The sequence below is a fragment of the Taudactylus pleione genome, unplaced genomic scaffold (genome assembly GCF_031769625.1).
Source record: "Taudactylus pleione unplaced genomic scaffold, aTauple2 ptg000314l, whole genome shotgun sequence".
NCBI lineage: Eukaryota > Metazoa > Chordata > Amphibia > Anura > Myobatrachidae > Taudactylus > Taudactylus pleione.
In genome coordinates, this window is record NW_028284715.1 from 8,463,524 (window position 1) to 8,535,612 (window position 72,089).

At 46.9% G+C, this 72,089-nt stretch overlaps 1 protein-coding gene and 1 pseudogene across 2 annotated transcripts; both read left to right on the top strand.

The window, feature by feature from the left end:
- Positions 1–2,359: 2,359 nt before the first annotated feature.
- Positions 2,360–2,454, top strand: LOC148510633 (U6 spliceosomal RNA; annotated as a pseudogene).
- A 5,520-nt stretch (positions 2,455–7,974) lies between these two features.
- On the top strand, positions 7,975–46,070 carry RRM2B (ribonucleotide reductase regulatory TP53 inducible subunit M2B). 2 transcript variants are annotated; one of them, XM_088442600.1, is made up of 9 exons: positions 7,975–8,039; positions 10,240–10,398; positions 14,100–14,216; positions 14,902–15,035; positions 16,146–16,240; positions 26,617–26,750; positions 28,761–28,865; positions 36,026–36,139; positions 43,178–46,070. In XM_088442600.1, exons 1-9 carry the CDS (start codon positions 7,986–7,988, stop codon positions 43,328–43,330), a joined length of 1,065 nt encoding a protein of 354 aa, XP_088298726.1. In that variant the 5' UTR covers positions 7,975–7,985; the 3' UTR covers positions 43,331–46,070. The 2 variants fall into 2 exon arrangements, with proteins under 2 accessions (XP_088298726.1, XP_088298727.1); XM_088442601.1 differs by lacking the exon at positions 28,761–28,865.
- The last annotated feature ends 26,019 nt before the right edge of the window (positions 46,071–72,089 follow it).

Genomic DNA, 72,089 nt, shown 5'->3' on the forward strand with positions numbered 1-72,089 from the left:
GCAGTCTTCCTGCTTACTGAGTTACGCAGCGGCAAGGTCCATATAGAACTTGAATGGTGGTCAGATTCCAAAATGAATTGTTAGAAGAGAGAGCACTGCAAAACAGTCGGCCCCATAACTATCCTGATTCCTAACTGCTGCCCTACGTCATTGTCATGTTACTGTGTAGAGGATAGTTATAACCATTTTACGATTGTCTATCTCAAAATGGCTGCAGGAGTCTGTTTGATTAAGTTTTACTCAGTACTCATATTAAAGAGCAGCACCTCTACATATCATGGGTCCCGCCGCCACTATTATAGAGTGAGTGTCCAGGTACCCTGACACTAGCTCAGGGAGGAACATGCCGCAGCCTTGTACATAGGCTGTGTCCATGTCACTTACCCTCCGCATGATCTGCCGATTGATCTATATCTGTGTCAAATAGACCTGTATACATCAGTATACTGCACTGAGGTCGTCACTTTGATTCCCACTTTGAAAAAGTGGGTTCAACTGGAGCTCAAATGGCTCACCCGATAAGGCGAGTACACCAGTGACAGAAGGGTCCCAGGATCGAAACCAGTCTGGGACATCACGCTGTTAAAATATCCTGCCCCCCTAAGCCGTAGCAGAATGACGGCCACACGCGGCACATGAGCAGTCTCCCTGCATGGAGGTAAGCCACATGTATGTATATATTTGTATTTTATACATAAGCCCTACTTTAGAACATATACATATGTCTGGAGTGAACTTTGTCCTGGGCTCAACCAAGGTCTTGGCTCAGTTCATTCCATGGCTCTACCTGTTGCTCATGTTAAATATTATTGTCACCTATTGATCTTGATGTAGGTACGCGTATAGTATCGCTTTTTATCCTTACCGTAAAGGCAGAGGAGGATCTGTTAGCAGTTTTGTCTGATACCTAGCATATTTTAAAAGAAGGATCCTGCGATTGGAGACTGGATTCTCCTGATGCGGTAGTTTGGTACAATAACTACATCCATATACCGTATATATAAAATGGTGGCTCTATAGACTAGAGTCATGTTCTGCAGCTTACATTGTGATAGTCACAATTCCCTCAGGCATTGCTTCTAGTAGGGACCCTATGCATGTCCTGGGGCCTTCTTGTATGTCCACACTTGTATATTGTAGAGCAAACTATAGGACTCTAAGAATGCAAGATGTGCATATATGTATATATAATAATATAGCATGATAATCTCCTAGTGCAGGAGTCTGACAAGTGTCCTATATTGGTACTAACTCTTCCTTTCAAAGAGATTGCCTTCTCATGCAACTATGGTCTCTGGGTGTACGTGTGGATATATACTGATATATTCACATTCTTTGTATGAATATTTACTAATGATTGGGAAAACCTATTTTTTAACCCTAAATGGGGTTATCGCTACAGATATATCCTTCTTACTTGGGATAATTAAGGCACTCTATGTCCATGTACAGGTGCCTTTCTCAGTATAGGTTCTAGTACTCAAGATTATTGTTTGTTAATATCTCAATTAAATGAGGCTATAAAGTGGCCCCTAGATACACTTCCTATCAGTACATGGGGAATCCAGGTTCTACACCATCCTCAGGACCTAACTGTTTAAATGACAACAGACTGCAGTTACTGCTCCTGTGCCTGAAGGCCTAGGGCCACCCGCCGAATAGGCAGGGTCAGGCCTGGCTTGATTAGCTGGGTGAGTATCAAGTAAATCCTTGGACCAGCGGTTCAATTTTGAATCCTTCCCGCTGTGATCACTATAACTTTCAAGGGTCACTGGTGGGGATCCATCATCAAATATGTAAAATTTCTGTGTGTATCTTTACCGGTACAAGGTCTTATATAAATCCGCCTTTAATATGCACTTCACCATTATAAGTATGATTGTACTGATACACTAGCAGACCGTATTTGGGGTATATGTATAATCTCTATATGTATACACATCCCTAATGTAACAAGCTCAGGTTTAGAGTCCTGTTGGACAACCTTCTTGTCTCCACTAACAATTTGCTAGTTTTCTACAGTATTTCCTAAGACAACATCGTCAGACTGAAGTCCGTGCTGTAGAGCATTGGTTTTTAGCCCACTGAACTACTCTCTATACCTGACGTGACGGGTTGCTGTGAGAGGGAAAGGGTCAGTGACATTCTACATAGCGTCTAGAGGGATTCTGGTTACTCACAGGTAAGCGGTACCTCACTAATTCCTCAGAAGAGGCTACTATTTCATGCAACCTGGCATTACAAGTCTCCCTTCCGCACCCTAGCTGCAGTCCTAGCAGCCATCCGCTCTCGTAATCAGTTGGCTCTACTACACTTTAGAGCTTTCCTGGCGTGTGGGTGCATAGTTCCAACATTGAGAGTGCTCGCTTCGGCAGCACATATTCTAAAGATTGGAACGATACAGAGAAGATTTGCAAGGATGACACGCACTTTCGTGAAGCATTCCATACTTAATTGTCACTTTATTCTACTAGAATTTGTTGGAGTTATAAAGGACTGTAGCACTTCTATGGACTAAGGCACTTCTTTACATTAAAGTGTGCGGTCATTATGTTCTGCACTGGGAGCCTGATTCCTGTTCAGTATCTTTGGATATTTTCATCACACTGAAAGGTATCTGATGGGTACCTTTATGGTTGTCCTAGTAGCCTTGCTGTATGGGATGCTTCCATATATATTGATAGCTCTCCCTGGGTGCCTGTTGCATCCGTGCTTTTTAACTGCCAGGGTTTCCGGGTTGTTTTTCATGCTATGTTCGGGCCAGCAGTTTGTACTGACTACGCACTTCCATCATGAGGGACGTTGTCTGTTGTTTGGGGTCGTTGCTGTGGTTTTCTTTTCAGGCCGGCACAGGGCGTGTGCCATATAGTTCCCGCCTGAGGTGCCCCATACACGAGTTTGAGACCCGCCCCAAGCGGTAGTGACGTCTCTATAGGCAGGCAACTGATGAGCTGCCAGACACTCTGCCAGTGGTCTGGTATGGGGATTTATAACTCCAGGGTTTCCGTTGCTGTTTGATCTTTCTGTTCAGAGTGGTGGTACTGCTGTCTGACCCTCTGAAAGAATTGAGACCACAATTCCTTTAAAAGCCCGCCTCTGCCTCATACCCAGTGGGATCTCTATTTGTTGGAGACTTCCTTCTGCTGGTTGACAACCTTGTAGTAGTTGGGCCTCGAGAATGGTCCAGGGCGACTGTTCGGTCTTGACTTTTTCCTCCCTGTATACTCTTGTTAGGAGTCTGTGGACAGGATCAGCTCTGTATCTGTAAATTGGTATTATTATACGTATATCTATATGTATTCTGTCCAGCACTGCTGGAGGTCTGCTGTCGGCGACTGATACAGCTTCCTATGTTCGACTATGGTTCGGACTTGGTCTGTTTTCAGCTGGGTTTACGCTGTTTTTGATGTTTTCATCTGCGGGTGTTCTTTCGCTAGCTGTTGTTCCATTCGCATTACGCTGTAAGTTGTGGAATTTCTGTGGCTGTTTAGCAAGGAGTTTTGATTGTCTCCTCTGCTCTGCGACACTTGATCCTCGGCTCTTGCCTTTCCATTGGGCCTACGGTTCTTGGCGATCCTGGTTTTCGGTTTTGCCAAAGGGTCTGCAAGTCCTCCGCGCTTCCCACCCAGGAGGTTGGCTTTGGGACGTCCCCACTGTCTTGAACTCCAGTGTCCCCTAGTGGATGAAGGAGAAAACAGGATTTTGGTACTTACCGATAAATCCCTTTCTCCGATTCCACAGGGGACACTGGACACCCGCCCAGCGCTGCATACCTGCCGTGTTGTTTCGTTCCTTATATGGTTGTGTGACTGCATGTGTTCCCCGCAGTGGGTTTGTCGGGTCTCCTTCAGTCGGTATTTTTCCGTTCTGTGTTCATCTCCTTCTCCTCATTTTCCTATTGTCCTCCGTCTCCTCTCGGGCTCAGTTCTTAAACTGGGGCTGATGGGGCATAGAGGGGGAGGAGCCAGTCACACTTCAGAATTATTTAAAGTGCCAGGCTCTGCTCTACCACCGTCTATACCCCACTGTCTTGAACTCCAGTGTCCCCTGTGGAATCGGAGAAAGGGATTTATCGGTAAGTACCAAAATCCTGTTTTTGATGCCTATCTCGTGTCCCCCGTTGGGCTTCTGTTGGGATATAGACCGGTGGCATTTAGTCTGCAGGTCTATAAACAGCATCCCGTCTGGTGCTGTCATGTGCTCCCCATTTCAATATCGCCCAACAGTATACTAGTCGGGGGGGTTGGGGAGGGCACTAAGGGCCTGATAGAGGTGTAGGTGCAGTGTCTGTGGCACGCAGTTGGCCGTTTTAAGTCTGTGCAATCATCCCTATTGCACGCAGATGCAGCACAGAATCGGACGCAAGGTCTGAATATGTTAGTGGGCTGGGAGGTAATGGGGGTGAGACGGGTATGTTGCACATAGCCGCTCACACAGGAGGCCATATACGGATGGGGAAACTGCACCTGTCCTAGGGCTGGTGCGAGCCATGGTGCATCTAGATACAGACGGAAATTATCTTTCTTAAGGCTTCCTAATTTAGTAATACTTTCTATACCATCAATTTAAATGTTTTTCAATGGCATTATATAGAGGATGATGCAGAGTGAAATTCATTGTAATGGGATGCTAATACAAAGGAGGAACACTGTATTTAGAGTGTCAACCCATTCATCTGGAAATTCCCTACAAAGGTAATATGGAGGGGGGGTATCATTATAATAAGAGAAAATACATACCTGACTCCATTCTGGTAATTGAGCTCCCCACTGGGCTGTCTTGCTTTCTACTTTTCTGAATTGTATTTTGTTCTTCCAGGGGCCTTAACCGTAGATCCTTCAGGCTTTCCTGAGTCTTCTCGTTTCTATAGGGGGTCTAGATTTGGGTCTTTTCATCCTTAAAAATGCAGATTTCAGTTCTCTTTCAGAGATAGATTGCCTTGAGGACTGATGTCCATACTTTTTATTTTTTAATTTTAGGGAGTGCTCCACGTGCAGCCCCCATTTGTTCCTCCGGTGGCTCCATGGGATTTGTCCTTGGTGCTTCGGATTCTTCAGTTGTCGTCTTTGAGCCTTTGGACTCGGTAGACCTTCGTTGGCTCACGTGGAAGACTGTATTCCCTTCTGGCTATTGCTTCGGCTCGGAGAGTGTCAGACTTGAGTGCGCTGTCATGTCGCTCTCCTTTTCTGGTCTTTCGCTCGGACGGGGCCGTTCTTCGGACTCGGCTAGGCTACCTTCCGAAGATAGTTTCCGATTGATCACGACTTTTCAGTATCCGGAGGCTTCGGCAGAGGAGGCCTCTTTAGCTATTGTGAGGGCACTCAAGAGCTATGTAGAACATACCAGGGATATCCGGAAGTTGGATTCCCTTTTCATCTTCTATGGCAGTGTTTCCCAACCCCGGTCCTCAAGGCACACTATTAGGGGTCTATTTACTAAGCAGTGTTAGGAGACAGAGTGAAAAGTGATAAGGTAGAAGAAAAAGAGTTAATGTGAATCTGTCTACTGGGGAGCGCTACGGAGGTGCATTAACCCTTTTTCTTCTATTTTGTACAATTTGAGTACTAATTGGGTGTGTACTCTTTTTTTGCACCTTAAGCTGCAGTTCAATATTATTGCGCATTCATTATTGCACTTTTCATCCTGTAAAAGTGATAAGGTGCCAGCCAATCAGCTCCCAACTGTCATCTCACAGGCTGTGTTTGAAAAATGACAGTTGGGAGCTGATTGGCTGGCACATTATCACTTTTCACTCTTGTCTCCTAACACTGCTTAGTAAATAGACCCCTAACAGTCCAGGTTTTTGTGATATCCATGCTTAAGCATAGATGGTTAAATCAAAAGAACTGTGGTACTAATTAGGACACCTGTGCTCAAGTATGGCTATCTTTAAAACCTGGACTGTTAGTGTGCCTTGAGGACCGTGGTTGGGAACCCCTGCTCTATGGCTTCTATAAGCGGCACTGGCTGGCTACGAAGCAGACCTTATTTATTAACAGTTTCTTTGGTCCGGCCAGAATGCAGAGTTTCTTGGTGGGCTGCATGATCCAGTCACACAGGAATGTTGGCAAAATGTCAGGAGTATGTGAAAGAAAGACAATATGTGAGGTTATGTGTGGACTGTGAGAGGGGATGTAATAAGACATGGAAGCTATGAAGGTTATGTGGCAGTTCTGGAATCTGATAAGCTTGTCTGAAGAGGTGAGTTTTCAGGGAACGCTTGAAAGATTGAAGAGTAGAGGCTCCGACTAACCATATACCATGCATATGTGGCGGCGTACCTTCCTGCCCCAGCTGTGGTGACTTCTCATTCCACCTGGTTGGTATCTCGTCGTGGTGCAGCTTTGCAGGGCAGCCACATGGTCTTCTGCTCACACATTTGGCCATTTTTATTCATTTGACACCTTCGCCGCCGCGGATGAGGCATTTGGGCGAGCGTCCCCTCCCTTAGGGGAATAGCTTTGGGACATCTCAGCTTAGTCCCTGTGTCTCCTAAGTCCTTTTCTTCGCACTCCATAGGGTTCAGCGCACTCCACACCCTGATGCACCGGGCTTGTGGGTTTCTCCTCATTTTCTGTTTCCCCTGTCTCTTCAAGTGTGTTTTTTTTTTCTGTGTGTGTCTGTTTTCCTTCTCCTTCACCCCACTCCTGCCTTGGGCTTTCTAACTTGACTGGCCTGCCTAGGGCAGGAGGATCCTGGGGTGCTAGAGTGTAAAGAATGTAACTGTTTGGTGTCCAGACTCCCTCTGCCAGCCTATACCCCAGCGTAGTCCCTGTGTTCCCTATGGAGTTCGAAGAAAAGGACTTAACCAGGTAAGACAAGTCTCCTTTACTGCATAATTATAAATGGAAAATGGGCTTTATAAATAGGCCCCTAAGTGATCTTTTGTAGCCACTTGACTTTTTGTTTTAACCCTCTATTTTGCATGGTGTAGAGTGTAGACCAGTGTTAGCTAACCTTGACACTCCAGCTGTTATGGATCTACATAACCCAGCACGCACTTCTACAGTTTTGCTATTAGGGCATGCTAAAACTGTGGCAGGGCGTGCTGGGATATATAGTTTCACAACAGCTGAAGTGTCAAGGTTAGCCAACACTGGTGTAGACTGAGGGCAACAAACCAATTCTGCAGCATATTGTTATGTTTTCTCCACCTCAATCCCAGCGTAGGGATGGCCATACTCGGCGGCAGAAGCTGCACCGGCCGTGGGGCTGGTGCATATTTTGGTGGTGCGGCTAAAGATGCGGCAGTCGGTATTTGAGCATCTACGAACGCTGACAGTGGGTGTCTCAGTCCTTGCACGTTCAGACGCACGGATGTACACCAGGGAAGGACTTGCAGGGTTATTTGCCTAAAGTGGCAGGCAGGTGCCCACAAAAAAAAAAAAAAAGCAGCCACGGACATTGCTTCCTGCTACTCAGAATCAGGCCTTATATTTTATTTATTTATTTTTTAAATAATTCTTGGGAATTTTCGTTATTTGCTAAACTTTTTTGGTCCTCCTGAAATAAACATTTTAGTTTTTCATAATTCATACAAGCCAGGGTTAACATGGGTATACCTCAGCCAAAACTGGGGGATATGTAGAAAGATAGAGGTTCAAGAGTTTCCCCAGTAGAGACAAATGAGGGGGGTGCATAGTGCTACGATCAGTCCCTGACGGTGACTTTTGTAAGGTTTACTTTTTATTTACATAAAACTTTTTTTGATGGTTATTTTGTTTGTAACCATTTTCCATATATTGCCCCTCACACTGCTGTCCTATGCTAGTAGTATACTGATCTGTCCATGTCAGCTGCGCACAGTGTCCCCCTCCACACAGCTACAACAAGGTGGAGTTACTGAGTGCAGAACAGCCTGCGTGTGTTGAGTTGCTAGCAGCAGCGCAGCCCAGCAGCACTCCCTCTCTGCAACGTCCACCAGGCACAGGAGGTGACAGCAGCACCAGGCTCTGCCCACTGCTCCCATCTGAGGCTGCGCTGCAATGGGGGACTCCAGGCTTCCTCTGCCGGGTGACGCCAGTCCTATAGGGGGGCAGGTAATACAGACATCCCATGCAGGGATCACACACCATGAGGGCACAGGGGGCAGCTGAGCTGGCACAGGTTCTCCGTACATACAGTATAGATATACACAGCAGCTGAACAGGACATTTAAATCTGTTGCCAGCAAAATTCCCACGAAGGGTTCACCTTGTAAATGACCCGGTACCCACTTCCTCTTTTTATTTAATATAAATATCAGCAAACAAGCAGGTTTACGTTTCAGAACAAGTACAGATAATGCAGATCTGTGGACGCTCAGTGCAATATACAATACAGCTATGTACTATTCTTCTATAGGCTGTTATTGACTCTCCGTATTAGCAGGGTACAGTAGTCCCAGATTTTAGCTGGCAGGGCATGCTGTGGCTTATAGTTCCACAACAGCCAGAGAACCCCAGTTTGCTTAAGCCTCAAGATGCTGAATGGATTTGGGTTCTTGTCTAGACTGATATGTCAGGGTGTAACATGTCCCAGCTTGCAACAGAGACACCAGGATGGTCACAGATTCAGCTTCCATCATTTATTTCATGGTTTATTTTTGTATAATTATTGTTTTCACCTTCCCCATAAATATATCCCCATTCACATGGCCATTATCACTGTATTATAGTAGCAATATCATTCACCATATGGCATTTTCTCAACAATGTGAAAAGCTCAGTATTTTGTAAAGCAGTGATTCTCCCTGATCGGTTCTTCAATTTCTCCTATTGGAGGCTGGGAATGGGATAATGGGTATGGAGCGTGGTATCATTGCTGCCTTATCCCATAACTACACCTATTTCTCAGGGGTATATTCACATATCTGTGTCCAAACCAAAACATCATGGCATGGGCACATTTATGGTAAGGTATATTTCCGTACATTTATTAATACAATGAGAGAGCCAATCCTGCATTCAGGTCTGTTGTACAGACATCCACTCAATAAACTACAACTCCCATAATCCTCCTTGCACAGCCCTCAATTGCAGAACTGCACAGTGGTTCTGTACAAGATGTGTTGTAATGTGTCTTATTTCTGTTTATTGCAAACAGCTCCATTCTCTGCAGCAATTTTACCCTTGTTTTTTGCATTCTAAATTCTCTAGCTCCTAACAAACATTTTGTTGCCCTGTTACTAGTTTAGATTGTCCAAATCTGTCACTTTTTAAGGAACAGGTTGCGTATTGTTTTATCACTTTGGGCCTATGAAAGGGAGTTTATGTATGAGCCCTGCGCACCATGAATTTATCATGCTGGTCAGGTGACATGGGATAGTTATGGTGAGCAACAGATAATAGTAAAATAATGTTATTTATTGTAATCTAGTGAGAACTTTTTAGACAGCACACTTCAAAGCGGGCATCTGTTTTAAAGCCGTGTCTGAGCTTGTTTATTAAGAGACAGCTAGGTATCACAACACAGAGGGCCAGATTCTGTGTCGCAATTCCGGACTCCTCCAGCCATCAGGAGCCTTATGCGAATATCCAGCCACATTCCGCGTTGGACGCATCTATGCGACAACACCACCCTCAGGCTGCGAGATCAGCCATCATCGCTAGTGATATTTCTTATACCTACCTCATGTTTGGTGTCGAAGATGCAACTGAAAATGGCGTGCTCTCTGCATACGCCTAACCCAGAATAGATTGCAACGTTGGCTATGCGCTACGCGGACATGGACAGGGAATTTCTTTTATGTGCAATCTGCCAATCGCCATCCAGTTATAGCCATTCAGGCATTGGTGAGGAGAGATTGAGATGCCTTAGACTTGCTCGTAGCTGCTCTAAGATGGGCTTGTCGGATGCATTACATGCGCAGTTTGCTTAAAAAAAAACGCAATATGTGGCCACATTGTGACTTGCTTGCGACTCAGTATTACACCAACAATGTTTTGTGGGTTAGCGGTTCCCAACTCTTGTATTGGTTCATTAATACTATATGGTGACCTATATGGGGTTATATCACATCATAGCTGTAATTAACATCACATAGAAGGTCATTGGAGCATAGTGATTTCTACAGGCGACTGTGTATCTGTTTACTCTCCTTTGAAGAACTTTGACCGCATCACGACAAGATCCTGCAATTAATGAGAAGCACTGCTTCCCCTATAAGTATAATAATAGAAAACACAAAAATATTTAATTTGTCATAAATGCAAAAATAAAGTATATGTGATGACCCGATTGTTTTGTGTCCCCCCTAAGAACGTGAACAGCGGATGCAGTGCGAGTACTGGGGGCAGTGATGAAGATGAGCCGTTGCTCAGGAAAAACCCTCATCGTTTTGTCATCTTCCCAATCCAGTACCCTGACATTTGGAAAATGTATAAGAAGGCTCAGGCCTCGTTCTGGACTGCAGAGGAAGTAAGTTAATTGATTTTGTCATTCTCCTTTAACTGCCACTCTAAGTTCTACTATAATAACTCTGAAATAAGATTGCTCATCCAGACTCGTGCTGCTTTCAAAGGTCTGGAGCCAGGAGTGCAGCTGTTGGGCAGTTCCCAGCCTTACCACAATCACCAAATATAACAGAATGAATTGGTCACAGTTGAGCTAAGGGAACTTGAACAGTGTACCGCCGGAAATTTGCAGGTCTGGGAAATGAATAAGGAGAAAGAGATAGTACTCTCCTTTGTGGGGCACTAATCCAACACATGAAATCAGTAAATTTCAACATATGCTAAAACTTAACTTTTAATGAAATATATCAAGATAAAAAGAAAGAGCTCACATACAGTATATTACAATAGAGCAACAACACACAAACAAATAATGGCACAAATCAGTGTATATCGTTAAATGACCTGTTCCATTACGTCTGCTCATCTCTAGTCTTGTGCTAACATTTAAAAGTGGTAGAGTTTGCCTGGGGAGCCTGGTGGGGCAAGGTGGGGAGTCTGTATATCAGGTGAAGCAGTATAGAAGGTCATGATAGCATAACAACTGTTTATAGATGAGTGAGAGCAGGACATTTTTGGTGCAGAGGACAAGCAGAAGTATATTTACAGAATCGGTCGCATGGGTATCGTTGGAAGGTGGCCACACACACAGCTCCACAGTGTTCCAACTTCTCCCATCCCTGTCAAACGAGGGTGCCCCTGAGTATCCTGCTGCCAGGATGAGGGAGATCTGGCACTACAGGATTTTTTCTTTGTTGGTGCTAATGACATCATCATTTTCTTGCCCCCACCAAGAGTAACAGTATGATTTTTCCACATTAACAATCATGCGGTGCTAAGGACAAGTGGGGCTCGTCCTTAAAACTTTTGATGTACAGTATATGCTGAGGACGAGCACCTGCTCAGTGAAAATTGGCTATCCATTGGTATTATTCAGTACTCTGTTTGAATGACCAGATTGCAATGTGTTTGGGTATCATTAACGCAGTAGGACAAGTAGCCATGTGCTAAAATTAACTTGTCAGAGTAAATGACAAAACAAAGAAAACATGTCTGTGTGATGCCTTGTCCTTTCAGTGAAGTGCTTGACAGGTAGGTGTTTATATATATATATATATATATATATATATATATATATATATATATATATATATTATATATACACACACACACACAAGTATAAATAAAACATTTGCACCCCCTCATCCCCGACCTGACCTTAACTGCCCAAGTTTCAAAAAGTTTTAATGTCGGAAATTTGTAGCTCCACATTTGAAGGTTTTTATTTCTCATGATAACATCCACGCAGCTGTCATTGTGATATTTCATAGTTCATGCACCTGCACATATAACAAAACTGCTGCTATGGGATTTGGAGACCACGGACGGTTGACTTCTAGTTTGTGGCAAAAGATAAAACCTGAAAACGATCTCCAAAAACAGATCACAAACGTACATTCATCCAGGGCTGTAGGAGTAAATAAAAGATGTTTAGAAAGTTGTTCCAGGATCAAATGTCAGGTTTGCAGTTTGCATTGCTCTCCATGAACGAGCTGTGCAGCCAGCGAGCGCAAATGCAGCCTTCCTGCCGGTACCAAACTCTGTTATTTCCTCCTGTAAGGTCATGTGTTCTCTTCCCTTTAGAATAGTTGGTTGTAGAAGTGCTGCAGCTGGTGTGTGTATGTGACTGGTTATATAGTGTGACTGGAGGCAAGAGGTAGGATAATAATGACACTGCAATGTAAGTTGGATTTATATTCGTTCATAAATTGAGAGTCACAGTGACCGCTACTCCTCTCTCCCGATAAGAGATTTCTTCTGCAATAGAGAGACTTCTGGGTTTATGACCCAATTGTCCTTTTGCGCACACGCAGAACGGCGTGTGCCACCGCGGGGGATACTGGGATCCCTCCCAGAAGAAAAGCAATAAGAAGCCCATAGACTTCTATTGGGTAACGCCATCTAAAGATGGCATTACCCACTGGGTCCAAGCTCCGGAATGCGGTGCTGCATTCTCGCCATCGTGATCCCGCCCCTTGCTGTTGAGAACCGTGATTTGCTGTATTTTACAGAGTGAAGCGGGGCAGGATTATGTGATTCAATGTGAATCACATCATAAAGCCTAATTTCTGCCCACTAAACCTAACCTCCCCCTGTAGTGCCTAACCCTAACTCCCCTTCCCCTAGCCTAACGCTAACCGTCCCAGGGGGGTGCCTAGCCCTGAGTCCCCCCCGGAGCCCTAACCTAACCCTCCCCCCAGTGGCTTTGTTCGGTATGCCGGGCATCGGGCTCCCAACGTAGGGATAATGATAGGCGTCGGGATTTTGACGCCTCTCATTAGTCCCGTCGGGATTGCACAGTCGGGAAGCCAGCGGTTGGCATTTCGACCGTCGGCTTCCTGACTGCATCCCTTAAAAAAGGGGGGCGGAACTGCGCTGGTGCTTGTAATATAATATACAATATTATCAAATAGAATAAAAATACCAATAAGACTAATAATACAATAATATTTGCTTGATCTCAGTAATCAGACTTCTCTTACTCAAATATATAGTTGCATAAGCTACTTTCACATCAAGCAAATATAAAAAAATATCATATAAAACACATTACATAATGTACAAATTGTATCGAATCCACTGCTACTTTCACCAATAGAATGTTTGTATATTGCAATACAATCCTCAAGTGCTGATAAATAAAACAAATCCGTTGAAAAACAGCTCCACAATGGAATAAAATGAATGGTGTGCTCACCCACGGACTATAATTGCCCAATAATAGGAGACTTAGGGGCATATGTATCAAAGCTTGATGTGAGATAAAATTGTGAAATATATATCACCAACCAATCAGCTCCAAACTATCATTTCTTAAACACAGCCTGCAAAATGTAAGTTAGAAGCTGATTGGTTGGTGATATATCTCACAATTTTACCTCACATCAAGCTTTGATACATATGCCCCATAGTTCTGGATATTGGATTTCCATCACCAATGCACAAGCTTATACTGTTTCCAATAGTAAAACTGGTTATGATGTATACCAGCAATAGGGAGCATTGCAGCTGCTCCGCTGTAGTTCTTACTCCTCTCTCATGTATAGGTGATCGCAGTATGATGCATCCTATACCAGCTTAATAGCTGTAATGGTCGTAGTGTAGCGTCTCCTATAACAGGCCACCAGCTGCGGTGAGGAGCGTCGTTACCTCGCGGCTGTGTGTCACAGTCCCCTCTCAGCGTCCGATAGTTCCATGTTAGTGCCTCCTGGATTGGTCCACTTTCTAGTTACAGTGCTGGTTCCTATAATAAGTAACATTTCTCTTTCTACAGCGGCTATGTGTGTTCACCAGAATCCCATTAATAGATGAAAGCAGCGGGGGGCACTTGGATAGTTTTTGTAGAAAGTAGCAGCAGTTGGGATTAACCCTTTCGATGCGTTTCGCTCCGGTCCCAGAACTTTATCAAGATTTATTCTATTTGATAATATTGGATCATATATTACAAGCTCCAGAGCAGTTCCACCCCCTTTTTTTACTCCAGTTATATTATGTCAATTATTCAGCTTAATAAAGTACACAACCTCTGATATATACGTTACTGTAAAATACTCTCTTTACTTCACCTCTATCTTTGAAATAACTGATTTATCTTCTTTGTATTAGGTGGACTTGGCAAAGGATCTTCCTCATTGGGAGAAGCTGAAAGCGGATGAGAAGTATTTTATTTCCCATATATTGGCTTTCTTTGCCGCTAGCGACGGCATAGTTAACGAGAATCTGGTAGGTAAACGGACGTCAGTGATTTGGAGTCCTGAGATTTGGATGTGTTTTTGTAGGGGGAAAGCTGTACAACCATAATGTAGTAGTATCAAAATATAAGATTGTAAAACAACACACTAGTGTTTAACACAAATACAACCTACCGCCCAGAGGACCTTCTGTCGTTGGTGTCCTCACTCACATGGGATAAGATTACATCAGCTCATGTGGTGCGGGGTAGGGGTCAGACAGGAACAGGTTTAATTTATGGAGGTTGTATTCATTTGGACAGTTCTGCCTGTTTATATTATGCCGCCCTAATTAGGTGTGGGTCACTGATACCCCCTCTGTTAGCTGAAGCCAGCAACCAGGCTTTATCAGAAAATTGCAGCTCACAGCACAGAAGGTCTTAGCACAATCCAGGAGGTCAGGTCTTGCAGTAGTGCACAGCTGATTGGTTGCTATAGGCAACTTCTCCACCTTATCTCTCTCCAAAGTTTGATACATCTCCCCCAGGGAAGTAAACTATAAATCTGCAACTTTTTTGTATGAAAAGTATAAATTATGCTCTATTTTTATTTTCTTTTTTAAGGTAAGCGTGCAATTTTCCACTTCAGAGGTACATTGCAATCAATGGTCCTGAGTCCTTAATTTGCATGATCACTCCCGTGCCTAAGCCGTTATGTTATTATTGTTCCCTCCTCAGGTGGAACGATTCAGCCAGGAGGTGCAGATCCCAGAAGCCCGCTGTTTTTACGGCTTCCAGATTGTCATTGAGAACATTCATTCTGAAATGTACAGCCTGCTTATCGAGACCTATATCAAGGATGCCCACAGACGGTATGGAGGGCTCCAGTGACATATATATTGGCTATAGAAAGTAATTTGTAAAATTTGTAGAATATTTATTTGAGCAATTGGAGATTATTCTGGAAAATATGACAGCATAATGGCACAGTGGTTTGCATTGATGCCTCATAGGGCCCTGTCTGTGTGTGGAGTTTGTATGTCCTCCTCGTGTTAGTGAGACTTCTCTCCCACAGCCCACAATCATACTAGGAGGTTAAATGGCTGCTAACATAATTGTCCCCTGCTAATGCACTTTTACGACACTAACTATAACTAGAGCCTTAGGGGTATATTTACTAAAGTGCAAGGTTTTAGAAGTAGAGATGTTGCCCATAGCAACCAATCAGATTCTACTTATCATTTATCTATCACCTTGTAGAAGACAACTAGAATCTGATTGGTTGCTATGGGCTCACCTCTCTACTTCTAAAAACTTTCACTTTAGTAAATATAACCCTTACTCTCACATAAAACCAGCACAAAACATGGGATGAATGGTTTCCTATATGCGCGTACCCACCATTCCGTTTTTAAACACTGCTTTTAAGAACTTGAATGAATGCGGCATTAAAGCTCGCTACCAGTACATTAGATTGTATTGGTTAAAGCATATTGAAAACGCATTGAACTTAAAAAAGTACCACTAAAGTTCCATTAAAGCTCATTAATTTTAATGCATTTTATCCATATTCTCAGAGCATATTTGTGCACGGACCCTAAACTATATGGATTTCATGTGTATAGAACAGCTATATAGCATAGTATAAATGCTGCACATTCAGGGAGATGTATGACTAAGACTAATGTATTCTTTAATTCCTCATCATGTCATCGTTTAGATCCCAGAACAAAAGTTTAGTTGTAGAAACCTAAATTCCATTATAATACATCATTATAAATCTCATATTGTCCCATCACGTTTGCATAGTGTTCCCCAAATTGCTTTTCGCACAGCAAATGGTTATATATGAAATTGTGAGCAATCCGTAGACATAGGTATAAAAAAGATATGACATGAACTGTAAGGGGTATTAGACAGGGGCATATTAAATATATAATTTTAATCAAAGGTAGTGACATTATACTTGTACTTTCTTCCAGGAATTTTTTATTTAATGCAGTAGAAACAATGCCTTGTGTTAGAAAAAAAGCTGATTGGGCCTTGCGGTGGATAGCCGATAGGACAGCTTCCTTTGGTATGTATGAAACTGCGTTAGCCGCGAGTATTGTTACACTTGGTTGCTTTTGCAGTATGCTTCGGGTCATTAAAAAGTGGGAGGCACTTTAAAAGTGGGAGGCACATATAGAAACTGTTGTAATTCCTACACCGTTCACCTGATTTGGATGTAATTACCCTCAAATTAAATCTGAAAGTCTGCAGTTAAAGCACATCTTGTTTGTTTCATTTCAAAGCCATTGTGGTGGTGAATAGAGGCCAAAATATGAAAATTCTGTCAATGTCCCATTATTTCTGCACCTGACTGTATATACACATTTTAAACCTATACACCAGCTGATTATTGTACATAAACCTTTAAATGTCAGGAAGCGTAGATCAGACCAGGTCATGTCCACGAGCGTCCTTAATGAGCACAATTTGATAAGCTGTTTAAAAATGTTATCAGACCCCAGCAAAAGTGTAAAACCATCATCAAAGTTTCTGGGCTACTAATAATCATTCAACATGAACATCAGCATTGTGTGCGACTCAGAGCCAGGACCTTAGTCACTTATACCCCTTTTACACCGGAGCTAAAACCTGGGTTATTGCAGGGTTAACCCGGGCAGCTCCTTGGTGTAAAAGGGGTGAGTGTTGGATCGCCGGGTCGAGTGTCCTGGCAATCCAACCCAGGTAAATAGCAGGATTTAGCACGGGCGTAGCCCGTGAAACCCTGCTGTGTGTACGGCGCACTCCAGGTCTTGATTTCCTGCAGTGCGCCGCAAGCCGGCCGATTGGTCCGGCTTCAGTGGCACTTGGAGATGACGTCATCTCCAAGCATCCACTTTCACGCCCGAAAAGCCGGATCTATACAGACCCGACTGCGGTGTGAGCGGCACAGATTCGGGAATATCCAGAGTCGGCGCCGGCTAAATTCCGGGTCTGATCCGGATAGGAACCCTGCTCCAACTCCGGGTCAGACCCGGAATTTTGGTGGAAAAGGGGTATTAGTCACTGATTCAGAAAAGCTGATTTTTTTTGTTATTATATGGTACGAGGCAAATTTACTTTTTAGTTGTTCACTTTTGGTGTACATTACTGCTGAGTCACACTAGGTGGCGCCCTTGTCTCTCTTTTGTTTTTTTTTTATAAGAATTGCTGATCTTATTGTGATCTGTACAAGGAGCTGCTGGAAGCCTATAAGTCACCCATAGTTTTATTATTTTACACAACACTCTTAAGCTATAACTTAACTAAATAAATAAGACACAGACAACTGTATAGAATTGGTAAAAAGAGGTCACAGCCAAATTTATTATATGAAATTAGAATTGATTAATTAGTCCTGGTGGCGAAAAAGCAGTGCTACCTCGGTCCACAGCTCATAATTAATTGAACGCTTTACCAAAATGGGGTGGAGTTTTCCCCACCCCCTGCGCGAGCTAACCTGGGTAGAACCACCCCCCCTTAACTAGCATAGTGCTGGCCCCTCCCTAGGATGAAGACCTGGTTCTCCCTTAAGGTAGCAACCGACTCGCTTTTCTCAAAGGGGGAATGCTAGCCAAGCTCTGCCACGCTAAATTGAGCCGCCGAGGAGCACTGCTTTCCGCCTGCTGCGCCTCACCTGTTGGAAGAAGAAAACATAGCATATTCCAACGAGAAACGTATTGGCACACACCAATTTTCTCAACTAATAACTATTGGTACAAACCAATTCCTCACCATAAATAAATATTGGTACAGACCAATTCCTCAATATGCCAGGTGGGTGGGAGGGATCTAAAAAATGGCAAGAGGCAGTTGACTCCTCCTCCAGCCTTAAAATACAGATGTTAAACCCCGCCTCGACGGGGCAGTTAATAGGCTAATCAAATATGATTGGCAACTGACCTCAACCAATACAAACTATCAACAAAACCAGCTCTAACTAGTACTGTACCAAATAACAAACAGTGTGCTTATATCTTCTCAAGCTTATTCAAGCATTCGAATATTCTAAGTCACCCATAGTTTTATTATTTTACACAACACTCTTAAGCTATAACTTAACTAAATAAATAAGACACAGACAACTGTATAGAATTGGTAAAAAGAGGTCACAGCCAAATTTATTATATGAAATTAGAATTGATTAATTAGTCCTGGTGGCGAAAAAGCAGTGCTACCTCGGTCCACAGCTCATAATTAATTGAACGCTTTACCAAAATGGGGTGGAGTTTTCCCCACCCCCTGCGCGAGCTAACCTGGGTAGAACCACCCCCCCTTAACTAGCATAGTGCTGGACCCTCCCTAGGATGAAGACCTGGTTCTCCCTTAAGGTAGCAACCAACTCGCTTTTCTCAAAGGGGGAATGCTAGCCAAGCTCTGCCGCGCTAAATTGAGCCGCCGAGGAGCACTGCTTTCCGCCAACAACGTGGACAAAATGAAATGGACACGTAACGCCACCAAACAAAAAACACAGCCCCTACTAACTATTCCAATGAGGCTAGAATGTCAGATACGAAAAAACCTAAACCCTCCTCAGTGAGGTGCACTCCATCTGGCCTATATAAATGTACCTCCTCATATCGAAGATGAGGGTGCTTGATAGCACGCCCGCCCAAGCCAACCACAAACCGAGAGACTGCAGCATTCAGCTTCCTTCTTACTCTGTCTAGGGCCGCCCCACCTTGTGTACCCCGTCAGAACCTCCTTGGAATCATCTCAGACCAGCAAAGTTTAACTAGTGGCCAACGTTCCGCTACTAATTTCAAATCATGCTTAATGGCAATGATCAATTCCACTCCTTTACACGTGCCAAGGTCATTACCACCCAAGTGCACGACCAGACAGTCAGGGATCCCCCACTTACTCTCTGACTGCCATAGCAGGTCCAAAAGGCCGCTCCACCTGAAACCTCTCAACCCTATCCAATGGACCTTGAAATGGGCTAAACTGGCCCCATTATGCCTGCTAGCCCAGTAAACAAAAGAATGCCCAACAATCCACACCCGGCAATCTTTCTCCAAAAAACCTGTGATGGGAAAAAACAGTATAACATAACGTTAATAATTTTGAATTAACTTTTAAACAACTTGAAAACAGAACGAAAACATGGAAGGGGAAAACTGAGTTGTCTAGGTGACCCAGATGGAGGTGAACAACACCAAACCTCTTTCTTTGAGGGCAAAGGTGAAAAGAACTCCAATCCCCCCTAGCGGCGGGTAGCATAAGGCACTGGGTTTCCTAAATAACAAACTCGCCAGGGGCGCCACTACTTCTGTAACTTATCGCCCCTTATATAACCCTTATAAGCTGCCGACTTCCATCTACCCAAGTGCTTGATTGCCTCCGCAAAAGAACCTGATGCCGCAGCACAAGTTGCCGCCCCAATCCTAAACGAATGGGTGCCAAACTCTTCCGTCGGCACATCCAAAGCTATTAAGCATCTATCGAAAACGCTAGCAAACTGGAACTTAGATAAAGGGGATAGATCTTCATGGATAAGCCATTGAGCTCCCCCTTTTGGACGCTGCTGATTATATCTGTTGGCTAGAGTGATCGGGCAGATGCAAGGCTCAGGGTGCGAGGGAACAGAAATCCAACGCCCCCGACCCATCTGATCCGTTTTTGATTTTTGTATTTTTAACAGTATGGCACTTTCTTTTACTACAACATTACATAGAAGCAACCCTGAGTTGACTGATGTTTTATTTTTGTCGACTAACTCCCCAACCCGTAAAGCGCCAAAAAATGCCAGCACAAAAGCCAAGCTAAACAAATTCGCCTCAAATTCACCTTTAGCTACTCCTGAGACTGCCAAAACTAAATCCCTCAACATGCACACATCTATCGGCCTACGGGAATCGCCCGGAGTCGCCTGTTCCCTCGCCCAGCCTCTCATCGCCTTAGAAATGATGAATGACTTCGTAGGATCATTCAAACCGTACATTCGCGAGAAATACGAAATGCCAGCTAAGGCGCCCGACATGGAAGATTTTGAACGACGGCTCTCATGCCCCTGCCACACGAATTCAGACATACTGACATGCAGCTCCTTACCCCTCCCGGAATTTGCAAGAAAAACCTGCCATTCATTCCAAGCTGCGGAGTAAGACCTAAACGTACCTGGAGCGAGTGCCCTCAAAGCGAGTCCCTCCATGCCGGATTTATGATCTGCCAGACAAAATCAGGACAAGGCAAACCATGAATCCTGGCAGCCGGTGCCAATGCCCTAAACCTACCCCACTGGAACCGTGACAAGGCATCCGCTATCTCATTCTCCACACCAGGAACGTGCCTGGCCTTAAAATCAATGTTTCTCAACAGACAGACAAAAATTAAATGCCTAAGCAGCCTGAGCACTTGGGGGCAGACCGACCTTTGATTATTAATGGCCTGGACCACCCCCAAGTTATCGCACCAAAATACTATTCTCCGATTGCTAAACTTTGAAGCCCAGAGCTCCACCGCCACCACAATCGGAAATAGCTCCAACAGGAGTAAATTGCGAGTCAAACCATCCAAATGCCACGACTCAGGCCAAGCTGCCGCGCACCATTCCCCGCCAAAAAATGCTCCAAAACCTAATGCCCCTGACGCATCTGTGAACAATTGAAGCTCGCGATTGGCTACAGACGAAGCGAGCCAAATGCGAACCCCATTGAACTCTCGTAGAAATCTTAACCATACCTTAAAGTCTTCCTTCATGTCCGCCGAAAGGCGGACCATGTGGCAAGCCTTTTTGACGCCTGCAGAGGCACGCTCCAGCCTGCGGCAAAAATCCCTACCCATGGGAATGACGCGACAAGCGAAATTTAGCAAGCCTAGCAGCGACTGCAGCTGCTTCAGAGTTATTTTCTTAACTGATGTAAAATGCAGTAACAACTCGCTGATCTTCCGCACCTTTTCACAGGGGAGCCTGCATAAACTCAAATCAGTGTCGATTTCGATACCCAGGTAAGATAAACTAGTAACGGGGCCTTCGGTTTTTTTGTGAGCAATGGGAACACCCAACGAACTGAAAAGCGCCTTTGCCGAAAAAAGCAGGTCACTACAGACTGCGCTATCGGCCGGCCCTACTAACAGGAAATCGTCAAGATAATGAGTGACGCCCGAATGGCCAGTGCCTGCTTGCAGACACCACTGTAAAAAGGTGCTAAAACACTCAAAAAAGGAACAAGAAATAGAACAGCCCATAGGTAGACACTTATCTATGTAAATGGAATCGCCTATCCGAAAACCCATGTACTTAAATGATTCGGGATGCAAAGGGAGCAACCTGAAGGCCGATTCAACATCGATCTTTGCTAACAAAGCCCCTTTACCAAAATCCCGAACGATACCAAGTGCATCCTCAAATGACTGGTATGAAACACTGCAATCGCCCGGATCTAAAGCGTCATTAACTGACCCTCCTTCCGGGTAAGACAAGTGTTGTATTAACCTGAACTTTCCCTGTTCCTTTTTTGGTACCACGCCCAGCGGGGAAATGCAAAGATTTTCCACAGGCGGTGAGGAAAAAGGGCCACACATGCGCCCCAAACTCAGCTCCACCTCTATCTTTTCCGCCACAACCTCTGGAAAATCCCTAGCTGACTTAAGATTTCGTCTAGCTACAACTAAAACTGGACGAACTAGTGGTAACCTAAAACCTTCTTTAAAACCTTGTAGTAGGAAGGCCGCGTCCTCCTTAAGAGGATAACGCCTCAACCAACGCTCTAATATCTCCAACTTAATTGGAGACACCGCTTTATTTAGCACCTGTACGCTGATCCCCTTTTCCTGCTGCGGAACCACCGGGGCAATTGCAATCCTTTGCAGTGTGACTTCCCCCACAAAGCATGCACACGTGCCGGTAGCGGCAACTGGCCCCTCTGCTACACTGGGCGTTATTGAAAGCGTAGCACTTCCCCTTGCCTCCGGTATTATAAGCGGGGCGGGCTGGAAAGGGATGTTTACGTCCCAGCGCAGGCTCGACAGCTGATCTGGCCTGCTGCGTCACCTCCAGCCATACCTCTACGTCCTTGAACCCAAAACTTAGAATCTTTTGGCCATCCTGTTTTTTCCTAAACAGTTCATACTGCCTCCAAACATTATGCCTAGCTGCGACCTGCATACCCTGCACTAACTGCAGGTACTTCAGCACATTCAGACATTCAGCTGGACGTGTCTCGATATAACATGCAGCAAACACCAGTCAGCCAATTCTGATAGCTCCTCCTGGCCTCCTCAGCTGCCACTCCCCCCTTTTTTGCTGCGTCTAACGCCTTCTTAGCGTCATGAGTAATGGCGAACATGTCAACATAACGACCCTTACGAATTCGCTCTCTGATTTTTGACCTAACTCCCCTTAATATTGCCGTGTTTGAGCAATGGACCGCATCCCCCGAAGCGTCTGGAGCCGAACTGGCCGCTATACTACCCGCTTTTTGGGACTCTTGCCCTTACCCTTCAACTGCTGCACAAAGTATTTCATGAGCTTGCGCGGCCTCTCACCAGAACTAGAGGAGTCTGAAGACTCATCAGAGTGTGATAACTGCGCAATTGAAGGAACTGCAATATTCGTCTCGCCTGTTCCAGACGTCGACGGGACCTCGAGCAGATGCCTAGAGGAGGAGGCTTGACGCTCGTTGTGCGGCGCGCCCACCGCGCTTACATCAGTGACGACGACCCGGATGCTAGTGGCTGACTTAATGTAACCTGCGGGCTCGAGACATTTGCGTTAGCATCGGGAGCTGAAGGAGGACATACAGCAACAGTCGCGGGGGTTGTGCTCTGTGGCGGGGAAGATAATGGGGGCTGCGCAGGAGGAGGAATTGCTGGGAAAGGTGGTAGGGGAAGGTGGACGCACCACTGGGGTGGATGGCGGGGGCGGGGCTTGTGGAAGGGGGGGTTGAGGCACCAGCTGCTGGCTTGCATGCTGCCCAGGATTAAATTGAAACTGCTGGTGCATGGGTGCAAAATTGTCTGGGGCGGAGATGAACTGTTGGGGAAAAAACCCCGGCGCTTGCCCGTATGGGGTGGCTTAAAATTGCCGGCTCGGACCCATGAACGGGTTTGGGATTGACTGCTGGTAAACACCTTGGCTAAAATAAGGTGAAAACCCAAAGGGAGGGGTGGGGGGCGGGGCCAGGCCCATAATTCAAGAACTGCTGCCCCGCATTTGCGCAGGCCGCAGCAGGTGGGAGGGGCGACATTGGAGCCAGCAACCTGGGCCAAGAGCCCCCATAAGGGGTGGCTCTATCCTGCTGCGCCAACGGCCTAGGGAAGTGGATGAAAGGGGGCCGGTGCAACAAATCTGCGGGCCCGCTACCTTGGGACCTATGATAGCCCTGCGCCCTAGGCGCTGTGGCAGACCCCAAACCTCCAGTCCCTAAGACAGAGAGGGGGGAATCTGAGGAGGTAAAAATCTCAGCATCCAAAATGGCCGCCGGAGGCGAGGGGGCGTAGCTGCCGGCCGGGGAGGCCTGGCGCACAGCCCCTAAAGCCACCTGGGTCAAATTAAAGCTGGGGGTCCCTGGTGTACCCGCCGGGCCTGGCGGGTTTATAATATAAAACTCGCCTGCCACTGCAGCCGCAGCGGCGGGCGGGAGACAGGGCCCCGCGCGGTCCAAAATGGCCGCCGGGGATAGCCGCGCCTGTGGAGCTGCCGGGGGAGCCGGGCGGGCGGTCCCGCCAATGCCCGGCAGAACGATCTGGTGGGGAATGCTGGGAGCGCTCTCCGCACTCCTCGCCAACCAAGCCCGGAGGCCGGATGGTGAAGGGGCGGGTGGGAGAGAAGCGCCGGAGCTCCCCGCTGCCGCAGCCGCGGCGGCGGGAGGGAGGAGGGGGCCCGCGCGCACTGAGGTCAGGCGCGCACCCCGGGCAAGGGGAGAGGCCGCGGCGACCGATAATGGTCTGGCCGCTTCAGCCAGGCAGCGGGGAGGGGGGGCATTACGGCGGGGACGGGGCATTCTCAGTTTATAATGGGGGGTAGGATAGAGAAGACAGTAATGAGGAAGAAAAGGGGGGGGGGTGGGAAGAGAAGAAAAAAGAGAGTGAAAAGAATAGGAGGAAAGAGACAAAAGCTGTGTGAAAGGGAAAGAAAATATAGATAGTGAAAGCTGAAATTGAATAAATTGATACTGGTACTTATCACTCAGATAACAGAGGTACTTGTCACTCTGATCTCAAAAATGGCAAGAGGCAGTTGACTCCTCCTCCAGCCTTAAAATACAGATGTTAAACCCCGCCTCGACGGGGCAGTTAATAGGCTAATCAAATATGATTGGCAACTGACCTCAACCAATACAAACTATCAACAAAACCAGCTCTAACTAGTACTGTACCAAATAACAAACAGTGTGCTTATATCTTCTCAAGCTTATTCAAGCATTCGAATATTCTTAGGCATCATGAAACTGTTCACCTATATACACATATTGGATAATTTAAGGACTTTATTGAGCACCATGGTTTTTTTTTTTTGCCATAATACAAGTTATGCTATAAATAAAAATATCCCTTCAATATTGTAGCTTGCAACCTACGTTAAGACAATTTATTTGCTTTATTTTACAGAATAATAGGTTTCAGCTGTGGTCTCTTTAATAGCCAATTAACATTTAAACATGATTAATTAAGACACTTGAGTAATAGTTCATGAAAATGTAGCTTTGCAGTCATACAATATGTGAATTTCATGTGTCATTTCAAGCAGTTATAGTCAGTTGCAACATTAGTCCTAACTATATTTATATGTAATATTACGTCGATTTAAAAACAAAACAAACAAACACATATCAATTGTTTCAAAAAGCAAAACATTTCTTATGCTGCATACACACGTAAAGATTTTCTGTCCAACCATCCGACTAGTTGATTGGTTGGAATGAAAATCTGGTAATGTATGGGAGTAACTGATGATCAGCAATTTGCTCCTAAATGCCAGAAAACAGGTGAAAATGGTCGTCAGACAAGTTTGTTAAATGTTTGATCTAAACAATTTGTTCAAACAACAGTTTTTGTCCATTTTCCAGCGTTTGGGAGCAAATTGCTGATTGTCATTTGCTTTCATACGTTACCAGATTTTCATTCCAACCAATCAGCTAGTTGGATGGTTGGACAGAAAATCTTTACGTGTGTATGCACCTTAATACCTCTTTTATACCAAAGTTCCGAGTCTGACCCGGAACTAAGCCCTTTCAGACTGCGGCACTGACCCAGGATATTCCCGAGTCGGCGCCGCTCACAACGGAGCCGGGTCTGCAGTGACCCGGCTCTTCCGGTGTTGCAGTGGACGCTTGGAGATGATGTCATCTCCAATCGGGCGGCACGCGGCACGATCTGGGTCATTGTAACCCGGATTGCGCCGTTTACACTGCAGGGTGGCACGGGAACGACCCGTGGCCAACGCTGAAAACTACTCGAGTTGGATCCCCGTGTCCCTGGACCCGGGTGGATCTATTTACACCAACAAAAATTAGTGATTCTGAACGTTTGCACGCTTGTGTACATGTATAGTTTATATTCTGGCCCTTACACACTTGAGACCACCAAAATTCACGTACTCATCATCTTGCGATTGGACTACCATAACCCCCTTCTCTCAGGTCTCCCTCACACTAGCCAACCCCTAATTTTATTCTTGACGCAGCCACATGTCTCATGTTCCTCTCTCGCTGTGCTGCCTCGGCCTCCTCCACTGCAACCAGCCTTACTGGCTCCCTGTCACACTCAGAATCTACTCCCTGCCGCTCTTTCTGCTCCTAATCTCACCGGCGCCTCACCTGGAAGGTTTTGTCTGGTGTGCCCATTGGCGTATCTATGTGCACACGGGCCCCTGGGTTCAGAGGGCCCATACTGCACACACTGCACCCATATAATTATTATACTTACCTCTCCCGTGTCAGCCGATACGGCAGACTGAAATCACTGAGAAATTGGTGCGATGCCCATTTTCCTTGTGATTTGCGTGTGCGCAGTAAAGATATCTGCAGGAACATAGCACAGACGCCATTTTCCCGGAGACTCTGGCACAATTTGCAAATAATCTGCAAATTGCGGGCAGCTGCTGGATTTAGCCTCTAGATTAAAAGCGGCAATAATTTTACCTGGTTTCGTCTTTTAAAATATTACCGCTTTAGATCTAGCATCCAAATCGCTGAAATCCTGCGGCTGCCTGCAATGTATAAGCTATTACATTTGCCCTGAGTATGAATGGGTTCGTGCAAAGATTTCACGCTTGTGCCCCCCCACAAGGAAGTAGAACACGTGGGATTTAAAGATAGAGCAAAGTTTTTGACAGTGATGTCCTGGATTCCTGTTTAGTGAGCTCTAGTGTCAATACCTCCTATATAGCAGCATCCCTTCGTGTAACTTAGAGCTAGGTTTGTCTTGAATAGAGACGGGACTTCCCGATGTAGAGTAAGAATTGTATTGCGTTAATGACAGGAGAGAGAGTCGTGGCGTTCGCTGCTGTTGAAGGAATTTTCTTCTCTGGATCTTTTGCTGCTATTTTCTGGCTGAAGAAGAGAGGTCTGATGCCTGGTCTCACCTTCTCCAATGAGCTGATCAGCCGGGATGAGGTAAGGTCACGTGTGCATATAATATCTACGTTTACTCCTGACTTGCTTGTTGTTGCAAATTAAAATGACTCTTAACATATATTTTTATCTAAACCTTAAAAGGTGACTGTGTAAAAATAGTCCTGTTACAGGGCTTCACCTCGGCTCATTAATGCACACCCCCCAACATGATCCCTTCCACCCCAACATGATCCCTTCCACCCCAACATGATCCCTTCCAACCAACATGATCCCTTCCAACCAACATGATCCCTTCCACCCCAACATGATCCCTTCCACCCCAACATGATCCCTTCCACCCCAACATGATCCGTTCCACCCAACATGACCTCTTCCACCCAACATGACCTCTTCCACCCATGACCTCTTCCACCCAACATGACCCCTTACACCCAACATGATCCCTTCCACCCAGCATGATCCTTTCCACCCAGCATGATCCCTTCCACCCAGCATGATCCTTTCCACCCAATATGATCCCTTCCATCCAACATGACCCCTTCCACTCCACATGATCCCTTCAACTGAACATGACCTCTTCCACCCAACATGATGATTCCCACCCAACATGACCCCTTCCACCCAACATGACCCCTTCCACCCAACATGATCCCTTCCACCCAACATGTCCCCTTCCACTCCACTTGATCCCTTCCACCCCACATGACCCCTTCCACCCAACATGATGATTCCCACCCAACATGACCCCTTCCACCCCAACATGATCCCTTCCACCCCAACATGATCCCTTCCACCCAACATGACCCCTTCCACTCCACATGATCCCTTCCACTCCACATGATCCCTTCCTCCCAACATGACCCCTTCCACCCAACATGACCCCTTCCACTCAACATGACACATCTGCATATAAGATCTGCCTTTACTCCTGACTTGCTTGTTACAAATGAAAGCTACTCTAAACCTTAAAAGGTGACTGTGTAAAAGATATTCCTGTTACATGGCCTCACCTCGGCTCATTAATGCACACCCCCCAACATGATCCCTTCCACCCCAACGTGACTCCTTGCACCCAACATGATCCCTTCCGCCCAACATGATCCCTTCAACCCACGGTCATCCTTATCCATCATCATTAATATTGGGACTTACATCCACTCCATACTAGGTGCAAAAGATCCACCAAAAATGTTGCCCCCATTTTCATCTGCATGCTCCAAACCTGCACGGAATTCGCCCTACACACCCACGACATTCCCACAAGAAGGTTCTGTTCCATGACTATGCACTGTAACAGTCCAATTGCCACCTAGAAACGCCCATTTCACACAAAGAGAGATCCGTCCATGTGCGTATGCATGCTACAGCCCATGCACAGTCTGCGATTGCTTTTTGCGGCGCCAGTGCAGTTGCAGATATTCACAGGATCCGTCCGCACTTGGGCTTGGGTCTAGTTTTGGGCCATTGTGTGCTTGCAATCTAATAGTGTCACAGGGCATTGAAAAGAAAGTTGTGTAGTATGAAAAGTAGCTGGTCTGCCTGGCTGCTAGTTTTTCTGTAACGCGTTTCAGGGGTGAATGCTTCCCCCTTCCTCAGAAAATTTGTACATTGTTTCTAATATTTTCAGTCACGGCTCTTAAGACAGAGATCCTCTCTCATTGCCGTTTGAGAAATTTCCACCCCAGTAGGTGAGATGATCTTCAGCTCAGGCCATTTGAGCTATCATATGAGTGGATAGGAAGTAAGATATTTTTTAATGATGTTTTCTTTTCTCACATCTCTGTTGCAGGGTAATATTTTTTTTTAATCTTCGAATGCAGATGAGTTGCTGTAGTGGGGAAGGTTGTATTTAGCTAGCGGGGGACTGGTGCTCAATAGAAATTCTGTAACCCGTAGCAACCAATCACTTCTTATTTACATTTTTAATTGTAACGAGAAAAAAACTAAACTGTATGTTTTATAAGTTTAGCCTATGTCATAAGTATGTTTTATAGGTTTATAGTTTCAGCTTATGCTGTAACTAAAATACTTGTCATTGTGGGTCTGCAGGGTCTTCATTGTGATTTTGCGTGTTTGATGTTTCATTACTTGGTGAACAAACCCACCCAACAGAGAGTCACCGAGATCATTGTCAGCGCCGTGAGAATAGAACAGGTAATGTGTAGGAATTCATATTAAATGTTGCCTTTGTGTAGGAATACAAATAACTGGCATTGTTGTGTGAAAGGGAGGTACAGATAGGTTGGGTACGGGACACTTGTCGGTCAGTATCCTAACCCTCTCCCTACCACTAACCCTACCTCCCTGGTGCCTAAACCTAACCTCCCCCCCTAGTGCCTAAATCTCCCCTCCCCGCAGCCTAAACGTAACCTTCCCCCTTAGTGCCTAACCCATAACCCCAGTACTTACTGTCGGGATGCCGGCTTCAGGATTCTTTGTATTCTGGCGCCGGCTTTCTAAGTTTCGCCATCCAAACTGTCGGGATTTTGACCGAATCCCTGACAGATTTACAGACTACTCTTGTGTGTTATTCTGGAAGTAGAAACAAAGGAGGCAGCCAATTTATAGACTGGGCAGATGTTCTTGAGAGTACAAGCTGTCTATTTATTATGAAACTAGTGATCATACTGAGGCATGAGGTACAGAACTATGCGTTCCAGTGAACATATGATTGTGTTAATGAGACCGTGAATAATCATTGCCTTTTTTGGGTTTACATAAGGGAGTGCACAATATATGAGAATGGTGCATACCTCCCATATTGTGGATACATAGAGGAGAGGAATCATATAGAAGCTTCGGATTCACTTCCCTGTGTCCCGATAACCATTTAATTTATGACCTTGCATCCCTTATCCATACTGCTGTCTTGTTTGAATGATTGTCATTGTTTGCCATAGCCAATTATTGCATTAATGTTTATGCAGAGTATTTTATATGCTGATTATTTGTAATAAACATTATTTCTACTTCAGGGTCCATAGGGGTCCACAGGGTGACCTTGGGGTATAGCTGGATCCTGGATCCTCGGGCACCACGGAGTTAAAGCTTTTAGCTGCTCCCAGGATGCACTTGGGTCCAACCTCCCCTATACCCCGCCCCCGAGCCACAGGCACCTCAGTTTAAGATGGTGCCCTGCGGGGGGGGCTGCAGGAGCAGCCCCCTAAAGCTTTTTTATTTAACTAGATTAAATTAATTTTTTTACTTTTTTAGTTTTTTTCTCCAGAGCGGCAGCGATGGGCTGTCTGTACAGACACCCACGCTGCCGCTCCTTCTCCCTGCTGGCGCCGCGACGCCAGCACTGAACTGGGGATCGCGGCGGGGGAAGCCAGAGTCTGTACTAGCCGGACTCTGGTTTCCCCCGGGACTGCTGCCGGAGACGCCGGGGAGATCAAGGTTCCTTTTAAATGCAGTCCCATGCCCCCGGTCTAGGGGACAGACCGGGGGCGCTAGCAGTGGCGGCGGGCCCCCCCTCCGGCGGAGGCATACCCCGCCAGACCACTAGACCACCAGGGTAAATAAACGGCAAGCGGGATGCCGGCAACCCGGGGGTTAAATTTGCTAGCCAGGGGAGGAAGCCTTCCCTGTCTAGCGGGTCCTCCCCTCAGCTCAGCGCGCTTTTCAGCACGCAGTCTGGCGTCGCTGAGCTGCAGACTTTCGGCCACTCCTCCTCTGAGGTCTCCAGCAGCCATTTTCTCCAAGTGGCAGCGCAGATCTTCAGGGAGCACGCGGACCGGTCCCCCTGTGTACCTCTCCCCTGCAAAAGGACAGTGTACACAGCACTATAGCCCTCCCAGACACTGAATCTGGGAGGTTGATTGTAGTGGAAAGGTGCAGTGAATATATCTTCCTGCATGGTATGTGACTTTTGCTAGTGCTGCCTGTCTGTGTCTTTTTTCTACTTACTGTCAGCCTATACCTATCCCTTTCCTTCTCCTACAAGCCCTACAGGTGTGCGGGGGAAGGGTGTTTCTACTGACCTCACTTATATAGATCACGTATTTGTGAGGTCCGTCACATACAGTTGTGTGCTACACAGTGCCATATTGGGGGCTGTTGTCCAGCACACGGGTGAGTGCGCACGTTTTCTTCCTAAGTCATGTCTGAGGAGGAGATTGAGCACTCCGGGGCTCCGGTATTGTTCTCCTGCAGGCGCTGTTCTGCAGGAGTGGATAGGGAGGATTTGTCACAGGACGGCCTGTGCGGACGGTGCCAGGCGGTCCCTGGTATGTCTAAACCTCCTATGTCGCAGGAGCCACCATGGGCGATGTTTTCCCAGGTGCTGGTGTCCATCGCGGACCGTCTGTCGGTCCCGACTGCCGCCCCTACTAGGGCGTTGCCCCAGCCTGCCATCCCCCATTCCCCGGGTGTCCCACAATTATTGCAGACTCCCCCGGGGTCTCAGCCTGTTGGTCCCTATGCGGGGTTGCCAATGTATATACAGTCCACCCCTGTGGCGCAGCAGGCTGTGGTGCCGTTTCAAGCTCCTGGGGCAGCTCCTCCACCCTGGGTGGATGCGCTTTCCCACACTGTCCAAGATTTGGCGGCAGTCGATGTTGCGCAGTGACGTGCCCTCCAGGGCGCCTAAACGCACAGTTATGGCGCAGGCTGCGCACTTTTCGGACTCTGAGGGGTCCTCGGATGATGGTGAGGTGCAGGATGACTCAGCCTCAGATGCCTCAGTCCAGGAGTTAGACACTAAGTCTTCCATCAATGTGCGGGCTCTGGTTAGGGCGGTGCGGGCCATTCTTCTGATTGAGGATGAGGCACCCGCTCCCAAGTCGAGGTATCCTAGCTTTAAACAAGCTAAGGTTCCTTCTGCAGCGCTCCCCTTGTCTGATCAGTTGACTGATCACATGGCGGTGGCCTGGCAGACGCCCAGTAAGCGATTCCTGCCACAGAAACGCTTGGCGTCCAATTATCCATTTCCGGAAGCGCATTGTAAGAAATGGGAAACTCCGCCTGCGGTCGATTCCCATGCAACACGCCTCATCAGGAGTGCTACTTTGCCATTGCCGTCTATATCCTCGCTGAAGGATCCTACGGACAGAAGGTGGAGACTGGTCTAAAATCTATTTATTCTCTCTCAGGGGCTGTAGCCCGGCCGTCCATGGCCATCTCCTGGGTGGAAAAGGCCATTGAGGGGTGGGCCAACGCCTTGGAGGACACGTTTACGGATGAAGCTCCGGATGTCCAGAGGGCGTTGTTAGGACAGATGAGAGATGCCGCCTCCTACATTGGAGAAGCATCTTTGGATGCTAGCCTGCTGACCTCTAGGGTTTCGGCGGCAGCAGTGTCTGCTCGCAGATCCTTGTGGTTGAGGTCTTGGAGAGCAGACGCGGATTCAAAGAAAGGCTTGGAGGCCTTACCTTTTAATGGAGAGTTACTATTCGGTCCGGACCTGGACAAAATAGTAGATACCCTGGCAAAATCCAAGTCAGCCTTCCTCCCTTCAGCTGCTACACCTGCTAAGGTCCGGAGCTCGGCCTTTCGTTCCTTTCGGGTTCAGGGCAAGGCAAAGGGTCAGTCCTTCCCGAGGCAGTCCGCACCCAAGACCGCCTCAAAGCCAAAGAAGCAAGCCTGGAGTCCTAGGCGCCCTTCTTCCAAGCAAGAAGATAAGCCTTCTGCGTGATGGGACGGGCCTCCCTCTGGGGGACCCCAGAGTAGGAGGCCGACTTCTTCAATTCGCCCAGTGCTGGCACAATACCATCATGGATGCCTGGGTGCGAGAAGTGGTCTCCCAGGGGTACGCCCTGTCTTTTCGGCACAGGCCGCCTCGCCAGTTTTTTTGCACAAGTCCTTCTCAGGACAAAACCAAGGCCTTGCAGGTTCAGGAAGCCATAGAGGCCTTGCTGACGGCGGGGGCATTATACCCGTACCACAGTCTCAACGTGGGATGGGGTATTACTCTACGCTGTTTCTGGTGCAGAAACCCAATGGCTCTCATCGCCCCATCTTCAATTTGAAGTCCCTGAACAGGTTTCTCAGGGTTCCCAAATTCAGGATGGAAACTTTGCGTTCCATCATTCTGGCGATGGAACCGGGGGATTATATGGTCTCCCTGGATATCCAGGACGCCTACCTCCATGTGTCTATAGCAACATCGCACCAACGGTTTCTGCGGTTTGCTATTCTCCACAACCACTACCAATTCAGGGCTCTACCCTTTGGTCTCTCCACGGCACCAAGGGTATTTACCAAGGTGATGGCGGTCATGGCGGCTCACCTTCGGAGCCAGGGGATACGGCTGCTACCGTATCTAGATGACCTCCTCTTGCTGGCGAGCTCCCCGGAGGTACTGATCCAGCATCTCCACCTGACGGTCGCTTGTCTACAGGCGCACGGCTGGTTGATCAACTGGAAGAAGTCCTCCCTCATCCCATCACAGCGGATGGTTCATTTGGGGGCCCTGCTGGACTCTCGTCAGCAACGGATTTTTCTGACTCCAGAGAAGGTCTCCTCCTTACAGCTGCGAATTCACAGTTGTCTGAGCTGATTCTTTCGGAATGGAACGGATTGCCACACAGGATCCGCTCTCAGATGCTGGTGTTGTCCTCGGAGGTGCGTCTGTCACTAGCCTGGTGGCTGCAGACGGCTCATCTCCTCGAGGGGCGCCCCCTTTGGATCCCGGAATGGGTTCTGCTCACGACAGATGCCAGTCTCCGGGGTTGGGGGGCGGTGACAGGCTCCTTGTCACTTCAGGGTCATTGGTCGGCGGACGAAGCGATTGTTCCCATCAACATCCTGGAACTGCGGGCAGTATACAGAGCCCTGCAGTCGTCCGGCACCGCTCTTCACGGAAGGGCCGTTCAGGTGCAGTCAGACGGTGGCGTAAATCAATCACAAGGGAGGGACTCGCAGTCGAGCTGCGATGTCGGAGGTGTCCCGCTTGGGCTTGGGCGGAGCGCTATCTTCCAGCTCTCTCGGCAGTCTTCATCCCGGGAGTCCTCAATTGGGAGGCAGACTTCCTCAGCCGTTACGACGTGCATCCCGGGGAATGGTCGCTTTATCCAGAGGTATTCCAACTACTCGTGGACAAGTGGAGGCTGCCAGAGCTGGACCTGTTGGCGTCCCGTCACAATCACAAGCTGCCCGTGTACGGGTCAAGGACAAAGGATGCAGGCGCAAGTCTGATAGACGCGCTGTCGGTGAGATGGCTGTTTCAACTGGCTTACTTGTTCCCTCCGATATCTCTGCTGCCTCGGGTCCTGCGCAAGTTCAAACAGGACGGAGGCACACTGATCCTGGTGGCCCAGAAGGCCGTGGTACTCCGATCTGCGGAGCCTGTCCATCGACGCTTCGTACCTCCTACCTCAACGGCGGGACCTGTTGTCTCAGGGGCCCTGTCTTCACCCGGATCTGGGTTGACTATCTTTGATGGCGTAGCTCTTGAGACAGCCGTCCTGAGGTCTCGGGGCTTTTCTAGCTCCGTTATTACCACCATGCTGAGGGCGCGCAAGCCTGCTTCCGCGAGGATCTATCACAGAGTGTGGCACACTTACTTTCAGTGGTGCGAGGCCAGAAAATATGATCCCCAGGTGTTCCGGGTTTCGCGTATTCTGGCTTTCCTTCAGTCGGGTTTGGACTTAGGATTACGTCTTTCCTCACTGAAGGTGCACGTGTCTGCTCTGTCGGTGTGGTTCCAGCGCAGGATTGCTGCTATGCCGGACGTACACACCTTTTTCCAGGGTGTTTTAAGAATCCAGCCTCCCTTTGTGCCACCTGTGGCCCCGTGGGATTTGGCGGTGGTTCTTCGGGCCTTACAGGGTCCGCCTTTTGAGCCCTTGGAGTCAGTGGAGCTCAAGTGGCTAACTTTTAAAACTGTTTTCCTCTTGGCAATTGCTTCTGCCAGGAGGGTTTCAGATTTGGGGGCGCTTTCTTGTCGTCCCCCTTTTCTGATTTTTCATCAGGACAGAGCGGTGCTTCGCACTCGTCCTGATTTCCTGCCTAAGGTGGTTTCCAGGTTCCACATTAATCAGGAAATTGTTGTACCAGCCTTTCAGTCGCCTGATCTTTCGGCTGGGGAGACTTCCTTAGACGTTGTCCGTGCACTCCAGGTTTATGTGGACCGGACTAGTTCTGTGAGGAAGTCGGATTCTTTGTTTATCCTCTTTGGTTTTCACAAGAGGGGTTGGCCTGCCAACAAACAGACTCTAGCCCGTTGGCTTCGTTCTGTTATTATTGAGGCTTATATGCAGGAGGGTTTACCTGTTCCAGCCTCTGTTAAGGCTCATTCCACTCGGTCTGTGGGCCCTTCTTGGGCTGCTAGCCGTGGCGCCTCTGCTGTTCAGCTATGTAAGGCGGCCACCTGGTCTTCCATTCAGACCTTTTTGAGGTTCTATGCGTTTGACACCTTTGCCTCACAGGATGCATCCTTTGGGCGCTGGGTTCTCCTATCAGCACAGGAGCGTCCCCGCCCTTAGTTGGACTGCTTTGGGACATCCCCAAGGTCACCCTGTGGACCCCTATGGACCCTGAAGTAGAAAACAAGAGATATGGTAAGAACTTACCTTTGTTATCTCTGTTTCTACGAAGTCCATAGGGTCCACAGGGCACCCGCCCTGACGCACCTGGCTTCATATGGGCTCTGTGACTGGTCACCGGTTTTCCGTCTCCCATTTCTGTGAGTATGGTTCTTGTGTGTTCCAGTCTTCCTTCTCTCTGTTTCGTCTCCTCCTCCAGCCTGGGCTGCTTACCAACTGAGGTGCCTGTGGCTCGGGGGCGGGGTATAGGGGAGGTTGGACCCAAGTGCATCCTGGGAGCAGCTAAAAGCTTTAACTCCGTGGTGCCCGAGGATCCAGGATCCAGCTATACCCCAAGGTCACCCTGTGGACCCTATGGACTTCGTAGAAACAGAGATAACAAAGGTAAGTTCTTACCATATCTCTTGTTATTATATTAACTATGGTCACTTATTCAAACTAGCGATCCACTTTCGTTTGGAATGTCCATTATCATTTACACTTACAGTATATATAAGAACAAGAACCCTATTCCACTATAGGTCCCACTTAAAGTGGCAATATTTATGATTTGTAACCCGGGGGCACTTTAAAACATAAATTAAAATGGTGGGTCACGTTAGTTTCTCTTTATCAAAATGTATGCCCCCATCGTACTCAACAAATGATTGTTCCAATTTCAATATTGTGTACAAATCCTATTTAATATACCTACTAGTCATCGTAAACACACAGAGAACAATAAAGTAATTAATTAAAGTATATTTTTCATTACTCAGTGAAATGTGAAGAACCCTTGCTGTAATTGGCACATTGTCTACCTTACCACCATTGCTATGTCCTTCTCTCCAGGAGTTCCTAACGGAAGCTTTACCTGTGGATTTAATCGGGATGAACTGCAGGCTGATGAAGACGTATATAGAATTTGTAGCAGATCGGCTGCTGGGGGAACTGGGGTTTCCGAAGGTAAAGGAGGCAGTATACTAATTAAAACACAGGAATCGTGAATGGATTAGTTTATGTTCCAGAGTTACGTTACACAAGGTTATCTATATGGTTTTCTACTTCAGGGTCCATAGGGTATCCACAGGATACCTTGGGGTATAGGTGTGATGTCAGTCATCGGGCACCATAGAGTTAAGCTTTCAGCCTCCCAGGATGCACTAGGGTCCCCCTCCTATACCCCGCCCCCGAGCCAAGGCATCTCAGTTTAGTTTCTTGCCCGGCTAGAGTCGGGTGCACCTGTTGGAGTGGGGGCTAAGAAGAGCCCCTGAAGTTTTCTACATGCAGCTGTGGCTGCACATCTGGAAGTACAACATGGACAGTCAGTCCTGACGTCCATGCTGTCTTCCCTACACCCCCGCCGGTACCAGAACGCCTGTACCGATCCGGGGATGCTGGTGAGCATCTGGGGTCACAGCTAGCGGTGACCCCAGATGTTCCGGACCATGGCCGGAATCAAGGGAGACAGCAAGGTAAGCAGCGGGGTCCCGCGGTGGGTCCCTGCTGTTACATGGTCCAGAGTCCCCAGGCAGGGGGCTCCCTGGGGACTGGCTGCAGGGTGGAGCCAGGTATATAACCTGCGCTTCCACTACCCCCCTGGGACAGCGGACTGCAGCAGAGCGGTAGCGCTGCGGCATCCTAGGAGTTAAATGCATGCCAGGGGAGCGCGCCTTCCCTGTCTCACAGCCGGCGCCTCCCCCGCTGCACACAGCCCTCTCTGCAACACGCCGACTGGCCCTGTGGCAGCGCTCCTCCCCCAGGCCAACCTCCTCTCTGCTCCTCGGCGGCCATCTTCAAGAACGCATGGTGAACGCTGCTGGAAGTCTGGACGGAGGCATCGTGGTCTGGGTCCCCCCGCATACCTCTCCTCCGCTGTGGTCAGGTCTGTGTATGCAGCGCTGTGTCCTACCAGACTCTGTGTCTGTGTAGTTGATTTATCAGCGCTGGTTAGTGCAGGAATTGAGTTTCTTTGCATTGTATGTGACTGTGCTAGCGCTGCTGCCTGTACTTTCCATTTCTGACTGTCAGCCTTATTTCTGTCCCTGTTCTTTCTGCTAAAGCCCTTGCGGTGCGGTGCGGTGCTGCAGGGTGGTCTCTCACCTTTTTAAAACAATTGGTGAGAGGGGTCACATACTTTCTACCATCATGTCTGAAAGTGACTTTCCTCTCCGGCTACAGTGTACTACGTGTAAAGTACCTTTAGCGGAGGGGGAGGGTAGCGCGGAGGGCCTCTACCGGCAGTGTTTGTCAATGGCGCGGCCTATTACGGTTACAGCACCGGTACAGGAGCCGCCCTGGGCTTGTTTCGCTCAGGCGCTTACAACCTTAGTGGGCCAGTTAGCTCCGCAGCCCGCGTTTACGCAGATGGCACATCTGCAATCCCAGCAATCAGTGGTGTCGTCACCCATGCAGGGTTTCCCAAGACAATTAGTGGTACCCCGCAGTCTCCCTATTTCCCCTCTCCCGGTTTCTCAGGAGCCGGCGTGTGTTAACTCCTTGACGAGTTCTGTACAGCACTTGTCGGATGTGTTGCTAGGGGAGGCTGTGATGCGGCCACATAAACGGCCGGTGGCGTCTCTGTCGGCTCCTTATGAGGATGACAAAGGGACGTCTGATGATGGGGAGATTCTGGATCCTTACGATCAGGAACCTCTCCATACTAAGGACGCAGACGCTAGGTCCAAGGTGTATATTCCTGGACTTATTCGGGCAGTCCGCACAGCCTTGGTGATTGAGGACGAAGTTCCCCCAGCGGCTAAATCCAAGTATTCCTTTTTTAAAGATGTGAAGGGTGACGCCACAGTCTTTCCTCTTTCGGGTCAATTGGTGGTCCATTTAGAGGAGGCGTGGAAACAGCCTGGCAAGCGATACCAGCCGCAGAGGCGCCTGGCGGTGGCTTATCCGTTCGCAGATAATTATTTTGCTAAGTGGGAATCCCCTCCACAGGTGGATTCTCATGTGACACGTCTTGTCCGTAGTGCCACATTACCAATGCCATCCATGTCCTCCCTTAAGGATGCTACGGACCCCAAGGTGGAGATCTGCCTGAAGTCCGCTTATTCCCTTGCGGGGGGGGGGCAGCGCGGTCGGCTATGGCCATTTGGTGGGTTGCCAGAGCTATGGAGCGCTGGGTGGATTCGTTGGAGGCGTCCTTCGATTCCGGCTGAACAGGCGGAGTTGATTGATAATCTCCGTGATTCGGCCACTTATATCAACGAGGCGGCCTTAGACATTAGTACCCTGGTGTCTCGAATTTCTTCAGCAGCGGTGGCTGCTCGTCGCACCTTGTGGTTGCGATCCTGGAAGGCGGATGCTGATTCCAAAAAGGGTTTGGAGGCGTTGCCCTTTAACGGAGAAGTTCTCTTTGGTCCAGATCTGGACAAGATTGTAGCCACACTGGCGGCAGCCAAGTCGGCATGTCTCCCGTCGGCCGCTGTTCCTTCTGGTTCAGGACCATCGTCCTTTCGGTCGTATAGGGCACAGGGCAGGCCCAAACCACAGTCTTTTCCCCGACAGGCTGGTCCCAAGAAATCGGCCAAGCCCCGGAAGCAGGCCTGGAGTACCAGACGTCCGGCCCCTAAGCCAGATGACAAGCTTGCGGCCTGACGGTCCGGGCCTCCCTTTGGGGGATCCCAAAGTGGGAGGCCGCCTGCTGCAGTTCGCCCGGTGTTGGTCGGTCACCACGACAGACACTTGGGTTCTCGAGGTGGTCTCCCACGGGTATGCCCTCTCTTTCCGGCACAGACCCCCGGCTCGATTTTTCACCACGGGTCTACCATCAGACCGGAACAAGGCCACGGAGCTGCGGAAGGTCTTGCACACTATGCTCCAGGCTGGAGTTATAGTGCCTGTTCCATTCTCCCAGAGGGGCCAGGGTTTCTATTCCAATCTCTTTTTGGTGCAGAAACCCAATGGGTCGTATCGTCCGATTCTCAACCTCAAAGCTCTCAACAAGTCTTTGCGGGTGCCGAAGTTTCGGATGGAGACCCTGCGGTCCATCATTCTGGCGCTGGAGCCTGGGAACTACATGGTGTCATTGGACATACAGGACGCTTACCTGCATGTCCCTATTCTTTTGCGCCATCAACAGTTCCTCAGGTTTGCAATCCGCAGCGACCACTTTCAGTTTCGGGCGTTGCCTTTTGGCCTGGCGACAGCACCGCGTGTGTTCACCAAGGTGATGGCGGTCATGGCGGCTTCTCTGCGGCTGCAGGGAGTCCGCATGTTGCCGTACTTGGACGACCTTTTATTAGTGGCAGGATCTCCGGAGCTCCTTCTGCGCCACTTGGACCTGACCATTGCACTACTGCAACGGCACGGCTGGTTAATAAACTGGCAGAAGTCCACTCTAATCCCGTCTCGGCAGATTCTGCACCTCGGAGCCTTATTGGTCTCGGGACAGCAAAGGATCTTTGTGACGGGGGAAAAGATCTCTGCTTTACAGTCGAGGGTGCGCAGTTGTCTGCACAGCCGCCGGATGTCTCTACACTCGGCGATGAGGTTACTGGGCTCCATGGTGTCGTTGTTCGACATGGTGGAATATGCCCAGTTTCACTCGAGACCTCTGCAGCACCTGATCCTGTCCAAGTGGAACGGGCTGCCTCAGTCTCTAAAATCCCAGACGATAGTGCTCACCCCGGAGGTTCGCCTGTCCCTTGCCTGGTGGTTACAGACTACCCATCTCAACAAGGGACGTCCGTTCTGGGTACCAAATTGGGTCCTGTTGACAACGGACGCCAGTCTTCGGGGCTGGGGAGCAGTTTCGGGTCCACACTTGTTCCAGGGCAGGTGGACTCCGACAGAAGCGGAGCTTCCAATAAATATCTTGGAACTCTGAGCGGTCTTCAATGCTCTCCAGCAGGCACATCGGGTTCTCCAGGGTCGCCCAGTGCAGGTCCAGTCGGACAACGCTACCACCGTGGCCTACATAAACCGGCAAGGAGGAACTCGAAGTCGGGCGGCTCTCGTAGAGGTGTCTCGGATCCTGGTATGGGCGGAGCGCAATATTCCGGCCATATCTGCTGTCTTCATCCCGGGAGTGCTAAATTGGGAGGCAGACTTTCTAAGTCGCCAGGACGTTCATCCGGGGGAATGGAGCCTGCACCCTGACGTTTTTAAACTGCTGGTGGACAAGTGGGGTCTTCCAGAGATCGACCTCATGGCGTCCCGACACAACAACAAGTTGCCGGTGTACGGGTCTCACACAAGAGACGAAAAGGCGTCTCTGGTGGATGCTCTGTCTGTCCGGTGGACGTTCCGGTTCGCTTACCTGTTTCCTCCGGCTTTCCTTCTTCCACGGGTAATCTGGAAATTCAAACAGGAAGGAGGGACGCTCCTGTTGATAGCTCCCGCGTGGCCCAGACGGCACTGGTTCTCAGACCTTCAGGGTCTGTCAGGATGCTTCCTTCGGGTGGCGGATTCTCCTTTCAGCACAAGAGCGTCCCCACCCTTAAAGGATACTGCTTTGGGACATCCCCAAGGTATCCTGTGGATACCCTATGGACCCTGAAGTAGAAAATATGAGATATGGTAAGAACTTACCTTTGTTATCTCTATTTCTACGAAGTCCATAGGGTTCCACAGGACTCCCGCCCTGTCGCACCTGTGCTGCAGATGGGCTTTGCTCTGGTCACCGGTTTTTCCGTCTCCCTCTGGTGAGAATGTGATTCTTGTGTGTATCCAGATCTTCTTTCTCTCTCTTCCTTCTCCTCCTCCGGCCTATGGCTTGGTACAAAACTGAGATGCCTTGGCTCGGGGGCGGGGTATAGGAGGGGGACCCTAGTGCATCCTGGGAGGCTGAAAGCTTAACTCTATGGTGCCCGATGACTGACGTCACACCTATACCCCAAGGTATCCTGTGGAACCCTATGGACTTCGTAGAAATAGAGATAACAAAGCTAAGTTCTTACCATATCTCATATTTTTACAATTCTTGCTGTTCTGTATTATTTTGGGGGAAAAAAAACTATTAAATAAAAATAAATAATTATGCCCTTTACTGGACATAAGTATGGAGAAGTTGCCCATAGCAACCAATCAACTTCAAGGTAACAGGTGCAGGGTGTGTGGTGCACACAGGCTCCTGGGGCAAGGGGGCCCTGCTGTGCCACACTCCCTGCGCCAGTATAGACCTCACTGGGTGAAAAGCAGCGCACCCCATCCCCCCATTGTAGCTTCTGCCATGCCCTTGCTATCTTCTGCGCAATCGCCATCTTTCTGAAAACACCCGATAGATGGCTGCTGGCAAAAGGTATGGGGGGAGGGGGGCTGCTGCAGACAGGCTTCCTGGGTGTTAATACGCCTCTGGTGCAAAAGTAGGAGTGGCTGGCTTTGAGCAATGGTTTTTACATCTGCGTTGTGCAATATTGGGCAGCACAGACGGTGTAATGGTTAGCATTACTGCCTCACAGCACTGAGGTCGTGGGTTCAATTCCCACCACAGCCCTAACTGTGCGGAGTTTGTATATTCTCCCTGTGCTTGCGTGGGTTTTCTCCGGGTACTCCGGTTTCCTCCCACACTCCAAAAATATATATACTGGTAGGTTAATTGGCTCCCAACACAAATTAACCCTAGTGTGCTCCACTGGGGCAGGGATGGATGTGAATGACCAAATATTCTTTGTAAAGCGCTGTGGAATATGTGTACGCTATATAAATAACTGGTAATAAATAAATAAAATATTTTGCGTCTTCCGATTAGTGGAGTTAGGCAGGTCAGCGTATTCCTTGCTGAGGGCAGACATGAAAGCTGCAAGTTATACACTCACCTACAAAACTAGATTTCATTTCATTACTGACTGAAATTCAAGGGGTGGTCAGAAGACTCATTTGGGGGAGGTCTCGGGTTTTCCAGAAGAACGCCCAAGATTTTTATCCCCATTAATGTATTTTATTTTTATGTGCCTTTGGAGGTGGCGAAAATGGAGTCTTGCGCAATACAGTAATTTCAGTAAAGCAGCCTTGCGAGCATCCCAGGCACGCTTTATACCAGAACGCACGTTTCTTCTCTGCACTTCAATCAGTCTGATAAATTAATTAAACACAAGTGACATATGTAGCTATATCCCCTCACTCCTGATTAATACAATAAGTAAGAAATTAAGATTTACCATGCGGTATTTTGAAGAGAACATAAAGTTGAAATAAATAAAGTGGGCGATCGTAAATACATAGTAGATGGGAGTTAGCGCCCCTTGCTTTGCCGATGGGCACACAACCAGTTTCACTCTGGAGGAACAGGTACATGTTGCATCACTTCCCAACTGGTGGAGATCAGTTCTCATCCTATTTTTAAGGTGGGAGCCTTTTGATCCGTCCAGCTACATTTCAGCAGAGGAGTGCACTGCTTTGCAGACTCCAGTCTTCCTGCCCCTCAAGGGAGGCCTCATGCCCTGTGTCAAGATGGTCCCAGAGGTCACTACTGAGCATGTGCAGGGGCCATCTTCTCTTTTGCTGTGTATAGTGACACAGAAGTCTCCTACTTAGCTCCTATATGAGAGACCCGATTAATACCTGCTTATAAAGCTACCCGTTTGCAGAATACACTCACCAACTGCTGAACTGTATGGAACTGCTCAAGCTCCGCTCCATCATCAGTGTGCATGTAATAGTGAGTATGGCTGTACCGACTATACTTCAGTAAACCAACGCCACTGGTTAAGTAACTGGGCTATTCATAGTTTGAGTCATCCACTGGTGTGTGCCTATATAACTGTGCAGTATCAACACCAGAATGACACATGCATTTAGTAAACTGATTGATTTGTCACCTAGACACCGCGGTGGCGGCCATACTGGGGGCTGATAAATCATTGATGCCACAGGTCCCTAGTGGTGAGATTGGCTGCAGTCTCATGGGTATTGATTTGGCTGATTGCAGGGAGGAAGTCACATAGATCACTGCATTGTGCTTATATGTAACATATACATATATATGCCTGACTGTCTATTATCATTAGAAGTTTTGCATACTTAGATCAGTGACCTTTGTCTTCATTCCAGGTATTTAAAGCCAAAAATCCCTTTGATTTTATGGAGAACATTTCTCTTGAAGGGAAAACCAATTTCTTTGAGAAGCGCGTGTCTGAGTACCAGCATTTTGCGATCATGGCACAGTCAGCGGACAATGTCTTTACCCTGGATGCAGATTTTTAATTGATTGGCGGAGCTGCTGGTGCGACATGTCTGAGAGGATGATATCGTCTCGGGGACAACACGGGAGAAGAAGTTAGGTCACTACAAATTCCTGTCCCCTTTATTTCATCGTACAGTAATTCCTCATCTGCCTCGGTCTACCCTCATGTCAGCAGAAGCTCCTGATCCTGTCAGTTGTGTCGACTCCATGAAGCATCATATACCCCTCAAAAAACTCGCTGTTATTGTACAATACAGTAATCACTGAGACTTACGGATGAATATACTGTAGTGTGAACTGCAAAATGATTTATTTATTCCCTCGCTGCATCAGGGGACATAGAACACAATAAATGTCACCCCTCCCCTTTACTCCTTCACAGCACGCAAAGCCGCCTAGTCTTGAAATTGTACTTGCTCAACTACGCACAACAAGCAGCCATTTTGTTGGCTGCACCAATCTACATCCTGATTATTTCTCAGGAACTAGTGACATTGCTGAGGTATTAAGTTACATTATTGTTTTACTATTCACTGATGATACCCATCTATTATATATGTCTGTTAGCAATTTGATATTTAATAAGCTATTTTTACAGAGCAAGTAAAGCCACTGTTTGACATTAATGTACAGTATGTACATATCAAATATTGTGTATTACTGAGCAGAAAAACATACATTAAATAGCTGTATTTATACTTATAAATGTCCACCACAGTCTCTCATTCCCCTGCAGCAGGTTGCCATGGTAATAGGTAGGTCATTTTCTGTAACTGCACAGGCACATCTGACTGACCGCTTGGCAGAAATGCCCAGAGAGTATTGGTTAATTCATACACAGGGGTGCTGTCACCTGCATCAGTTTCTATTAGATCTGAGTTAGATGTGATACTTTATATTTTAACAGAGCTGTAATGGAAAGCCAGATTATTGCTGGATAATGTTTTATGTACTATATATCTGAAAAGAGTAAAATGTAGGGGTTTAGTGGTCCTTTACATGCTTAAGCTACCTGATTATTTATTTCATCTAATAACGCAGGAATTCTCTCTTTAATGTATGTGTGCACTTTTCTAATCATCATTATTGTACCATGGATACAGGTCCACTTTGGAGCACAGTAGAAAAATTGCACTAGAACTGTTTTTAGCGCTCCATGACAAAGACACTGAGAAGTTCTGCAACACGCACAGTAATAATTCACAGTGGGCTGCACTTGACATTATTTATTAGCCTAATATATCCGGCACAGTTGAGGTAATATTGTTTCAAATCCATACCAACCAATCAGCAACAAGATGTTGTATGTCTACTGTATAGTAGAAACTCAAAGCTAAATTCTGATTGGCTTCTGTGGTTGTAATGCTGATTTGCACCTTTGAGCAGTGTTAATGATAACATAGTTAGTAGATAATTTCTGGTTCTCCAGAAATCCGAATCCACTCCAATTTCGTGAATTCGGATAGATCCGAGTCGCTGTTCTGATCTCCAGAGGCGATCCGGACACATCCGAGTCGCCGTTCTGGTCTTCCCACAACTCAGAAATACACATTTTAAATCCGTTTTGGATTGCAAATATCCCATAATTTTAGCTGTTTTAAAAAAATTTTTAGCTATTTTTTTTTTTAACAAAAGAACTCCAGATCCAGAACCAAAAAGACGAAGACACGGGGTTCAGCGCAAATATTAGTAATCTTACCTATTAAGAGTAGATGCCTTTTACAGCATTTTTATGGTAATATAATTTTAATTTTAGGGTAGCTACGACTATAACAACTATCGTCATATTACTTAAACCATCACTATCATTTTGCCGAAAAGAAGCACCTATCTGGTTTCTATATTCTTGTAAATACAGGAGCCTTTACTGTGTTTGCACTATTAAACCAACGTCACCCGGACTCATAGCTAAAATATGATATCAGACTGTGAAAGCTTCCTGCTTGTAGGGAACAGTTACAACCAAAGGAACCTTTTCACTCAATGAATGTGGCCTTCTGCTCCTTGGAAGGTTTATGTCATCCCTGAGCTCCCCTTAGGACACCTGCATTTACAGTTTGGCAGCTTTACCGCCCCAGTCAAACTCCACACCTGCCACAGTCCCAGGGCGGGTCGCGTGCATTGATCAACCACGTTGATCAAGTGAACAATTTCCTGCAAAATGAAGGGGTTTCATCTAAAATGACCTTTATCTGGCATTTGCTTTGCATCAAAAATTACCAGTACAAACGCCAATGAAACAATATGTGTAAGTTGCATTTTATTTTCATACTGGGAGTCACCAGATTTACCCAAATACAATCCCCAAAGTGCAAGCAAATGAAGCAGATGGCTTTCTGAAAAATGCAACGCTGACGCACACAAAATCGGGCTTGCATTTTCCTTACCCATTTTCATCCATAATACTAGTATTAAAAATGCTAGCTCATTGCACAAAATTGCCGAAAGTGGGTATGAAGCCTTAGTGTCCAGTGAGGCTATAGACTTATGCGCAAATGATTGTTTTTGCATGCCAGGAAACATTGTGAATGCTATCCCATACAAAACTGAACAGTATGGACGGTTTTTGTGCGAAAAGTATTGCCTAATTCTATGATAATGACAAATCACCAGAGCTTGTCCAGGTCTGGCAAAAAAAATAAAATGAAAATAATATGCGCATGCCAGTGAAAGCATTGCTCATTAAAGGTGGTCACAGGACCTTGTAGATATTTGCTTACAGTCAGACTCTAGTATAAAAAAAAAAAAAAAAATAAGAAAGTGGCATAAATATTTGGATATAAAAACTACTTCTCAGTAAATGTAATAAATAACATTGTGGTACATATAATAATTTTATTTAATAGAATATTTTTTGAGTGGAATTTTCCAATAAATGTAATAATATTTATTATTATGTATTATTTAATATTGAATTTCATACACTTGTATTAAAATGTATTATTTTATTGAGGATTAAAATTAAAACTACTTCAATACATTTTGTACATAATATATGGCTCAATTAATAATTTCATTACATTTTATTAATAGCATCATATTTTATTTGATGGTTAATGCATTTTTATGTTCTTAAATAAATTTTCAGGATTAATGGAATTATTCTTGATATTTCTATTAATTTTAAAAACTTTTTCACCAAATCTAAATATGTTTTCTGTTTTAAGAGATTTTTAAAATAGGATAATAAAATAGAATAATGAATATATGATCCATGGATCTGAGGCCCTGATTCAGAGCCGGACGCTCTGACAGACCGCTCGCTCTGAATCAGGGCCGTCCTTCCTGATTTTAGAGCAGCCTCCTGGCCGCTCGCATAGCTGTGGGTGACCACCCACAGCTATAGCGAGCGGCCAAAAGATGGTCGCGATGGTCAAGACCATTGCGACCATCGGGCTTGCGACGAGACCCTTGTGGTAGGGTCTCGTCTGCCGCAAGCCATGGAGTGCTTTTGGCTCTATCTGAGCCAAAAGCACTCCCACTGCTATCACTTGTGATGTCAGTGGGGGAGGCCCCAGACGGTAGGCGTTCCCATGGGAACGCCACCGTCTGGCCAGCCACGCCCCCGGCATGCCCACCAAAGGAGGCGTGCTGTCACTCACCATCGACAGCACGCCCCCTTTGTAGCGAGATCCATAGCGACGGCTTGCGCATGCGCACTGGCCCAAAATCGACCCGCTTATGAGCGCTCAGCGCTCGCGAGTGGGTCTGAATTAGGCCCTGAGTTTGAATCTCATTGTTTCAGAATCTTACAGCCAGCCTCAGATGGTAAGCAGAAATGAACTTGCCAAGGGGCACAATTTCACAAGTGATTGAGTAGGCTTCTCCTTCACAATCTATATTTTCTCTAGTATGTACATGCTAATTTGATAGGTAAAGCAACATTTTTTTTTATTTAAATAACCCCTTAAGTAATTTAGTCATCCACAATTTATTAAGTTATCCTTTATATACCACACCTCACCACAACTTAGATGCGATAACCCATTTTCTCTTTTTAATCCGCGGTCATGTGGTACACGATTGGTCTGTACTCAAAACATGTCTCCAGAAGCTCTCTTGCAATTCGAAACCGCGAAAACTATGAAGCCGAAAGTAGTAGTTTTCCCGTGATAGACGCGAAAACTAAATTATTGGGAGATTAGTGGAAATATCGCATCTAATTGGATACCCCCCATAGCATGCAATTTAGCAAATATAATCTATTCCTCGTTTTCACTTTTTTCAATAGATGCTTTTTTTTTTTTTTTTTAAAGTATGTTAATTTGTTGGGTCTAGTTCCACTTTAAATGAGAATAGAAAATGTTGTTGTATACAGCTGTGTTTTGCTTTTGATATTCTGAATTGCACTATTATGTTAATTTGGCAGAGGTTGAGCTGAGTTGTAATCCGATAATATATGTGTTACCAAATGTTGGACATTGCCGATGTAATGTAATATCTCTGAATGGGATTAAATGCTGTACAAATCTTTTGTCTTGTCAGAACTTGCTGCTGCTGTACTGGTAATCTAATACCAACCTAAATGGCTGTGATTTGTTATAACTGATTCGATTATGTTTGTTAAAATGACATGGCTGAAATAACATGACATGGCTGCTTTACATTTTATTTTTCATCATTTATTTACTTGGGGGGGGGGTGCGTGAGCATTTTGGTAAGTATTTTTTGCATTCTGGGGAGACAAATCGTCGACGGACCTATGACGAATTCCAATGACAGGAGTTTCTTCTCTGTAGTCACTGGTGGTTGGTCTCAGAGCAGGTCATAAATCTTACAGGTGTGTTGCATATATACACCTGCCAGCTTTGGTGTCTGGGCAAAATCATTTTAATCCACCCTACTTTGTATTATTGCATATTGGAGAGTTCTAGAAAAAAAAAAATATGTAGACATGTTGGGACCTCGTTTTTTCAAAATACAATATGATTGTGCTTAGTAATTGATTTACGGCATGTGCCCTTGAAGTATACAAATATTAGAATAACTTTTATTGTGTGGTGCTGCTGCTATCTATTGTTCCATGCAGAGGCGTCACAACGGGTGGTGACACCTGGTGCCACACCTCTAGGAGAAGGGACATGGCCTCGTGCCTTTGAGGCCACGCCTCCTGATTTGTACTACTTCAGGGGCATGAATGCATGTCACGCCTTCGTCCGCATCACACTGGGAGCCCCCAGGCTCTCCCATCATCGCTGAAGCTCTGCTTGGTGACACTATCCAAGGGAGTGACACCAGAATAGCAAATTCAAATGTAAAGTCTGGTTTCTATTAAATGTGGAATACACAATGCTGGACATCAATTACTGTTTGAAGTTATTTCAGAGAAAAATATGGGTTCTTCTTTTTGCGTGGAAGGGTATCATCAAATTTGTCCACGTCTCTATGTTGGAGTTGCTAAATATCAATCACTAGATTGTAAGGAAGTATTAGGCCAGGTGTAATGGAGTTGTTTATATATCAGCTTAGACACTAGAATATTTTTTATTTTTTTTATATTTTATTTTGGTTCGCTTTCTGAGGTTTGGAATAATAAGATTCCTCCTGTATATGTGGAAATGGAGCTTTAGGTCTTTCACTTAATGTATGTCAGTTTCTACCAGCAGGTGGCACCAGAGTTCTGATTATTACTTGAATGGGAATTAAGTTAAAATACAATACAAAAGTTAATTTTCAACACGGGTGTGATTTAAAACGTAGATACATTTGCAGTGATTACACTGCTGAACACAGATGTGCCAAGCAAATCTCTCTAGATCAGCGCATTTGACTGAGCCACAAATATGACATTATAACATTGAACCAGCTTCTTGTTGCTTACAGCAATAATAAACTTGATTGGTTTCTAATTCTCCTGTTTCACCTGGAAAAAAGGGCTTTGTGTTTCCTTTACTTGTGTTCTATGCTTTTCATTACCCCATTCCCTGTGCATGAAACATTAGGTACTGTACTAGTCAGTAACCTGGGGCTTTTCTGCTGTGGAGGCTGTACAGGTTTTCCATTTAGATACAGTACATATAGCTGATAATTGTTCTTACTTTGGACTCTGCAGGTAAAAATACTAATCAATTCATTGTCGACTCTAACCAACACTCTTAAGCTCAACTTGCAAATTGCTGGACTAACGATATAGTGCATACACACTGTGCAATTTTATTATCAGCCCAGGCCTGTGGTGCCCTGGATAGGGGGACTCCTTTATTGTGGAAGTCCCCACCTCCCCAGGGATCCCCGGCCTGGTCTGAAAGGGTTCCCTTGGCTGTGGCATTACACCCCCACTAGAAAGAGTCCAGTGCTGGTTATGGAAAATACAGGGGATCCCTACTCATTTTGTCCCCTGTATTTCCAAAACCAGGTCTGGCTCGCTGAGCCCAGTGCTGGTTGTGCTAAATACAGGGGATCCCTACATCTTTTGTTGCCTGTATTTCCACAACCAGGACTGGCTCTGAAAAGTCAGGGGCTGGTTGTTTTTATGGGGGGGACCCCACCTAATTTTTTTGTTTTGATTTTACACTTTAAAAAGTTTTTACACAGATGCATGCACGGAACTCACTGATATGTGCATGCTTCTGTGTCAGCAGGTATGGGAGGGGAGTGGGAATGGCTGCCAAGTGACGGCCACATCATGCAGGTCTGAACGGCATATCATTTGTCGTTCGGTAGTGCGTACTCACTGCACGATAACGGGAATCATTAACAAGATTGACAGATCTTCCTGCATGTACAAAAGATCTGAAGATATGTCCAATGACTGGCGGGAGCGTGCATCGTGATCATGATAGAGTGTACACCCTGGACGATATGAACGATTTATCGTTTTGATGCATCGGAATCGACCAAATCGCTCATGACATCGTCTAGTGTGTAGGGGCCTTAAGATAACACAAAAAAAGAAGTACAGGTGCTCAACTCCAAATTAACTGATTGTATATAAATAAATAAATTTTTGCAATAAATTGAAGTTTTTGGCATAATCTTGGCCAAGGTTATGGGCCTACCCACCGCATCCGGGTAACCTCTGTCGGGTAGGTCCCTAACATACTAGGATTCATATCCAGAGCACAGGACACCCCCAGACTGGCCCAGATAAGCCACCCCAGGGCACCGCCATAGTAAGAAAAGTGCAGTGTAAAGAGATAGTTAAGAGCAGCCAAGGCTGCATATAAAGAATGAAAATAAAAAGTGAAGTACATATATAATAAACAAACAGTGAAGGGTTAAAATGTGTAATAAAGGAAAAATGTGTTATAATGTGGTGCACTGAAACAGAACAACCAAAGCAATCCAGGGGGACCCACGCACCAAAAATGAACCAAAGCTGCACTACACAGTGTAAATATTTGCAGGACTTACCTATATTGTGCCTCTGACTGGTGTGCATATTACAAGTGGAAAGTGTTTCAGGCTTTCCAGGTGTGGAAAGCAATGCACTGATTGAGTTTATATGCAAATGGGCCTCAGACTGCACACCTTGAACATATATATATATACATAATTGGAGGTGCTACATGTGGAGACAATTGATATATGCACAAAAAACAAGAGATATGGTAAGAACTTACCTTTGTTATCTCTGTTTCTACGAAGTCCATAGGGTCCACAGGGTTGACCTTGGGGTATAGGTTGGAAACCAAATCCGGGCACCATGCAGTTAAAGCTTTTAGCTCCCAGGATGCACTTGGGTCCACTCTCCCTATAACCCCACCCCCAAGCCAGAGGCACCTCAGTTTGTAAGTAGCCAAAGGCCGGAGGAGGAGAGAAAAAGAGAGAAAACTGGAACACTCAATAACCATACTCACAGAAATGGGAGACGGAAAACCGGTGACCAGCTACACAGCCCATATGAAGCCAGGTGCGTCAGGGCGGGCGCCCTGTGGACCCTATGGACTTCGTAGAAACAGAGATAACAAAGGTAAGTTCTTACCATATCTCTTGTTTTCTACTTCAGGGTCCATAGGGGGTCCACAGGGTTGACCTTGGGGATGTCCCAAAGCAGTTCAACCAAGGGTGGGGAGGCTCCTGTGCTGAGAGGAGAATCCGCCGCCAATAAGGAAGCATCCTGAGAGGCAAAGGAAACCAATTCCTAGAACCTTAAAAAAGGTGTGGACAGAAGACCACGTGGCCACCTAGTAAGGCAAAACAGCCAAGGCGCCACAGCGAGCCACCCACGAGGGTTACATGGCCCGAGAAAAAAAAACAAGCCTCATCAACAGAAAGGCCTACCCATGGGTAGGCCCCTGAAGAAGACATACGAGGCCATCCAGCCAACATTTGGCTATAGGCCGGCCATCCTTTCCTGTTAAAACCAGAAATCTCAGACCACCAATAAGGAGTCCGATTTCCGTAAGGAACTTGAACGGATCACAAATCCACAGAGGTCGGCCCACAGTCAAAGAGAGGCCACACCAGCCGAGAGGACTGGGGACTGAACAGCCGTACCATAAGTTCCAGAATAATATGGAACCTAAAAATCACTAAGAAGAAACACTGGGCGAGAGCAACTCACACCCTGACATGATGCCCTCCAGAAGAGGGAGCCACATGAGAACGCTCCAAATTCCGACACTCACCTGGTGGACAGAAACACGCTGAGAGAAAGAGAGAGAGCCAAAGCAATAGACCATGTAGTGGCTCTCACAACCAGCGGTTCCATTGAGTGTCCCCGGAGGAAATGAAGAACCACTACTAACTCCCAAGGAGTCCCTAGGGAGGACAAATGGAGGCATAATCCAGAAAACACTCCAAAGGATGAACTGGATACCAGAGCGGAGCAATTCCATATCTTAATCATACTGACAGTGTAGATATCCGCACTGTCAGGAAGGCCAGGCCGAGGGTGAAACCAAAGCCAGCCGGAAGGAATGCCAGAATAACTGGAAATCCTGGACACCGGAGGATCGTATCGACAGGTATAATACCATAAGAATTATGGCTGCCACATTTTGTGGTAGGTCCCAGCAAAAGCTGATCCATGTGCTCTAATCATTCCAACGATGACAAAGCCAGGGAAGCCGTAAGACCACTGTAGGGACGCAGTCAAAGACAAACGACCCAGGTCCAAGGCAAACCCCAGGACCCTGAGACAACAGGTCTGGGCAGTGAAGCATCAGGAATGGAGTATTGATGGAAAGACTCCGAAAATCCAAGTACCCCTGACATCTTGGGCAATCAGGAGCCACCAGCAGGAAAGCATCTCCGCCTTGACTGAAACACTTCCCTCGAGGAAGAATGGAGACCGGAGAACACGGGTACGCAAATTGGAAGGACCACTTCACCGACAAAGAGTCACTGAAGGTTGCTTCAGAATCCCCAGAGTTGGACTGTAACACCATAGTGTGATAGAGTCAGAAAGCCATGAGGGTCACCTCAGGAGGCCCCCCCTGCTCACCAGGAGATGAAACCTCTCTTGGGGAAGAGACTAGTCCCCGGGATGCACGTCGTGACGGCTGAGGACTCCCGCTTCCCAATGGAGAGCACCTGAAATGAACGCTGTCGAGATAGTTGGGAGGAGACCCTCGGACAATGTCCAAATGTATGACATACCTGACATTGCCACCCAACGAACAGTATTGCTAAAAAGGAAGCCACTGTTCTGACCCTGTCGGACTGAACTTTTTCAGGTTCACCGGGAAACGAGCTATGCCCGAGTGAAGGCCCAAGACAGGCTAAAGTTCCAACAAGTTAATTGACAGGGTGGAATTGACAGACATCCAACTGCACTGAAATGGATGCGAACCAGACACTGTCCTTAGCAAAGAATACCCTGGACAAGATGGCCATAGTCACCCGAAAAGGGACCGACTTGCCTCCGGGGAGAGCATCATCGTTTTAACAGTGATAAGACAGAAAAAACTTGTTCCATCTGGAGATAAGCCAATTATGGAAAGGCCTGGAATGGAACTAAGCCCATTCCACCCTTCCAAAGGCAGACACTGAATAGTGGACCATGCATCCCAGAGTGTAAAGACATATGTCGACTGCGCAGACATCCATGTACTCCTAATGGAAGAGTGGAGATGCCGTCTTATGCCAGAAGAATTCTCAGATTCTGAGAATCCAGCAGGGCTCCTAGGTGAAGAATACCAAGAGAGGGATGCAGGGAGGAGTTTGTCCCCATTGATTAAACGTCTGCACCCTGAAGAAGCCACAGTCAACCTGACCCGGCTGTAAAGTACCCCGGTGATCCTGCTAAGAGCAGGAGGCCATCCAGGTACAGGAGCATTGGGATATACTGAACAGAAGAACTGTCAGAAAATCCAAAACGCTGGTAAACCCCTGTGGGGCTGAGAACAGTCCCAACAGGCAGAGCCCGAAAAATTGTAAGTGCTGTGATACAACAAACCTCAGTCCATGCTGAGGCAAGGTCTCTGTAAGTACCCGTAGGCACGCGACCTGTATATCCAGTGATACCATAAAGTCCCCAGGTTCCAAACATAGGGGGTCATTCAGACCCGCTCGTGAGCGGCAGTACGCTCGCAAGCGGGTCGATGTCCCCCACTGCACTGCGCATGCGCGAGACCCGGAGAGCGACGGGCTCTCCAGCGCTCCGGGTCTCGCACCAAAGAGGGCGTGCTATCGATGTTGATTGACAGCACGCCCCCTTTGGTGGGCGTGCCTGCCAGACAGAGGCGTTCCCATGGGAACGCCTACCGTCTCAAGCCGGCCCCACTGACATCACTAGTGATGTCAGTGGGAGTGATTTTGGCTCTGATAGAGCCAAAATCACTCCAGGGCTTGTGGCAGCGAGACTCTACCGCAGGGTCTCCGTCGCAAGCCGATGGTCGCGATGGTCAAGACCATCATGACCATCATCATGGACGCTCGCTATAGCTGTGGGTGGTAACCCACAGCTATGCGAGCGTCCATGAGGACGCTCCAAAAAAAGGTAGGAGGGCCCTGATTCAGAGCGAGCGCTCTGGTCAGAGCGTTCAGCTCTGAATCAGGCCCATAGTATGATGGAGCATAGGGATTGCCTCCTGAGTCCAGGTAGCTTTAGGAACTGGTTCAGGGAATTGAGACAGAGAATAGGCCAAAGAGGACCATTCAGCCACCGCACCAGAAAGAAAGCAGAACAACCAGTCCCTCGCTGAGAACGTGGGGATGGCCCATTAGCTCCGCTTACCGCAACAACTGTATAGCTTTCTGGATTTGTAAGGCCCTGTTCGGGTCCGAAAAAGGGCCTGCGTACCATCACATGGAAATAGGCCGCCTGAGCAAAGAGAGGGCGTACCCTCCTACCCACGTAGCCGCGGCAACTTGACACTAGTACCGGGCGAACTGAGAAAATCGCCATCTCCCAGTGGTAGGCCTGTCTCGTCAGGCTGAAGATATATCCGTAGGTTCAGAAACAGGATCGGCTGGCAGTCCAGGCCTGCTCGGGACTGGATATGTCGGCCCTTGTAAAGGCCGACAGTCTATGAAGAAACAGACCTTTAGGCTGACCCAGAGGATAAAAAAAAACTTAATAGACTTAGTCTGAGGCCCTGTAGTGGGCATAGCTGAAGGCGGTAAATTTGTACTGCCACTGTCAAGGTCAGGACCCAACAAGATCTACCCTATAGATGGTATCTGCACCTCTGCATTCCCAGAGCGCAGCCATAGGGTATTACGGAGGATACAGTCGCAGCCGGAACGGACTGGTATCCAATATAGGCATTTCCACCTATGACAACTGCATATATTACGTGAGCGACCAAAAACATTTGAACCCCAGACGTGTTGGAGGGGAAAAAACATTACAAATGCATCAGCTCAGTATGCAATAGTATTAACCAACCATGCTATAGCCATGGTAGAATGGGTAACAACCCCTGAAAGAGAATATACTGATTTCACCACCTACGGATCGGAAGAATCCGACCACGCAGGAATGGGATGCGTAGTAACGTCTGTAATCAGACGAGTAACACGCCCATCCACCCCAGGAGGGGCTCGTGATGACCCCCAGGGAATTTGGGACAGGAGGCCAAACACTGTTGTAATACCTCATATCTGGCAACAGCCAGAGTCCCGCCATGCGATCCACCCGCTAGTCAGCAACGGAACCAGAAGGCACGTAATACTGAGGGTGTATGATACAGGTGCAGGTCAACATTCACTCTAACCAGAATGGACCTGCTACCAGCCCTAAAGCAGGGATAATAATACCTGAAATAGGATTATCCCCCCGTGTAAGAGGGAAAGAGCCCAAAACAGTATCCAGTTCACGACAGAGCCAACTGGGAAGTAACCACAGGGCGTCAACCACACCAATTTGCGTTTCGTAGAAAACGACATCCACCCAGGGTGGCTGTTGTGGTAATCCCTGCAAGGGGAATGACAGACTATTGTGGCACCAGGGAGAATTCATAAACTCGAAAAACCCCTGCAGGGAGCTATAGTCTGTGTCACAGGGGAAGAGTGCAAGAAACTGCAAGATACCCTGAGATGAAAAGGGCAGTATGGTGAAGTAACCCCCAGGTGAGGTACAACAATGGGGCCCACCCGGCGATCCGCAATTGAGAGGATCCCGAGAAAACAAACCGCCCAAGGGGGTCGTGAAAGGGGCCGGCACCCGATGACGCCACATACAGAAACCTTTAAGAGTTAAATCCTCCACACTAACACCTGCAGCACATGGCTTGCAGGATAGTAAAAATGGGTGCAGTATAACGCTCTATCTCCTGGTCAGACATATCTGACCAAGCCTTGCGATCAAGCAGCGCTATACTGGTCCTGACTGATACTAAAAATTAGCTGCAGGGACCCATTTTCAGCGTATGTAACACACAATTCCACTCAAAATATGGCAACGTGCAGCACGCAACAGTATGTGACAAACCTCACAAATATTAACAAGTATATAAATTAGGGGTGAGCGGGTTCGGATTTCTGAAATCCGAACCCCCCCGAGCCCCCCCGATCCGAGTCCGATCCGAGTCAGGCTCGACTTTTCCCGCCTGACTCGGATCTGAAATCGAGGCAAAACGTCATCATCCCGCCTTCCGAGTCTCGCGGGTTTTGGATCCTATATAAGGTACCCGCGTCGGCGCCATTTTCTCACTCGGCTGTGGACAGTGAAGAGGGAGGGTGGGAGTTAGGGCTGTGTAGTGTAGTGTAGTGTAGTGTAGTGCTGCTGTTGTCCACTACTTCAAAGTCCATAGGGGCTGGCTGTGTTGTGCTGTGCTGCTGTTGTTAATAGGGGCTGTGTCCACTACTTCAAAGTCCATAGGGGCTGGCTGGACTGTGTTGTGCAGTCAGTTCTCCATAGGGGCTGTGTCCACTCCAAAGTCCTGTGCAGTGTCCCAGTCCTAAAGGAGTGCTGTAGTGTTGTCCAGGGGGTGCTCTGTCCATCAGGGGTGCTCCCCCCAAGTGCTAAAAAAATAATATATTTTCTGTGTTTGTGAATTGTGTGCGCAGTAGCCGCACGTGCATCAACAAAGTAGTGCCAAGCGTGCGCCTGTGTCATAAGTAAAGGGCCGGCTGGCTTGACCGTTAAAGGGTGCTGTAACCCCCGAAAGTACACTCCAGTCCAAACCAAAAAAAAATTATTTTCTGTGTTTGTGAATTGTGTGCGCAGTAGCCGCACGTGCATCAACAAAGTAGTGCCAAGTGTGCGCCTGTGTCATAAGTAAAGGGCCGGCTGGCTTGACCGTTAAGGGTGCTGTAACCCCCGAAAGTACACTCCAGTCCAAACCAAAAAAAAAATTATTTTCTGTGTTTGTGAATTGTGTGCGCAGTAGCCGCACGTGCATCAACAAAGTAGTGCCAAGCGTGCGCCTGTGTCATAAGTAAAGGGCCGGCTGGCTTGACCGTTAAAGGGTGCTGTAACCCCCAAAGTACACTCCAGTCCAAACCGAAAAAAAAATTATTTTCTGTGTTTGTGAATTGTGTGCGCAGTAGCCGCACGTGCATCAACAAAGTAGTGCCAAGCGTGCGCCTGTGTCATAAGTAAAGGGCCGGCTGGCTTGACCGTTAAAGGGTGCTGTAACCCCCGAAAGTACACTCCAGTCCAAACCAAAAAAAAATTATTTTCTGTGTGAATTGTGTGCGCAGTAGCCGCACGTGCATCAACAAAGTAGTGCCAAGCGTGCGCCTGTGTCATAAGTAAAGGGCCGGCTGGCTTGACCGTTAAGGGTGCTGTAACCCCCGAGAGTACACTCCAGTCCAAACCAAAAAAAAAATTATTTTCTGTGTTTGTGAATTGTGTGCGCAGTAGCCGCACGTGCATCAACAAAGTAGTGCCAAGCGTGCGCCTGTGTCATAAGTAAAGGGCCGGCTGGCTTGACCGTTAAGGGTGCTGTAACCCCCGAAAGTACACTCCAGTCCAAACCAAAAAAAAAATTATTTTCTGTGTTTGTGAATTGTGTGCGCAGTAGCCGCACGTGCATCAACAAAGTAGTGCCAAGCGTGCACCTGTGTCATAAGTAAAGGGCCGGCTGGCTTGACCGTTAAGGGTGCTGTAACCCCCGAAAGTACACTCCAGTCCAAACCAAAAAAAAAATTATTTTCTGTGTTTGTGAATTGTGTGCGCAGTAGCCGCACGTGCATCAACAAAGTAGTGCCAAGCGTGCACCTGTGTCATAAGTAAAGGGCCGGCTGGCTTGACCGTTAAAGGGTGCTGTAACCCCCGAAAGTACACTCCAGTCCAAACCAAAAAAAAATTATTTTCTGTGTTTGTGAATTGTGTGCGCAGTAGCCGCACGTGCATCAACAAAGTAGTGCCAAGCGTGCGCCTGTGTCATAAGTAAAGGGCCGGCTGGCTTGACCGTTAAGGGTGCTGTAACCCCCGAAAGTACACTCCAGTCCAAACCAAAAAAAAAATTATTTTCTGTGTTTGTGAATTGTGTGCGCAGTAGCCGCACGTGCATCAACAAAGTAGTGCCAAGCGTGCGCCTGTGTCATAAGTAAAGGGCCGGCTGGCTTGACCGTTAAAGGGTGCTGTAACCCCCAAAGTACACTCCAGTCCAAACCAAAAAAAAAATTATTTTCTGTGTTTGTGAATTGTGTGCGCAGTAGCCGCACGTGCATCAACAAAGTAGTGCCAAGCGTGCGCCTGTGTCATAAGTAAAGGGCCGGCTGGCTTGACCGTTAAAGGGTGCTGTAACCCCCGAAAGTACACTCCAGTCCAAACCAAAAAAAAATTATTTTCTGTGTTTGTGAATTGTGTGCGCAGTAGCCGCACGTGCATCAACAAAGTAGTGCCAAGCGTGCGCCTGTGTCATAAGTAAAGGGCCGGCTGGCTTGACCGTTAAGGGTGCTGTAACCCCCGAGAGTACACTCCAGTCCAAACCAAAAAAAAAATTATTTTCTGTGTTTGTGAATTGTGTGCGCAGTAGCCGCACGTGCATCAACAAAGTAGTGCCAAGCGTGCGCCTGTGTCATAAGTAAAGGGCCGGCTGGCTTGACCGTTAAGGGTGCTGTAACCCCCGAAAGTACACTCCAGTCCAAACCAAAAAAAAAATTATTTTCTGTGTTTGTGAATTGTGTGCGCAGTAGCCGCACGTGCATCAACAAAGTAGTGCCAAGCGTGCGCATGTGTCATAAGTAAAGGGCCGGCTGGCTTGACCGTTAAAGGGTGCTGTAACCCCCAAAGTACACTCCAGTCCAAACCGAAAAAAAAATTATTTTCTGTGTTTGTGAATTGTGTGCGCAGTAGCCGCACGTGCATCAACAAAGTAGTGCCAAGCGTGCGCCTGTGTCATAAGTAAAGGGCCGGCTGGCTTGACCGTTAAAGGGTGCTGTAACCCCCGAAAGTACACTCCAGTCCAAACCAAAAAAAAATTATTTTCTGTGTGAATTGTGTGCGCAGTAGCCGCACGTGCATCAACAAAGTAGTGCCAAGCGTGCGCCTGTGTCATAAGTAAAGGGCCGGCTGGCTTGACCGTTAAGGGTGCTGTAACCCCCGAGAGTACACTCCAGTCCAAACCAAAAAAAAAATTATTTTCTGTGTTTGTGAATTGTGTGCGCAGTAGCCGCACGTGCATCAACAAAGTAGTGCCAAGCGTGCGCCTGTGTCATAAGTAAAGGGCCGGCTGGCTTGACCGTTAAGGGTGCTGTAACCCCCGAAAGTACACTCCAGTCCAAACCAAAAAAAAAATTATTTTCTGTGTTTGTGAATTGTGTGCGCAGTAGCCGCACGTGCATCAACAAAGTAGTGCCAAGCGTGCGCCTGTGTCATAAGTAAAGGGCCGGCTGGCTTGACCGTTAAGGGTGCTGTAACCCCCGAAAGTACACTCCAGTCCAAACCAAAAAAAAAATTATTTTCTGTGTTTGTGAATTGTGTGCGCAGTAGCCGCACGTGCATCAACAAAGTAGTGCCAAGCGTGCACCTGTGTCATAAGTAAAGGGCCGGCTGGCTTGACCGTTAAGGGTGCTGTAACCCCCGAAAGTACACTCCAGTCCAAACCAAAAAAAAAATTATTTTCTGTGTTTGTGAATTGTGTGCGCAGTAGCCGCACGTGCATCAACAAAGTAGTGCCAAGCGTGCACCTGTGTCATAAGTAAAGGGCCGGCTGGCTTGACCGTTAAGGGTGCTGTAACCCCCGAAAGTACACTCCAGTCCAAACCAAAAAAAAAATTATTTTCTGTGTTTGTGAATTGTGTGCGCAGTAGCCGCACGTGCATCAACAAAGTAGTGCCAAGCGTGCGCCTGTGTCATAAGTAAAGGGCCGGCTGGCTTGACCGTTAAAGGGTGCTGTAACCCCCAAAGTACACTCCAGTCCAAACCAAAAAAAAAATTATTTTCTGTGTTTGTGAATTGTGTGCGCAGTAGCCGCACGTGCATCAACAAAGTAGTGCCAAGCGTGTGCGCCTGTGTCATAAGTAAAGGGCCGGCTGGCTTGACCGTTAAAGGGTGCTGTAACCCCCGAAAGTACACTCCAGTCCAAACCAAAAAAAAATTATTTTCTGTGTTTGTGAATTGTGTGCGCAGTAGCCGCACGTGCATCAATAAAGTAGTGCCAAGCGTGCGCCTGTGTCATAAGTAAAGGGCCGGCTGGCTTGACCGTTAAAGGGTGCTGTAACCCCCGAAAGTACACTCCAGTCCAAACCAAAAAAAAATTATTTTCTGTGTTTGTGAATTGTGTGCGCAGTAGCCGCACGTGCATCAATAAAGTAGTGCCAAGCGTGCGCCTGTGTCATAAGTAAAGGGCCGGCTGGCTTGACCGTTAAAGGGTGCTGTAACCCCCGAAAGTACACACCAGTCCAAACCAAAAAAAATTATTTTCTGTGTTTGTGAATTGTGTGCGCAGTAGCCGCACATGCATCAACAAAGTAGTGCCAAGCGTGCGCCTGTGTCATAATTAAAGGGCCGGCTGGCTTGACCGTTAAAGGGTGCTGTAACCCCCGAAAGTACACTCCAGTCCAAACCAAAAAAAAAATTATTTTCTGTGTTTAGCCGCACGTATATATCAAATCGATATAACATAAATGGAGGACCAAACTTTCTCCGATAAAAATAAAATAGAGAAAGATCAAGAACCACTTCCTCCTAGTGCTGAAGCTGCTGCCACTAGTCATGACATAGACGATAACATGCCATCAACGTCGTCTGCCAAGGCCGATGCCCAATGTCATAGTAGAGGGCACATACAATCCCAAATGGCAAAGTTCAGGAAAATGACCTTGAAAAAGACATTTAAATCAGCTGAAGAGAAACGTAAACTTGCCAATATGCCATTTACGACACGGAGTGGCAAGGAACGGCTAAGGTCGATCCCTAGTATGTTCATGACTAGTGGTTCAGCTTCACATGACGATGGAAGCCCTCCTCCCACTAAAAAAATCAAAAGAGTTAAGCTGGCAAAAGCACAGCGAAGAACTGTGCTTTCTAAGAAGATATCACAAATCCCCAAGGAGAGTCCAAGTGTGGTGGTGGTTGCGATGCCTGACCTTCCCAGCACTGGACGGGAAGAGGTGGCTCTTTCCACCATTTGCACGCCCCCTGCAAGTGCTGAAAGGAGCACCCACAGTCCACTTGCTGATATGCAAATTGAAGATGTCACTGTTGAAGTACCACAGGATGAGGATACTGGTGTAGCTGGCGCTGAGGAGGAAGTTGGCGAGGAGGATTCTGATGGTGATGTGGTTTGTTTAAATCAGGCTCCGGGGGAGACAGTTGTTGTCCGTGGGATGAAAAAGCCCATCACGGTCATGCCTGGGCAGAAGACCAAACATTCCACCTCTTTGGTCTGGCAATATTTCTATCCAAATCCGGACAACAACTGTCTTGCCATATGTACCATATGTAAAGGTGAAATAAGTAGGGGTAGGGACGTCAACCACCTAGGAACATCCTCCCTTATACGGCACCTGCAGCGCGTTCATAAAAAGTTACTGTCAAGTTCAGAAACTTTGGCTAAGACCGTAAGCAGTCCAGGGACACCTAAATCCCGTTGTCCTGTTGTATCCAAGCGCCTGCAAACCACACCGTCAACTCCCTCCTCGTCAATTTCCTCCTTAGTCAGGATCGGAAGTAGTCCTGCAGGCCATGTCACTGGCATGACTGACTCTCCTATCCGGGATTCCTCTGGAGGATCCTGCATTGCTACGCCTACTGCTGCCGCTGCTGCTGTTGCTGCTGCTGGGAGTCGTTCATCATCCCAGAGAGGAAGTAGGAACACCACTACTTTTACTAAACAATTGACCCTCCAACAGTCCTTAGCGAGGAGGATGAAGTACGACAGCAGTCATCCTGAAGCAAAACGTATAACTGAGGCCTTGACTGCTATGTTGGTGTTAGACGTGCGTCCGGTATCCGCCATTAGTGCAGTGGGATTTAGACAATTGATGGAGGTAGTGTGTCCCCGGTTCCAAATCCCGTCTAGATTCCACTTCACTAGGCAGGCGATACCGAGACTGTACAGAAACGTCAGAAAAAGTGTCCTCAGTGTCCTGAAAAATGCCGTTGTACACAATGTCCACTTAACCACGGACATGTGGACAAGTGGAACAGGGCAGACTAAGGACTATATGACTGTGACAGCCCACTGGGTAGATGTATCACCTTACGCAGCAACAGCAGCAGCGTCACCAGTAGCAGCATCTCAGAAACGCCAGCTCGTTACAAGGCAGGCTACGCTGTGTATCACCGGTTTCAGTAAGAGGCACACCGCCGACAACCTCTTAGAGAAACTGAGGGAAATCATCGCCCAGTGGCTTACCCCACTTAGACTCTCCTGGGGATTTGTGATATCTGACAACGCCACCAATATTGTGCGGGCATTACATCTGGGCAAATTCCAGCACGTCCCATGTTTTGCTCACACAATAAACTTGGTGGTGCAGAATTTTCTGAAAAGCGACAGGGGCGTGCAGGAGACGCTTTGGGTGGCCCGAAAAATTTCTGGCCACTTTCGCCATTCAGCGACTGCGTGCCGAAGACTGGAGCGCCAGCAAACACTCTTGAACCTGCCCCGCCATCACCTGAAGCAAGAGGTTGTGACGCGGTGGAACTCAACCCTCTATATGCTTCAGAGGATGGAGGAGCAGCAAAAGGCCATACAAGCCTATACATCCACCTATGACATAGGCAAAGGAGGGGGTATGCACCTGACTCAAGCGCAGTGGAGAATGATTTCCGTGTTGTGCAAGGTTCTCCAGCCCTTCGAACTTGCCACACGTGAAGTCAGTTCAGACACAGCCAGCTTGAGTCAGGTCATTCCCCTCATCAGGCTTTTGCAGAAGCAGCTGGAGAAAGTGAAGGAGGAGCTAAGACGGAGCGATTCCGCTCGGCATGTGGGACTTGTGGATGAAGCCCTTCATTCGCTTTGCCAGGATTCCAGGGTGGTCAATCTGTTGAAATCAGACCACTACATTTTGGCCACCGTGCTTGATCCTAGGTTTAAAGCCTATGTGGTGTCTCTCTTTCCGGCCGACACAAGCCTGCAGAGGTGCAAAGACCTGCTGGTGAACACACTGTCAGCTGAAGCGGAACGTGACACGTCAACGGCTCCTTCTTCATTTTCTCCCGCAACTGGGGCTGCCAGGAAAAAACTTAGGTATCCTAAGCAACCCGCTGGCGGTGATGCAGGGCAGGCAGGACCAAGTTTGGACATCTGGTCCGGACTGAAGGACCTGGCAACAATTTCTGACATGTCTACTGTCACTGCATATGATACTGTCACCATTGACAGAATGGTGGAGGATTACATCGGTGACAGCATCCAAGTAGGCATGTCAGACAGTCCATACCTGTACTGGCAGGAAAAAGAGGCAATTTGGAGGCCCCTGTACAAGCTATTTTACCTGAGTTGCCCCCCCTCCAGTGTGTACTCCGAAAGAGTGTTTAGTGCAGCCGGGAACCTTGTCAGCGAAAGGCGTAGGAGGTTGCTTCCACAGAATGTGGAGAAGATGATGTTCATCAAAATGAATTATCAGCTCTTCCAGGGAGACCAGCCTCCAGAAGGTACAGAGGGACCTGTGGTGGTGGATTCAAGTGGGGACGAGTTAATACTTTGTGAGGATGAGGATGTACACACTGAAGAGGGTGAGGAATCGGTGGATGAGGAGGATGAGGATGACATCTTGCCTCCGTAGAGCCAGTTTGTGCAGGGACACATTAATTGCCAGCTTGTTTTGTGGGGGCCCAAACGAACCAATCATTTCAGCCACAGTTGTGTGGCAGACCCTGGCGCTGAAATGATTGATTTGTTAAAGTGTGCATGTCCTGTTTATACAACATAAGGGTGGGTGGGAGGGCCCAAGGACAATTCCATCTTGCACTTCTTTTTTTTCTTTGCATTATGTACAGTTTGGGGCCTAGTTTTTCTAACTGCCATCCTGTCTGCCACTGCAGTGTCACTCCTAGATGGGTCACGTGTTTGTGCCGCCCACTCGTGTCGCTTAGCATAGTCATCCAGCTACCTCGGTGCAACCTTTTGGACATGAAAACACTATTGTGAGGTGTGAGGTGTTCAGAATAGACTGGAAATGAGTGGAAATTAAGGTTATTGAGGTTAATAATAGCATAGGAGCAGAGAAACCAACAAATTCTGTGATTTTAGCTGTTTTTATGCTTTTTAAAAAAAAAATACAGATCCAAAACACAAAACCCAGAACCCAAAACACGGAAGGGTGGTTTTGGCAAAACCAATCCAGATCCAAAACACGAAGAAAGATCCAGATCCAAAACCAAAACACAAAACACGAAAAGTGGCCGGTGCACACCCCTAATATAAATGTGAGGTCTCAGAACCACCCCAAGCACAGCTGTATTAGGGCAGATAAAGAAAAGGGATAGATATACACTGACAGGTGAGAGAATAAAGTACAGACAGTCAGCACTAGCATAAGTCACATACAATGCAGATATATACATATACATGTCATATAATATACTGCACTTTTACACAGCATGCAACTTACCCAGATTCAGTGTCTGGGAAGGCTACAGCGCTGTGTACACTGACCTAGTGGTGAGGTACGCAGGGGGACTGGACCAACTGCCATCTCCGGAGATTTCTGCTGCACCACAAAGAAATGGCCGCTGGAGACCTCAGTAGAAGCGTGGCCCGCGGAGGAAGCAGCTCAGCGACGCCAGACTATAATACTGAAAGGCGCGCTGAGCTGAGGGGAGGAGCCGCTGTAACAGGGAAGGCTGCCTCCCCTGGCCGGCTATTAACCCCCCGGGACGCTGGCTCCCTGCACCGAACACTAAGTCCCTGGTGGTCTAGTGGACACGCGGGGTATGGGGGGGCCCGCCGCCACTGCCGGCGCCTCCGGTCTGTCCCCAGAGACCGGAGGCACAGGACTGCATTTCAAATGCGCGGATCACCGCAAGCGGTGACCCGCGCCCAGCAGTCCTGGGTGCCCGCAGAGTCTGGCTAGTACAGACTCTGGGGTCCCGCTGAGATCCCCAGATCTGTACTGGCGTCTCAGCGCCAACGGGGTGATGGAGCGGCAGCTTAGACGTCCTATGGACAGTCCGACGCTGCCGCTCTGAAGAATCCAAAGTAAAAAATAAAAAACTTTGTCCTTTAGAAAAAATAAAGCTTAGGGGCTGCTAATCAGCTCCACACTGCACTAAACGGTGACCCGACTCCTGCCGGGCACCAACCTAAACTGAGGTGCCTCTGGCTTGGGGGTGGGGTTATAGGGAGAGTGGACCCAAGTGCATCCTGGGAGCTAAAAGCTTTAACTGCGTGGTGCCCGGATTTGGTTCCCAACCTATACCCCAAGGTCAACCCTGTGGACCCCCTATGGACCCTGAAGTAGAAAGAAGAAATACAGGTGCTCAACTCCAAATTAACTGATTGTATATATATAAATACATTTTTGCAATGAATAGAGGTTTTTGGCATAATCTTGGCCAAGGTTATGGGCCTACCCACCGCATCCGGGTAACCTCTGTCGGGTAGGTCCCTAACATACTAGGATTCAAATCCAGAGCGCAGGACACACCCAAACTGGCCCATCTAAGCCACCCCAAGGCACCCCCATAGTTAGAAAAGTGCAGTGTAAAAGAGATAGTTAGGAGCAGCCATGCTGCATATAAAGAATGAAAATAAAAAAGTGAGGTACATGTATAATAAACAAACAGTGAAGGGTTAAAATGTGTAATAAAGGAAAATTTTGTTATAATGCGATGCCCTGAAACAGATCAGCCAAAGCAATCCAGGGGGACCCACGCCCCAAAAATGAACCAAAGCTGCACTACACAGACTAAATATTTGCAGGACTTACCTATATTGTGCCTCTGACTGGTGTGCATATTACATTGCCAGACTCCATGCTTGTCTCCACAGGTAGCACCTCCAATTATGTATATATATGTTCAAGGTGTGCAGTCTGAGGCCCATTTCCCATATAGCCTCAAGATAACATTAATTTTCAAATGATCTATATAATAAGCGAGAAAGTCTATATGTTTGTCCTTTATGCACGGCCAGAGTTTTGTACCTAGCACCACCAAATGTGGCATTGTGGTGTAGTTTGAAGAGGATTAGGTTTTTGGCTATGTTTGAAGTTCGTCAGGGCTATGGAGGTCTACATGGTGGCCACCAAGAAGGCCGTGGAGTTTCTGATTTGAAATTTTGGTTAAAGCAGGTTCTCTCAGGATGTCTTCCAGTGCCTAAAACTGCACTGCTCTGAAGGCACAGGCTAGTATGTGCCAGTGGGGGGCAGGCAGAGCTCCAACGAAAGAGCACCGAGTCCGGGGATCAACTGTCACACTGCACCTGCACTGACAGTTACTCATTTCCTCCAAGCACATTTTCATATGCCAGGGTCTCCAAGGTTGGTCTGCAATGTAAAAAATGAAGGTGCAGATGTACTTAAAGGTCCATTCTTCAACCCGGAAAACGCTGGGTATCCCAGCTAGTATATAGTATTTGAATAATTAAGTTAAAATATATATATTAGACTAGTTACCAACTGGCATTATGAAAACGGGTTTGGTATATATGTTCGATAGTCACAATGTTGACGTTCATTATGTTGACGTGAGAATGTTAACATGGTCATGATGTCGACATTGACACGGAAGATCATATCTGCATTGTTAGAATTTTGACATACTGGTTTTGTTCTCATTTTATCCATAACCTTAACCCTAAGCCTCCTGGAAATTTTCGATGTCGACGGAAAAAAAAAATAAGTTATATCACAGAAATAAACTTAAATAATTGATTGATTTACATTTTTACTGTTCACATTTATGTTTATGTGTGCAATACGTGCACAGTAAGAAGTAGGTCTGATGTTGATTTACAATTTTAAGGTACAACTAAACACTGTTTCCTCAAGTCCAATATTCTTTTGCTAAATGACCAGAGGACTGCAAGACAATTTTAAGTTGAACTTTTGAAAACGCAGAGATCCAATCTTAAATCTGTGACTGTTAAGGTGCGTATCCACTGGGCGAGAGTGGAACAACTTCACGATTACAACATTGTAATTGTGCAATTGTTCTCCATCTTGTGCAGTGGATAATGTGCCTACATTGAACGATATGTCGGTCAGTGCAGGCACCCTCCCTCATCCCCGAACATGCACAACCTGTCGTTATCGGCAGGTTGGCCTGCAAGTTCAGGTGATGATTGATGTGGAAAACGACCAGCAGGAGCGCGCATCGCTGGTCGTTTTCAACATTTTAATGCCAGAGTTATGATCGACTAATGAGCGATTGAACGATAACGATGTCATAGGCGTTCAATCGCTCATTTTAATCACCTAGTGGATACGCACCTTAATAGGTTTCCTTTAGGCGGCATATGAAATTCACGCTGCACCAAAGATATTTCTCTGAAAATAAACACTAACATTCTACCATTGTATTATGAACAGGGAAGTAGCAGCAAAATAGACTATACTGTCTAACCCTGCATAGTTTCATAAATACCTGTATTAATAATATATATTACAGTACATTTTTTTTTTTTTCTGCCTTCTGGTGAGCAAATAAGCATATATTAACTCTGTTTATATCTAGCCTATTTTCTTTGGAGCTATAGGGGCCAAATGTAATAGGGCGAGAGTATAGAAAATGTGACAGTTTAGCAGTAATCTCTCACATTGGTCGAGTTTTATCTTCAAAATGGGAAAACATCTGAATGAGATTATAAATCGTGAGAGTTTTCTGAGTATGAATAACATGCGAGTTTGCGCTGTTACTTTGTTCTCGGACTCTATTACATTGGCCCGAGTTTAAAAAGTGCGAGAAAACTATCACATATTCTAAACTCTTTCCCTATTACATTTGGCCCTAGATTTCCATTGGCATGTGTTAATTCATTTTGAAAAGATAGAAGTCATTTTCCCTTCCCCTTCCATTCCATAGAGGCAGGCTTGCCTACCCTCCTGATTTGGCCGGGAGCCTCCCGATTATCGAGTGCCACTCCCGGCCCCCCGGGAAGGCAGGCAAGCCTCCCGCAAGCCGCCATCCCTCCCTACCCCCCCCCCGCAGAGTTAATAGCAAACCCCCCGCAGCGGGGGTTTTGACGCTGACTCGCATCATCGTGGCCCCGCCCCCCGCTTTACAACGCATTGTGATGATGCGATCTCGCGGCCACGCCCCCACAACAGCATTATCGTGTGGCCACACCCCCTGCTGTAAGCTGACATTCAGCCCCCTCCCGGAAGGAGGGGGCTGAATGTCGGCAAGCTTACTGGTAGATGTACTAAGCCTTGGACGGAGATAAAGTACCAAGCAACCAGCTCCTGTCATTTTTTAAACGCAGCTGGTACTTAATCTCCGGTCACTTTATCTCCATCCAAGGCTTAGTAAATAGACTACGATATAAAACTTGCCTGGGTTCCTGGTTTTACCTTGCTGAATTAATGATGTGGCAGCCTGTTAACATTTAGGAGCAAATTTATTAAAGCGTATTTGCAGAATATACAGCAAATATTAAGGATCCACAGGATTTAAAAAGAAGGGACGGCAGCATGTCCTGTAACTCCGATGTCTGCTAAGGGTCCTCCATTTCAGACCACAAATCAGTCCATTAGGTTTCTATAGGAGCTGCTATGCTGTCGGACTTACCATGCCTTGGAATGCTTAGCATTCAGAGGCTTGGCCCTGGCTGCTAATACCATCTGAATGGCTAATTCTTTTGGAGAGGGAAGCACCAGATCTCTCTCTGCCTGCCCCTGATGATGTATGTGCAGGCCAATGGCTGCACATGTGTATGTACAAGAGCCGATGCCGTACCATAAGCTATCACTCTTACTTCCAGCTCTTCGCCGCTTGTCCCGGCAATAAAGCCTGTGTCCCCGCAATAAAATACTACTAAATTTTCATAAAAATTTTCTTTCAGTTTCAATTATTATGTCCCATCTGCAATTAAAATGCAGGATATGATCAATCGGTCCCTTAGTGGCAGAATCGCCATACAATGTAAAATTATAATCTATGGGTCTCCGGAGCTTGACCGATAGCTAATGCCATCTTCAGATGGGGTTAGCATGTTCTGTCCTAGTGAACAAAGTAAAGAGGGATCCATTAAAATCCCTCCGCTTCCTTCGGCCCTCACAGTGCGCACGTGTGATCTAGCGGCGAAAGTCTATCTTTTAAAATTCTCCAAGAGAACTGGACATCAGAGTGAGCTCTACAGACACAAGGGCATTGCTAAATAACCCCGAAACACGTTCCCACGTCACAGCTAATAACAGTGATAAGGGACATCAAGGGAACTTACGGATCTTGTTTTTACCGTACCGAAGCAGATAAAATGGAATAATAATATTTGCTAATCACACTATTGCAAAATATACATTTAAAAGTGGACATATGCTCTATCAAGAACTATGACAAAGGTTTAATGATGCATGGAGCTAACGTGTCTAGAAAAAAAAATATTAATTGATAAGTTAAAGTATATTTCAGTATACAAAATATCGAATGGAAAGGCCGCCACACATGTATGCTCAGTAGACCAAGTATGGGCAGCACGCCCTATAGAGAAGTGAAGAGTCTGACTGGATTTACAAAGCACCAATATAATTACATGAGTCTCTGTTACCACTAGCAGCCAGTACTTCTGCTGGACTAACACTAATGGTCCACACAATTGCCCAGGACTAGTTTACTGTCAGGTATTGAACCTCTGCATTTGCTTTGTTTTGCATTTCTAAAGAAACAAAAATAATAATAAAAAAATATATACATGTATGTTCCACTTTGCATGACTATAATAAAGGCAGTGAGGTATTGGCGCACCAGGGAATTGGTGGTATTACATGGAAAGTTATACTAATTCCTTAGTATAATAAAGGATAAAGGTTGATCACTAGAGATGAAATGACACTGCGCACTAGTTTCCATGGCGATGGTCTGTATGCTCTCTAATTCCATCCACTGTCTTCTGCTACAATTTACAATGTTCATTAATCTGTATCATAGCGACGGCAGCAGTTTTACATCTGGAATGTTACAAGAACAAAGGCATTTTGTAACATAAATTATTAAATGTATTGGAATACAAATGGATTAGACTTTAAAAAATATACATAAGGAATTGCAATAAAACCCCCTGTTCTATTTTGAGCTAACTGCCCTTTTCCATCTCTTGTGATAAAATGACACACAGACACTGTACAACGCGCGTCTCAGTGGAACAGGTTGGCATATTTCGGTAATACACATGAAGATATCATCCTGTGATGGCAGTTTCCTGGGATACTGAATCATTGTCTCAAGTGAATTCCACCCAGGGAAAGGAAGGAGAGGCAGTCGGTGCTTTGACAGCAAAAAAAATCATTAATATTTTTTGCTTCAGCAAACAGAAGACAGAATACACAGTGAGAGCTCTTCCTTGTAACGTGCAGGAAAATATTACTTTTTTGTAAAAATTTTTGGCTTAAAGGATCACAATGTGAAATACTGTACACATCAATTATATATATATATATATATATATATATATATATATATACATACATACATACATACACATATCTGGAACAGTTATTTGGATATATGTAGATGGGAAAGAACTAATTACTGGTTCTGTTTTGGTACATGAAGTTGGCATCCCAGTGGTCCGGATGCTGGTGGTCAGATACCGGTGCCGGGAATCCCGATAACAGTCAGAATCCTGGATCCCGATAGTCGGAATCCCGGCTCCAGAATCCTGACTGCTGACATACCGACGGTAAGAATTAGGGTTAGGCACTAGAGGGAGTGATAGGGTGAGGTTGCGGGGGGGGAGGGGGGTTGGGGTTAGGGTTAGGCTGCGGGAAAGATGGGTTAGAGTTAAGGGGAGGGTTAGGGCTATTATACTTTCCTAATTCTGTTAGAATCCTGACAGTAGGGATTGCGCTGTCTGTATTCTGACCACCGGGATCAGCACCCAACCCCACACACAAAGGGGGTTGCCTTGTAAATGTCTGCTACTGTAAAACATTGGTCAGACTCGTGGGGAACCCAACGATGCCTGCAGTTCGCCGACTATTAGGTTTACCCTACAGGTGCTGATATAAAGTTGGATGTATTTTGTGTCCAAAGTGCAGGTGTAAACTTCGTTGGTCTGAAGCATACTTGATAACTTCTGGGAGGGTGCAGCCAGGTCGACCAGGAGGTGGGTGTGGCACGGCAGAAGTGGGTGGTGCGGTGGGCGTGATGGCACAAATCGTATCATCAGGCGCCTGGACCGGGAGAGTTGACTACTCTTCCTGGGTCCAGTAGAGCCACCCGAGATTCTGAAGCCTCCTTGATGCACAGCTTGCAAAGCCCCATCTAGCTCTACATAACACTGACGCATACAGGATGCATCAGTCTTACTTCAAAACAGTAGTGGAGGCCTGATTCTGCATTGGATGCAACCACAAAAGCAGGCATTTCTCTCTTATTATCAGCAGACTGCGCACAATACACACCCAAACGGAGGATACAAGAGTGGACAGTTTTCTCCGGGCATGGAGGGATCACTCTATCCATGAAATGGGCTTTTCTTGGTGGCTACCTGGCGAATGCATGGAAAAGATCCATCTCATGGGAGTGTGGAGGGCATGTAACCAGACTTCTGAGCTAGTTTGAAGCATGCATCCGGTGAAGGGACGTCTGTTTCTGACAGATCTCCTACACCCAGCATGGGGCTGGCATAAGTGCTGATACTAATGATGATGATTGCACTGTGGACGGAAGAAAAGAGGGCGGTGCGACCATACACATGAAAACAGACGTCCTCAATTGCAGTCGCTTCTTGGAGAGAGATAGAGTACCAACCAATCAGCTTCTAACTGTCATTCTACTGGCAGTTTAATATGAACTAATAAAGAAAAAAATAAAGAAAAAAACCTAGCGCCAATAGAATAGAGAAATCTGACAATAATTCAGCAGTCAAATAAGGTTATGTTAAC

Bases quoted from the DNA above. Each gene is read 5' to 3' on its own strand.
- RRM2B (XM_088442600.1), top strand. From the start codon at position 7,986: ATGGGGGACTCCAGGCTTCCTCTGCCGGGTGACGCCAGTCCTATAGGG. The intron at 16,241-26,616 runs GTATGTATGAAA...CGTTAATGACAG, and splicing joins CGATAGGACAGCTTCCTTTG to GAGAGAGAGTCGTGGCGTTC. The intron at 28,866-36,025 runs GTAATGTGTAGG...CCTTCTCTCCAG, and splicing joins GCGCCGTGAGAATAGAACAG to GAGTTCCTAACGGAAGCTTT.